This window comes from Ranitomeya imitator, chromosome 10 (assembly GCF_032444005.1).
Source record: "Ranitomeya imitator isolate aRanImi1 chromosome 10, aRanImi1.pri, whole genome shotgun sequence".
Classification (NCBI taxonomy): Eukaryota; Metazoa; Chordata; class Amphibia; order Anura; family Dendrobatidae; genus Ranitomeya; species Ranitomeya imitator.
In genome coordinates, this window is record NC_091291.1 from 40370018 (window position 1) to 40430965 (window position 60948).

Here is a 60948-nt window from a genome sequence, read left to right on the forward strand (position 1 = left end):
GTCACATAGTATATTGTCCAGCCACGTAGTATATTGCCCAGTCACGTAGTATATTGGCCAGCCACGTAGTATATTGCCCAGCCATGTAGTATATTGCCCAGTCACGTAGTATATTGGCCAGCCACGTAGTATATTGCCCAGCCATGTAGTATATTGCCCAGTCACATAGTATATTGGCCAGCCACGTAGTATATTGCCCAGCCATGTAGTATATTGCCCAGTCACGTAGTATATTGTCCAGCCACGTAGTACATTGCCCAGTCACGTAGTATATTGCCCAGTCACATAGTATATTGGCCAGCCACGTAGTATATTGCCCAGCCACGTAGTATATTGCCCAGTCACGTAGTATATTGGCCAGCCACGTAGTATATTGCCCAGCCATGTAGTATATTGCCCAGTCACGTAGTATATTGGCCAGCCACGTAGTATATTGCCCAGTCACGTAGTATATTGCCCAGTCACGTAGTATACAGCACAGAGCCACGTAGCATATTGCCCAGCCACGTAGTATATTGCCCAGCGACGTAGCATATTGCCCAGTCACGTAGTATATTGCCCAGCCACGTAGTACATTGCCCAGCCACGTAGTATATTGCCCAGCCACGTAGTATATTGCCCAGCCACGTAGTACATTGCCCAGCCTCGTAGTATATTGCCCAGCCACATAGTATATTGGCCAGCCACGTAGTATATTGCCCAGTCACGTAGTATACAGCACAGAGCCACGTAGCATATTGCCCAGCCATGTAGTATATTGCCCAGCGACGTAGTATATTGCCCAGTCACGTAGTATACAGCACAGAGCCACGTAGCATATTGCCCAGTCACGTAGTACATTGCCCAGTCACGTAGTATATTGCCCACCGACGTAGTATATTGCCCAGCCACGTAGTATATTGCCCAGTCACGTAGTACATTGCCCAGTCACGTAGTATATTGCCCACCGACGTAGTATATCGCCCAGCCACGTAGTACATTGCCCAGTCACGTAGTATATTGCCCAGCCACGTAGTATATTGTCCAGCCTCGTAGTATATTGGCCAGCCACGTAGTATATTGCCCAGCCACGTAGTATATTGCCCAGGCACGTAGTATATTGCCCAGCCACGTAGTATATTGCCCAGGCACGTAGTATATTGCCCAGCCACGTAGTATATTGCCCAGCCACGTAGTATATTGCCCAGGCACGTAGTATATTGCCCAGCCACGTAGTATATTGCCCAGGCACGTAGTATATTGCCCAGCCACGTAGTATATTGCCCAGGCACGTAGTATATTGCCCAGCCATGTAGTATATTGCCCAGCCACGTAGAAAAATTGCCCAGCCACGTATGTAACAGGTTAAAAAAGACTTAAAATAAAAAATAAACATATACTCACCTTCCGAGGGCCCCTTGTAGTCCTGGCGCCTGTGTGCGGTGCAAGCGGCAGCTTCCGGTCCCAGGGTTGGATGAGCGCAGGACCTGTGATGACGTCGCGGTCACATGACCGTGACGTCATGGCAGGTCCTTCTCGCATAGCATCCTTAGCAACGGAATCTGCCGCTTCCACTGCCGAGGACAGGACGCCACGTCGGAGGGTGAGAATAACGTTTTTTATTATTATTATTATTATTATTTGTAACATTAGATCTTTTTACTATTGATGCTGCATACACAGCATCAATAGTAAAAAGTTGGTCACGCAGGGTTAATAGCTGTGTTAATGGAGTGCGTTACACCGCGGTCCATTAACGCTGGCATTAACCCTGTGTGAGGGATGACTGGAGGGGAGTATGGAGCGGACACTGACTGTGGGGAGGAAAGAGCGGCCCGACCAATCAGCGACTTGGATTTCCATGACAGACAGAGGCCGCGACCAATGAATATCCGTGACAGACAGAAAGACGGAAGTGACCCTTAGACAATTATATAGTAGATTTTATACCCGACTGCTTTGTTTTTTACAAACTGTCTCTTTTACCGTGAGTGTAACGTGTACAATGTGAACAGCTACATATAATACGTTTACTGAAACTTAGAAAATATTGATTTTAAGACCAAAAGGGTTTATTTATTTATGTATTTATTTGTAGGGTAATATAACATGATAATATTAAATAATTTTGCCCATCTGTGCATGTGAAGAGCCGCCGGCCGATCCATGCAATGTATGACGCTTTATACGGCCAACTGTCTGCGACATACAAGCAATTCACACTGTACAAACCGCGGCCAGCATAAATCAGATCCTGACTGCAGCTTGGGATATATGTCTCTGTAACACATAGCAAAGATCTGGCAACTATAGCCAGAGACCGGACTAGTCCAGCGCAGCTACAGGTGATTGACATGTACATAGGAACAGACCTGTCCGTCATCTCCAGCAGCACAGTATGAGACCTGTCAGTCATCTCCAGCAGCACAAGCACAGACCTGTCAGCCATCTCTAGCAGCACAGGAACAGACCTGTCAGTCATCTCTAGCAGCACAGGAACAGACCTGTCAATCATCTCTAGAAGCACAGGAAGAGACCTGTCAATCATCTCTAGCAGCACTGGAAGAGACCTGTGAATCATTTCTAGCAGCACAGGAAGAGACTTGTCAATCATCTCTAGCAGCACAGGAAGAGACCTGTCAATCATCTCTAGAAGCAAAGGAAGAGACCTGTCAATCATCTCTAGCAGCACAGGAAGAGGCCTGTCAATCATCTCTAGAAGCAAAGGAAGAGAACTGTCAATCATCTCCAGCAGCACAGGAAGAGGCCTGTCAATCATCTCTAGAAGCAAAGGAAGAGACCTGTCAATCATCTCTAGCAGCACAGGAAGAGGCCTGTCAATCATCTCTAGAAGCAAAGGAAGAGAACTGTCAATCATCTCTAGCAGCACAGGAAGAGACCTGTGAATCATTTCTAGCAGCACTGGAAGAGACCTGTCAATCATCTCTAGCAGCACAGGAAGAGACCTGTCAATCATCTCTAGCAGCACAGGAAGAGGCCTGTCAATCATCTCTAGAAGCAAAGGAAGAGAACTGTCAATCATCTCTAGCAGCACAGGAAGAGACCTGTGAATCATTTCTAGCAGCACTGGAAGAGACCTGTCAATCATCTCTAGCAGCACAGGAAGAGGCCTGTCAATCATCTCTAGAAGCAAAGGAAGAGACCTGTCAATCATCTCTAGCAGCACAGGAAGAGGCCTGTCAATCATCTCTAGAAGCAAAGGAAGAGAACTGTGAATCATTTCTAGCAGCACAGGAAGAGACTTGTCAATCATCTCTAGCAGCACAGGAAGAGGCCTGTCAATCATCTCTAGCAGCACAGGAAGAGAACTGTGAATCATTTCTAGCAGCACAGGAAGAGACTTGTCAATCATCTCTAGCAGCACAGGAAGAGGCCTGTCAATCATCTCCAGCAGCACAAGAAGAGACCTGTGAATCATTTCTAGCAGCACAGGAAGAGACTTGGCAATCATCTCTAGCAGCACTGGAAGAGACCTGTCAATCATCTCCAGCAGCACAGGAAGAGACCTGTCAATCATCTCTAGCAGCACTGGAAGAGACCTGTGAATCATTTCTAGCAGCACAGGAAGAGACTTGTCAATCATCTCTAGCAGCACAGGAAGAGACCTGTCAATCATCTCTAGAAGCAAAGGAAGAGACCTGTCAATCATCTCTAGCAGCACAGGAAGAGGCCTGTCAATCATCTCTAGAAGCAAAGGAAGAGAACTGTCAATCATCTCCAGCAGCACAGGAAGAGACCTGTGAATCATCTCTAGCAGCACAGGAAGAGGCCTGTCAATCATCTCTAGAAGCAAAGGAAGAGACCTGTCAATCATCTCTAGCAGCACAGGAAGAGGCCTGTCAATCATCTCTAGAAGCAAAGGAAGAGAACTGTCAATCATCTCTAGCAGCACAGGAAGAGACCTGTGAATCATTTCTAGCAGCACTGGAAGAGACCTGTCAATCATCTCTAGCAGCACAGGAAGAGACCTGTCAATCATCTCTAGCAGCACAGGAAGAGGCCTGTCAATCATCTCTAGAAGCAAAGGAAGAGAACTGTCAATCATCTCTAGCAGCACAGGAAGAGACCTGTGAATCATTTCTAGCAGCACTGGAAGAGACCTGTCAATCATCTCTAGCAGCACAGGAAGAGGCCTGTCAATCATCTCTAGAAGCAAAGGAAGAGACCTGTCAATCATCTCTAGCAGCACAGGAAGAGGCCTGTCAATCATCTCTAGAAGCAAAGGAAGAGAACTGTGAATCATTTCTAGCAGCACAGGAAGAGACTTGTCAATCATCTCTAGCAGCACAGGAAGAGGCCTGTCAATCATCTCCAGCAGCACAAGAAGAGACCTGTGAATCATTTCTAGCAGCACAGGAAGAGACTTGGCAATCATCTCTAGCAGCACTGGAAGAGACCTGTCAATCATCTCCAGCAGCACAAGAAGAGGCCTGTCAATCATCTCTAGCAGCACAGGAAGAGACCTGTCAATCATCTCCAGCAGCACAGGAAGAGACCTGTGAATCATTTCTAGCAGCACAGGAAGAGACTTGTCAATCATCTCTAGCAGCACAGGAAGAGACTTGTCAATCATCTCCAGCAGCACAAGAAGAGACCTGTCAGTCATCTGTCAGTCATCGGGTACTATAAGGGATACATCCTGTATGGAGGTGTTTGTCTATGGCTTAATAGACATCCTTAGCGCTACTGGGGGACTTCTGTGAACCAGATGAGTAAAAGCGCTCTAAATGATTGATTTATCTTGATAGGATGTTGCCATTGTAGCTACCAAATGACGCATTGTGTGTTTATATCCTTGGGATATGTTTGTGTACAACACTCTGCGGCTACCACTCTATGTATGTTTTTCTTGTTGCAAGTGGAAACTGCAGTTCTGACAACACGGTTTCCTGCATCTATGTATCTATAAGGCTGTATCTAGTGGCCAAAAGAACTATTGTGTTTTTTTTTTTCTTTGCTGATTTTTGTTTTGCTTGTTTTTTTGTATTTGTTTCACATTTTTCTGATTTTGGTTATATTGTTTTTCTTTAATTGAATAAGAATTACCTCTTGTTGGCATATTACTGATCAGAGATCATGAGGAAATTTTGGACCGTAGATCTACAGGGCCAATCCTACTGGTAATGTGGGCTGTGTGTCCATACGGTCAATCCCATCAGCTAATCCGTACTATTAGACGTTTTTTGAGTGGTCCTGTAATTTTTTGGACAACTAGGGTAAAAAATCTTTTTTTTATAGGATGGCTGGGTCTTCATGATTACCCTATTTAGGGTTGTTTGCCTTTAAAATACTTTTGATTTTTTCTGCTGAGTATTGTTTTTTTGAGTTTTTTCATTATGTTTTTCACCATTTTTTGCTAATTTTTTATATTGCTTTCTTTTTTGGGTATTTAAGTATTTGTGATACTATCTATTAGGGACTACAGGGAGTCTATAGGGCGATTAGGGCCAGTCTTCGTGGAGCGGGGACGCCAACCGCAGAAACTTAGGGTGCCAACCTCCGCAGACAGGTAGTGGACAGTAATAGGGCATCTGATAGGGTTATTTAGCTCCTACCATATTTTTCCTGTGGTTATACACTTAAAATTTTCTTTTTTTGATGTCCTTAACTTTGGAACTATAGTGGTTTTAGCTTTTTTTATTAAAAGTTATATTTTAGGGATCCTTGTGTTTTTGGTTTTTTCTTTGTCTAGGATTCCGTCCTGTATATGCTTTATGGTTTGTTGTCAGCACAAAAAGAGACCTGTCAGTCATCTCTACCAGCACAGGAAGAGACCTGTCAGTCATCTCTAGCAGCACAGGAAGAGACCTGTCAATCATCTCTACCAGCACAGGAAGAGACCTGTCAATCATCTCTAGCAGCACAGGAAGAGACCTGTCAATCATCTCTAGCAGCACAGGAAGAGACCTGTCAATCATCTCTAGCAGCACAGGAAGAGACCTGTCAATCATCTCTAGCAGCACAGGAAGAGACCTGTCAATCATCTCTAGCAGCACAGGAAGAGACCTGTCAATCATCTCTAGCAGCACAGGAAGAGACCTGTCAATCATCTCTAGCAGCACAGGAAGAGACCTGTCAATCATCTCTAGCAGCACAGGAAGAGACCTGTCAAGCATCGCTAGCAGCACAGGAAGAGACCTGTCAGTCATCTCTATCGGCACCGGAAGAAATCTGTCAATCATCTCTAGCAGCACAGGAAGAGACCTGTCAATCATCTCTAGCAGCACAGGAAGAGACCTGTCAATCATCTCTAGCAGCACAGGAAGAGACCTGTCAATCATCTCTAGCAGCACAGGAAGAGACCTGTCAATCATCTCTAGCAGCGCAGGAAGAGACCTGTCAATCATCTCTAGCAGCACAGGAAGAGACCTGTCAATCATCTCTAGCAGTATCTGAAGAGACCTGTCAATGATCTCTAGCAGCACAGGAAGAGACCCGTCAATCATCTCTAGTAGCACAGGAATAGACCTGTCAATCATCTCTAGCAGCACAGGAAGAGACCTGTCAATCATCTCTAGCAGCACAGGAATAGACCTGTCAATCATCTCTAGCAGCACAGGAAGAGACCCGTCAATCATCTCTAGTAGCACAGGAAGAGACATGTCAATCATCTCTAGCAGCACAGGAAGAGACCTGTCAATCATCTCTAGTAGCACAGGAATAGACCTGTCAATCATCTCTAGCAGCACAGGAAGAGACCTGTCAAGCATCTCTAGCAGCATAGGAAGAGACCTGTCAGTCATCTCTATCGGCACCGGAAGAAATCTGTCAATCATCTCTAGCAGCACAGGAATAGACCTGTCAATCATCTCCAGCAGCGCAGGAAGAGACCTGTCACTCATCTCTAGCAGCACAGGAATAGACCTGTCAGTCATCTCTAGCAGCACAGGAATAGACCTGTCAATCATCTCCAGCAGCGCAGGAAGAGACCTGTCAATCATCTCCAGCAGCGCAGGAAGAGACCTGTCAATCATCTCTAGCAGCACAGGAATAGACCTGTCAGTCATCTCTATCAGCACAGGAAGAGACCTGTCAATCATCTCCAGCAGCGCAGGAATAGACCTGTCAATCATCTCCAGCAGCGCAGGAAGAGACCTGTCAATCATCTCTAGCAGCACAGCAATAGACCTGTCAATCATCTCTAGCAGCACCGGAAGAAACTTGTCAATCATCTCTAGCAGCACAGGAAGAGACCTGTCAGTCATCTCTAGCAGCACATGAAGAGACCTGTCAGTCATCTCTAGCAGCACAGGAAGAGACCTGTCAATCATCTCTAGTAGCACAGAAATAGCCCTGTCAATCATCTCTAGCAGCACTGGGAATAGCCGGTCCAGTCTCACGTACGGCTATGGTGCTCGGCCAGAACCTAAAAGTAAATTCGGCATTTCATAAAAAAATTTACCTATACTACATGAATAGTATTGATCTTCTCTATACTCCAGGATCTGGGGGCTACTGCACCCCTGTACCCATTAATGTTATTCCCTTGAGTCACGTTATGCCAGGATGTGCTATCATGTCATCCATGGTTCTATCCCTCCGCGATCCCAGTGTGAATCCCGTTTGTAGGGTCCGGGAATACTAAGTTGCGGTATATGTCGGTTTATACGTGTTTGAGGTCTTATAGCAACTAATGAATCCATCCTGTGTAGTGTCCCAGAAAGCCCGCAGTGTGCAAATAGCCCCTGCCTTGGGCACACAGCGTCTGCTCAGTGCAAGAACCGCAGGTGACAATGGGAAGGATTATGGCAATTAGTCATTGCAACCGGTTCGGCTCTCGCATGATGGATTATTGCAGACATAGAACCTGCAACAACTGGGAAAAATCTGCACCAAAGCCACACAGAAATTTGCAATGTTGCAGATGAAATCCACAGCAATATCTGAGACAAATCCACACGTAACCTTTAGTCCTTCAAGAAAACGATTAATTTTGGGTTTTCAGGACCAATATAGTTTCTCATGTTTGCCTCAACATATCCCGAGAGCAGTGACATATTGATATTGGTGTGTGAGATCTTGTTTTTTTGTATTTCTTTTCTCATCTAGTATACAGCGTGTGAAATTTGTATTAAATCACCAATTTTCTAAGTAGCTATATTTCTAAAGGTGCTATTACCATGAAATTCTCACCAGATGTCAGTAACAACCCATCCAATCCACGAAGGCAAAGGTATCATGTCCATAAATTAAGGTAAGTGTAATAATTTGAAATTACACAGGGTATTGAACACATGAAGAAAGAAAAGTGCAAAAAACCCTGGGAGTCAAGAGACACCAGATGAAATATATCAGTAATTAGACAGCAGTCCTGCCACTTAGTGAAAATAATATCAGCTGGTTCAACTGATGGCCTATAAAAAGGTGTCTTATTACTAAGGTGTCACATAAGAAACATCTCATGATTGGTAAACCAAGTGAGCTGTCTCAAGAGATTTGCAACCTTATTGTTGCAAAATATACTGATGGCATTGGTTACAGAAGAATTTATAAACTACTGAAGGTTCCAGTAAGTACTTGGAGCGCCCCCTAGGGCCTAGGGGATACTCGGTACCAGGTCCGGTGGTCATTAAAGGGGTAGTCACAGGGACAGTGACCCGGTCCATGGCCATGGGCATCCAAGTTAAAGGGAAAGTCATAAAAGGGGTTGTTTGGAATAAAGAATGTTCGTGACGCCACCTGTGGTATTCGGTCAGGGATGACCAATGCTGCTTAAAGGGGTCCACTAGGGATGATGTTTGTTGTGAATTCCGCTCTTGGGCTCCCTCCGGTGGTTGTAAGTGGCACTTTTGTGAGTTCTGCTCTTGGGCTCCCTCTTGTGGTTTCAAGTGGTATGGCTGCTCCTTGGATTTAGCTGTCAGCAGCTGCTTCTACTGATTGTCTTTTCTGCTTGGCTATTTATGCCTGGCTCTTTCCTTCAGCCAGTGCCACTTGTAAATGGTTCCTGGTTGGATTCACATCTCTTTGGATTTCCCTGTTATCCTGACCAGTTCAGCAAAGCTAAGTTCTTGCTTGCTCTTTTCTGTCCACAGATTGTGGACTTATCCGTTCTGTGCTTTCTATGTATGGCCAGCTTATCAGTATGAATTATCTCTGTGTTGCTGGAAGCTCTGGGAAGCAGATTTACCCTCCACACCTTTAGTCAGGTGTGGAGATTTTTGTAATCTCTGCGTGGATTTTTGTAGTGTTTTATACTGACCGCACAGTATTCCATCCTGTCCTATCTATCTAGCTAGACTGGCCTCCCGTGCTCATCCTGGTTTCATTCTGTGTATGTCTTTTCCCTCTCCACTCACAGTCATTATTTGTGGGGGGCTAATCTATCCTTTGGGGATTTTCTCTGAGGCAAGATAGTTTTCCTGCTTCTATCTTTAGGGGTAGTTAGCTCTTAGGCTGTGACGAGATGCCTAGGGAGAGTTAGGAGCATCCCACGGCTACTTCTAGTGTTGTGTTGAGCTTAGGGACTGCGGTCAGTACAGATACCACTTCCTTCAGAGCTCGTTCCATGTTGCTCCTAAACCACCAGATCATAACAGTACAAGTGGCCATAAATGAATTAAATGCATCTCAAAAAGAAGGAAAAAATTCTGAGCCATTTTTTTTTCTGTGCTCTCTTTTTGTCTTTTTTTTTTCCTCTTGACCTTTGGGTGGTGCAGAATTTGTGCTCTGGCATGGATGTTCAGGGTTTGTTTTCTCGTGTGGATCAACTTGCTGCAAGAGTACAGAGTATCCAAGATCATGTTGTCCAGACTCCGGCTTTGGAGCCTAAAATTCCTACTCCTGATTTGTTTTTGGAGACAGATCCAAGTTTTTGAACTTTAAAAATAACTGTTTTTTGCTTTGAAACCCTGTTCTTCTGGTGATCCCATTCAGCAAGTAAAAATCATCATATCTTTGCTGCGTGGTGACCCTCAGGACTGGGCATTCTCCCTTGAATCAGGGGATCCAGCATTGCTGAATGTAGACGCATTTTTTCAAGCACTCGGATTATTGTATGATGAACCTAACTCTGTGGATCATGCAGAAAAAACCATGTTGGCCTTGTGTCAAGGTAAGGAAGCGGCAGAATTATACTGCCAGAAATTTAGGAAATGGTCTGTGCTTACTAAATGGAATGAGGATGCTCTGGCTGCTATTTTCAGAAAGGGTCTTTCTGAAGCCCTTAAAGATGTTATGGTGGGCTTCCCTATGCCTACTGGTTTGAGCGAGTCTATGTCTCTAGCCATTCAGATTGATCGGCGTTTGCGCGAGCGCAAAGCTGTGCACCATATGGCAGTGTCCTCTGAGCAGAGTCCTGAATCTATGCAATGTGATAGGATTTTGACTAAAACAGGGCGGCAGGAATTCAGACGTCAGAATAGGCTGTGTTTTTACTGTGGTGATTCTGCTCATGTTATTTCTGATTGCCCTAAACATACTAGGAGGGTCGCTAGGTCTGTTACCATTAGTGCTGTACAGCCTAAATTTCTTTTATCTGTGACCCTGATTTGCTTATTGTCGTCCTTTTCTGTCATGGCATTTGAGGATTCAGGCGCTGCCCTGAACCTAATGGACTTAGAATTCGCCAGGCGCTGTGGTTTTTCCTTGCAGCCTTTGCAGAGCCCTATTCCTTTGAGGGGCATTGATGCTACTCCATTGGCCAAGGATAAACCTCAGTACTGGACGCAGATGACTAGGTACATGGCCCCTGCACATCAGGAAAATTGCCGTTTTCTGGTGTTGCATAACCTGCATGATGTTGTTGTACTGGGTTTTCCTTGGTTGCAGGAACATAATCCGGTGCTGGATTGGAAAACTATGTCTGTGGCTGGTTGGGGTTGTCAAGGGGTACATAGTGACGTTCCTTTGATGTCAATTTCCTCTTCCCCCTCTTCTGAGGTCCCTGAGTTTTTGTCGGATTTCCAGGATGTATTTGATGAGCCCAAGTCCAGTTCCCTTCCTCCACATAGGGACTGTGATTGTGCTATTAACTTGATTCCAGGTTGTAAGTTCCCTAACGTCCGACTTTTCAATCTGTCTGTGCCAGAGCATGTCGCCATGCGGAGCTATGTTAAGGAATCTTTGGAGAAAGGGCATATTCGGCCGTCTTCGTCACCATTGGGAGCGGGTTTCTTTTTTGTTGCTAAGAAGGATGGCTCCTTGAGACCCTGTATAGATTATCGTCTTCTTAATAAGATCACGGTCAAATTTCAATACCCCTTGCCTTTGCTTACTGATTTGTTTGCTCAGATTAAGGGGGCTAGTTGGTTTACTAAGATTGACCTCCGAGAGGCATATAATCTTGTTCGCATTAAACAGGGTGACGAATGGAAAACTGCATTTAATACGCCCGAAGGCCATTTTGAATACCTTGTGATGCCATTTGGGCTCTCTAATGCTCCATCTGTGTTCCAGTCCTTCATGCATGATATTTTCCGCAATTATCTTGATAAATTCATGGTTGTATATTTGGATGATATTTTGATTTTTTCCGATGATTGGGAGTCTCATGTGAAGCAGGTCAGGATGGTGTTCCAGATCCTTCGTGATAATGCTTTGTTTGTGAAGGGGTCTAAGTTCCTATTCGGAGTTCAGAAAGTCTCTTTTTTGGGTTTTATTTTTTCTCCCTCGTCTATAGAAATGGATCCTGCTATTCATGACTGGATTTAACCCACATCTGTGAAGGGCCTTCAAACATTTTTGGGCTTTGCTAATTTCTATCGCCGTTTCATTGCCAACTTTTCCAGTGTGGTTAAGCCCCTTACTGATTTGACGAAGAAAGGCGCTGATGTGACCAATTGGTCCTCTGCGGCTGTTTAGGCCTTTCAGGAGCTTAAACGCCGATTTACTTCTGCCCCTGTGTTGCGTCAGCCGGATGTTTCTCTTCCTTTTCAGGTGGAGGTCGACGCTTCTGAGATTGGGGCAGGGGCCGTTTTGTCTCAGAGGGAATCTGATGGTTCTTTGATGAAACCGTGTACTTTTTTTTCCAGAAAGTTTTCGCCTGCGGAACGCAATTATGATGTCGGCAATCGGGAGTTGTTGGCTATGAAGTGGGCGCTTGAGGAGTGGCGACATTGGCTTGAGGGAGCTAAGCACCGCGTTGTGGTCCTGACTGATCATAAGAATCTGATTTACCTCGAGTCGGCCAAGCGGCTGAATCCTAGACAGGCTCGATGGTCCCTGTTTTTCTCCCGTTTTGATTGTGTGGTCTCGTATCTTCCGGGATCTAAGAATGTTAAGGCTGATGCCCTCTCTAGGAGTTTTTCGCCTGATTCTCCTGGAGTCCTTGAGCCGGTTGGCATTCTTAAGGAAGGGGTGATTCTTTCTGCCATCTCCCCTGATTTGCGGCGGGTGCTTCAGGAATTTCAGGCTGATAGGCCTGACCGCTGTCCTGTGGGGAAGCTGTTTGTTCCTGATGGATGGACAAGTAAGGTGATTTCTGAGGTTCATTGTTCAGTGTTGGCTGGTCATCCTGGGATTTTTGGTACCAGAGATTTGGTTGCTAGGTCCTTTTGGTGGCCTTCCTTGTCGCGCGATGTCCGTGCTTTTGTGCAGTCCTGTGGGACTTGCGCCCGAGCCAAGCCTTGCTGTTCCCGCGCTAGTGGGTTGCTTTTGCCTTTGCCGGGCCCTGAGAGGCCCTGGACGCATATTTCCATGGATTTTATTTCGGATCTTCCTGTTTCCCAGAAGATGTCTGTTATCTGGGTTGTTTGTGACCGGTTCTCTAAAATGGTCCATCTGGTACCTTTGCCTAAGTTGCCTTCCTCCTCAGATCTGGTTCCATTGTTTTTTCAGCATGTGGTTCGTTTGCATGGCATTCCGGAGAATATTGTGTCTGACAGAGGTTCTCAGTTTGTCTCTAGGTTTTGGCGGGCCTTTTGTGCTAGGATGGGCATTGATTTGTCTTTTTCTTTGGCGTTTCATCCTCAGACTAATGGCCAAACTAAGCGAACTAATCAGACCTTGGAGACCTATTTGAGATGCTTTGTGTCTGCTGATCAGGATGATTGGGTGTCTTTCTTGCCGTTGGCCGAGTTTGCCCTTAATAATCGGGTTAGTTCGGCTACTTTGGTTTCACCTTTTTTTTGTAATTTTGGTTTTCATCCTCGTTTTTCTTCTGGGCAGGTTGAGCCTTCTGATTGTCCTGGTGTTAATTCTGTGGTGGACAGGCTGCAGCAGATTTGGACTCATGTGGTGGACAATTTGACGTTGTCTCAGGAAAGGGCTCAACGTTTTGCTAACCGCCGTCGGTGTGTTGGCCCCCGGCTTCGTGTGGGGGATTTGGTTTGGTTGTCTTCTCGTCATGTTCCTATGAAGGTTTCTTCCCCTAAGTTTAAGCCTCGGTTTATTGGTCCTTATAAAATTTCTGAAATTATTAATCCAGTGTCTTTTCGTTTGGCTCTTCTGCGTGGATTTTTGTAGTGTTTTATACTGACTGCACAGTATTCCATCCTGTCCTATCTATCTAGCTAGACTGGCCTCCCGTGCTCATCCTGGTTTCATTCTGTGTATGTCTTTTCCCTCTCCACTCACAGTCATTATTTGTGGGGGGCTAATCTATCCTTTGGGGATTTTCTCTGAGGCAAGATCGTTTTCCTGCTTCTATCTTTAGGGGTAGTTAGCTCTTAGGCTGTGACGAGATGCCTAGGGAGAGTTAGGAGCATCCCACGGCTACTTCTAGTGTTGTGTTGAGCTTAGGGACTGCGGTCAGTACAGATACCACTTCCTTCAGAGCTCGTTCCATGTTGCTCCTAAACCACCAGATCATAACAGATGTTATTGCAGCAGGGATGGTATGGCTTCCCACAGGTGAAGCTTAGTACCCAGGGCTCCCGGTGTAGTGGCAAAGATGCTAGATGATGTAGTTCCAGAAAGAATTAGAGGACACAAGGCTGTAGTCTCTTTACCTTTTCCTGGTAGATTACAGGCACAGTCCAGGGTGTTGTGAATTCTGTTGTCGAGCTCCCTCCTGTGGTCGTGAATGGTACTTCGGCGAGTTCTGTCTATGGGCTCCCTCTGGTGGCTATGAGTGAAGCTGCGGCTTCTGAGGTTCCTTACACAGGTGACGTGGTTTGTTCTTTGGTTGGCTGCTCTATTTAACTCCTCTCAGATCGTTACTCCATGCCAGCTGTCAATGTTTTAGCATTGGTTCAGTTCGCTCCTGGATCTGTCTGGTGTCCTGTCTTCTCCTGCAGAAGCTAAGTTCCTGATTATTATTTTTGCTCATTGTTTCTTGTCCAGCTGGTTATCATGATTTTGTCTTGCTAGCTGCAAGCTCTGGGATGCAGAGTGGCCCCGCCGCACCGTGAGTCGGTGCTGAGGTCTTTTTTGCACACTCTGCGTGGTCTTTGGTAGGTTTTTGTGCTGATCGCAAAGTTACCTTTCCTATCCTCTGTCTATTTAGTAAGTCTGGCCTCCCTTTGCTGAACCTGTCTCATTTCTGAGTTTGTGTCTTTCATCTTTACTCACAGTCAATATATGTGGGGGGGCTTCCTTTACCTTTGGGGAATTTCTCTAAGGCAAGGTAGGCTTTATTTTCCATCTCTAGGGCTAGATAGTTCTTAGGCTGTGACGAGGCGCCTAGGGTCTGGTCAGGAGCGCTCCATGGCTATTTCTAGTGTGTGTGATAGGATTAGGGCTTGCGGTCAGCAGAGTTCCCACATCCCAGAGCTCGTCCTGTATGAGGTTTAACTATCAGGTCATTCCGGGTGCTCCTAACCACCAGGTCATAACAGTACAGCTGGCCCAAAGTATTAATGCATCTCAATAGAGGGATAAGAGAAGTTCTGAGACCATTTTTTTTTCTTTGCACTGTGTTTTGTCTTTCTTTTCCCCTAAACCTTTGGGTGGTTCAGGACACAGGTGTAGAGATGGACATTCAAGGTCTGTCCTCTTGTGTGGATCATCTCACTGCAAGGGTACAAAACATTCAAGATTTTGTGGTTCACAATCCGATGTTAGAGCGTAGAATTCCTACTCCTGATTTATTTTCTGGAAATAGATCTAAGTTTCTGAATTTCAAAAATAATTGTAAACTGTTTCTAGCTTTGAAACCCCGCTCCTCTGGTGACCCCGCTCAACAAGTAAAAATCATTATTTCTTTATTGCGTGGTGACCCTCAAGACTGGGCATTTTCCCTTGCGCCAGGAGATCCTGCATTGCGTGATGTTGATGCGTTTTTTCTGGCGCTAGGATTGCTTTATGATGAACCAAATTCCGTGGATCAGGCAGAGAAAATCTTGCTGGCTTTGTGTCAGGGTCAGGATGAGGCGGAGGTGTACTGTCAGAAGTTTAGAAAGTGGTCTGTGCTTACTCAGTGGAATGAATGTGCCCTGGCGGCAATTTTCAGAAAGGGTCTTTCTGAAGCCCTTAAGGATGTCATGGTGGGATTTCCCACGCCTGCTGGTCTGAATGAGTCTATGTCATTGGCCATTCAGATCGATTGGCGCTTGCGTGAGCGCAAAGCTGTGCACCATTTGGCGGTGTTCTCTGAGAATAGGCCTGAGCCTATGCAGTGTGATAGAACTTTGACCAGAGCTGAACGGCAAGAACACAGACGTCGGAATGGACTGTGTTTTTACTGTGGTGATTCCACTCATGCTATCTCCGATTGTCCTAAGCGCACTAAGCGGTTCGCTAGGTCTGCCACCATTGGTACGGTACAGTCTAAATTTCTTTTGTCCGTTACTCTGATTTGCTCTCTGTCGTCGTATTCTGTTATGGCATTTGTGGATTCAGGCGCTGCCCTGAATTTGATGGACTTGGAGTTTGCCAGGCGCTGTGGTTTTTCCTTGGAGCCCTTGCAGCATCCTATTCCATTGAGAGGAATTGATGCTACGCCTTTGGCCAAGAATAAACCTCAATACTGGACGCAATTGACCATGTGCATGGCTCCTGCACATCAGGAGGATATTCGCTTTTTGGTGTTGCATAATCTGCATGATGTGGTCGTTTTGGGGTTGCCATGGCTACAGGTTCATAGTCCGGTGTTGGATTGGAAATCTATGTCTGTGTCCGGCTGGGGTTGTCAAGGGGTACATGGTGATGTTCCATTGTTGTCAATTTCGCCTTCCACTCCTTCTGAAGTCCCTGAGTTTTTATCAGATTACCGGGATGTATTTGAGGAGCCCAAATCCGGTGCCCTACCTCCTCATAGGGATTGCGACTGTGCTATTAATTTGATTCCCGGTAGTAAGTTTCCTAAGGGCCGTCTGTTTAATTTATCTGTGCCAGAGCACGCTGCTATGCGGAGTTATATAAAGAAATCCTTGGAGAAGGGTCACATTCGCCCGTCGTCGTCACCATTGGGAGCAGGGTTCTTTTTTGTGGCCAAGAAGGATGGCTCTTTAAGACCTTGTATTGATTACCGCCTTCTTAATAAGATCACAGTCAAATTTCAGTATCCTTTGCCGCTGATGTCTGATCTGTTTGCTCGGATTAAGGGGGCTAGTTGGTTCACCAAGATAGATCTTCGAGGGGCTTATAATCTGGTGCGAATTAAACAGGGCGATGAATGGAAAACGGCATTTAATACGCCCGAGGGCCATTTTGAGTACCTAGTTATGCCATTCGGGCTTTCTAATGCTCCATCTGTGTTTCAGTCCTTTATGCATGACATCTTCCGAGAGTACCTGGATAGATTCATGATTGTATATTTGGATGACATTTTGGTCTTTTCGGATGATTGGGAGTCTCATGTGAAGCAGGTCAGAATGGTGTTCCAGGTCCTTCGTGCGAATTCCTTGTTTGTGAAGGGGTCAAAGTGTCTCTTTGGAGTTCAGAAGGTTTCATTTTTGGGTTTCATTTTTTTCCCCTTCTACTATCGAGATGGACCCTGTTAAAGTTCAGGCCATTTACGATTGGACTCAGCCGACATCTGTGAAGAGCTTGCAGAAGTTCCTGGGCTTTGCTAATTTTTACCGTCGCTTCATCGCTAATTTTTCCAGTATTGCTAAACCGTTCACTGATTTGACCAAGAAAGGTGCCGATGTGGTCAATTGGTCCTCTGCGGCTGTAGAGGCTTTTCAGGAGTTGAAGCGACGTTTTGCTTCTGCCCCTGTGTTGTGCCAGCCAGATGTTTCACTCCCTTTTCAGGTTGAGGTTGATGCTTCTGAAATTGGAGCAGGGGCTGTTTTGTCGCAAAGAAGTTCTGATGGCTCAGTGATGAAACCCTGTGCCTTCTTTTCTTGAAAATTCTCGCCTGCTGAGCGCAATTATGATGTGGGCAATCGGGAGTTGTTGGCCATGAAGTGGGCATTCGAGGAGTGGCGACATTGGCTTGAAGAAGCTAAACATCGCGTGGTGGTCTTGACGGATCACAAGAATTTAACTTATCTCGAGTCTGCCAAACGGTTGAATCCTAGACAGGCTCGGTGGTCGCTCTTTTTCTCCCGTTTTGATTTTGTGGTTTCATACCTTCCGGGATCTAAGAATGTGAAGGCTGACGCCCTGTCAAGGAGTTTTGTGCCTGACTCTCCGGGTGTTCCGGAGCCGGCGGGTATTCTTAAAGAAGGGGTAATTTTGTCTGCCATTTTCCCTGATTTGCGGCGTGTGCTGCAAAAGTTTCAGGCTGATAGACCTGACCGTTGTCCTACAGAGAAACTGTTTGTCCCTGATAGATGGACTAGTAGAGTTATCTTTGAGATTCATTGTTCAGTGTTGGCTGGTCATCCTGGAATCTTTGGTACCAGAGATTTGGTGGCTAGATCCTTTTGGTGGCCTTCTTTGTCACGGGATGTGCGTTCTTTTGTGCAGTCCTGTGGGACTTGTGCTCGGGCTAATCCCTGCTGTTCTCGTGCCAGTGGGTTGCTTTTGCCCTTGCCAATCCTGAAGAGGCCCTGGACACATATTTCTATGGATTTTATTTCAGATCTCCCTGTTTCTCAAAGGATGTCGGTCATTTGGGTGGTTTGTGATCGCTTCTCTAAGATGGTCCATTTGGTACCCTTATCTAAATTGCCTTCCTCCTCTGATTTGGTGCCATTGTTTTTCCAGCATGTGGTTCGTTTGCATGGCATTCCAGAGAACATCGTTTCGGACAGAGGTTCCCAGTTTGTTTCGAGGTTTTGGCGGTCCTTTTGCGCTAAGATGGGCATTGATTTGTCTTTTTCTTCGGCTTTCCATCTTCAGACTAATGGCCAAACCGAACGAACTAATCAGACTTTGGAGACATATCTGAGATGCTTGTTTCTGCTGATCAGGATGATTGGGTGTCCTTCTTGCCTTTGGCTGAGTTCGCCCTCAATAATCGGGCCAGCTCGGCTTCTTTAGTTTCTCCTTTTTTCTGTAATTCTGGTTTCCATCCTTGTTTCTCTTCAGGGCAGGTTGAGCCTTCGGACTGTCCTGGTGTGGATGCGGTGGTGGACAGGTTGCAGCAGATTTGGACTCATGTGGTGGACAATTTGACATTGTCCCAGGAGAAGGCTCAACGTTTCGCTAACCGCCGGCGTTGTGTTGGTCCCCGACTTCGTGTTGGGGATTTGGTTTGGTTATCATCTCGTCACGTTCCTATGAAGGTTTCCTCTCCTAAGTTTAAGCCTCGTTTCATTGGGCCTTATAAGATTTCTGAAGTTCTTAATCCTGTGTCATTTCGTTTGGACCTTCCAGCTTCTTTTGCCATCCATAATGTGTTCCACAGGTCGTTGTTGCGGAGATACGTGGCGCCTATGGTTCCCTCCGTTGATCCCCCTGCCCCGGTGTTGGTTGAGGGGGAGTTGGAGTATGTGGTGGAGAAGATTTTGGATTCTCGTGTTTCGAGACGGAAACTTCAGTACCTGGTCAAGTGGAAGGGTTATGGTCAGGAAGATAATTCCTGGGTTTTTGCCTCTGATGTTCATGCTGCCGATCTTGTTCGTGCCTTTCATCTGGCTCATCCTGATCGGCCTGGGGGCTCTGGTGAGGGTTCGGTGACCCCTCCTCAAGGGAGGGGTACTGTTGTGAATTCTGTTGTCGAGATCCCTCCTGTGGTCGTGAATGGTACTTCGGCGAGTTCTGTCTATGGGCTCCCTCTGGTGGCTATGAGTGAAGCTGTGGCTTCTGAGGTTCCTTACACAGGTGACGTGGTTTGTTCTTTGGTTGGCTGCTCTATTTAACTCCTCTCAGATCGGTACTCCATGCCAGCTGTCAATGTTTTAGCATTGGTTCAGTTCGCTCCTGGATCTGTCTGGTGTCCTGTCGTCTCCTGCAGAAGCTAAGTTCCTGATTATTATTTTTGTTCATTGTTTCTTGTCCAGCTGGTTATCATGATTTTGTCTTGCTAGCTGGAAGCTCTGGGATGCAGAGTGGCCCCGCCGCACCGTGAGTCGGTGCGGAGGTCTTTTTTGCACACTCTGCGTGGTCTTTGGTAGGTTTTTGTGCTGATCGCAAAGTTACCTTTCCTATCCTCTGTCTATTTAGTAAGTCTGGCCTCCCTTTGCTGAACCTGTCTCATTTCTGAGTTTGTGTCTTTCATCTTTACTCACAGTCAATATATGTGGGGGGCTTCCTTTACCTTTGGGGAATTTCTCTAAGGCAAGGTAGGCTTTATTTTCCATCTCTAGGGCTAGATAGTTCTTAGGCTGTGACGAGGTGCCTACGGTCTAGTCAGGAGCGCTCCATGGCTATTTCTAGTGTGTGTGATAGGATTAGGGCTTGCGGTCAGCAGAGTTCCCACATCCCAGAGCTCGTCCTGTATGAGGTTTAACTATCAGGTCATTCCGGGTGCTCCTAACCACCAGGTCATAACACCAGGGTACGGATCACAGGTGATGGTGAGTTCTGGCCAGCCTGGAAGTGACTTGGTGTCACCTTAGCCAGGTGGGGTTGGAAGCCTTTCTTACTGCACTGTAGTGTGCGTCCCTTCCTGCCTGAGGCTTCACACAAGGTCCTCTCTATGTCCTATACGAATGTAGGACAGTACCCGCATGGCAGGCAACTCGAGCCTTTTTACAGGTGCGGCGACTCCAGGCTCTATATGCTGCTGTGCTTTCGGGTGTGGTTGTGGACAGGCAACTTGAAATCCCATGCCCTCTGGTTTCTGCTGTGGGGCATACAGTCCCACACAGCCTCGGACTCCCGGTGTCCGGTTCCTGCGCTTCTGCGTGGATGGAACCCAGTCACAGCTCCCCTCCCCTCTCCTCACTTCTCTTGTGCTTCTTCTCCCCTCACACTCTCTGCAGACTGTCCTGTCAGGAGCTGCAGAACCTCGTGTCTGCACGGCTCCAGTTCTCTCTCTCACTCTCCTCCACTACTGGCTCCTACTGACTGACTACCTCCACTCGTTAACTCCTCCTCCAAGCCAGAATATATATAGGGAAGCTCCCCTTAAACTGGGTTCAGAACTCCCCCTTCTGGTCTGGAGTCAGAACATGTTGCATGTATGTTCTACCCGTTAAAGGTATCCACCTCGCTTCCAGGCATGTATCACCGTATCACTCGCTGAGGATCTGTTTATACCAAGGAAAGTGACGGGCACAAGAGGGCATTCTTTGCGTCTGGAGGAGAGGTTTTTCCACCAACATAGAAGAGGATTCTTTACTGTTAGGGCGGTAAGAATCTGGAATTGCTTGCCTGAGGAGGTGGTGATGGCGAACTCAGTCGAGGGGTTCAAGAGAGGCCTGGATGTCTTCCTGGAGCAGAACAATATTGTATCATACAATTATTAGGTTCTGTAGAAGGACGTAGATCTGGGAATTTATTATGATGGAATATAGGCTGAACTGGATGGACAAATGTCTTTTTTCGGCCTTACTATGTTACTATGTTACTATGTTACCGTCCCTGAAAGGAAGGCAACACCACTGTAATAACTGGCTCCCTGGGGTGTTGCACACTGTTAGTGCCATAATCTGGAAGTGGAAAGAACATAATTTCACCAAAAAACGCACATGACCAGGTGCTCCAGCAAGATTTCAGACAGAGAAGTGAAAAGAATTATAAGAGATGTTAAAGAGCCATGGACAACCTGTGGAGGGCAACAGAAAGTCCTGGAATCAGCAAGTCTGATTGTTTCAAAGAAAACACTAATGCAGTCAGCCCCGGTCTGTATGCACGCTCACCACACAACCTCTATGGCCTGTATGCACTCTCACCACGCAACCTCTATGGCCTGTATGCATGCTCACCACGCAATCCCTATGGCCTGTATGCACACTCACCGCGCAACCTCTATGGCCTGTATGCAACTCACCGCGCAGCTTTCATGGCCTGTTTGCACTTGCACCATGCAACCTCTATAGCCTGTTTGCACGCTCACCACGCAACCTCTATGGCCTGTATGCACACTCACCACGCAACCTCTATGGCCTGTATGCACGCTCACCAAGCAACCTCTATGGCCTGTATGCACACTCACCACGCAACCTCTATGGCCTGTATGCACGCTCACCACGCAACCTCTATGGCATGTATGCACACTCACCGCATAACCTCTATGGCCTGTATGCACGATCACCACACAATCTTTATGGCAAGTATGCACGCTCACCATGCAACCTCTATGGCCTCTATGCACGCTCACCATGCAACTTCTATGGCCTGTATGAGCGCTCACCACACAACCTCTAAGGCAAGTATACATGCTCACCATGCAACCTCTATGGCCTGTATGCACGCTCACCATGCAACCTCTATGGCCTGTATGCACGCTCACCATGCAACCTCTATGGCCTGTATAGAAGCTCACCACGCAACATCTATGGCCTGTATGCATGCTCACCACACAACCTCCATGGCCTGTTTGCACGCTCACCATGCAACCTCTATGAAACAGTATGCACGCTCACCACGCACGACTCCATTTGCTAAAGCATATTCAAGCGCGCTTACAGTTTGCTCAACAACGTTTGAACAAGCCTCTGAGATACTGGTAGAATATAGTCTAGTCAGATGAGACCAAAATTGAACTCTTTGGATGCCATAATATACGCCATGTTTGGAGGCCATAAGGCACTGCATATCCCCCCAAAACTCCATAACAATAGTGAAGTTTGGAGGTGGGAACATCATGGTGCGGGCCTGTTTTTCAGCACTGGAAAACTTCATGTAATTGAGGGAAGAATGAATGGACAAATGTACTGAGACATTCTTGGAAAAAATCTGCCATCTACCAGGATGAAATGAGGGTGGACATTTCAGGAAGACAACGATCCCAAACACACAGAGAAGGAAACTCTCAATTGATTTCATCGAAGAAAATAAGGCTTCTAGAATGGCCGAGCCGATCACCGGACCTGAATCTAATAGAGAATGTATGGAAGGAACTAAAGCTCTGAGTTTATAGAAGGAGCCTATAGGTCCTTCAGGATTTGAAGAATGTGTGGAAGAATGGGCCAAAATCACATCTGAGCAATGCCTGCAACTAGTTTCTCCATACAGGAGGCCTCTTGAAGCTTCATCACCAACAAAGTTTTATGTGCAAAATATTAACTACCGTAAGTTTCAGTAAGTGTGCTCAATACTTTTTCACTGTGTCATTTCTCAATATTACATATAATTTTTGGTCATCTATGATCTGATTTCTTTGCCTGTGTGGATTGGATGGGCTGTTACCGACATCTGGTTAGAATTTCATGTCAATTGCACCTTTAGAAATATATTTACTTAAAAAATTGGTGATGAGTTCACTACTTATTCCGCAGCGGTATTATTTTGGCACAATACATCTCAGATTGAGACTTGAAATTCAATCTCACATTAAAGGGAACCTGTTACCCCCTGGGATGCTTTTAAATATAATGAATTAATTCATTTTTGTGCTTTTCTTGTGCTTTTTTTTGTTCCTTCACTCTTTATTTTATTGCTCATCCACGTAGTTTTATACCATGAGATTTTTTTTTTCCGTCCAATTAGCTTCATTCACCGTGGATTTAGGATTGATGAGAAATATTTCCCACCAGGTCTTGAGGGAGAACACTGTTTGCATTTGAAACGCGTCGCCGCGTTGTTTCCTGCTCCCTGCAATGTGCTATGAAACTTTTGCAATTTTAAATTATTTCTCATATAGAATCTTTATATTTTTAAGGATTGTTGACAGAAGCTGGAATTCTCTCTTTTTGCTCTTAAAATAATCTTACCTGTCTGCCTCATAGCCGCAGTCTAGAAGTTGAGAAATTAAGTTTAAATCTTTCATGTTAATGATTTCTTCCAGGCTTCGAGCCGTGCGGTCCCTGAAAGAAATCATGTGTGGCACCCCTAGGGGTATTTGCCACAAAAATAGTTACTGACAGTAAATGCAAATACTAAAATAGCAAGACTGCACTACCACCTCCGGCCAGAAGGGGGAGCTCCAGAGACTCCCCTTGATCCATTCTGGTCTGAGAGAAGAAATGGCAGTTGGGCCAAGGAGCTGAAAGTGAGAGGTCATACAGTTGAATCTCTAACAGCCCTGTGACTGTTACCAGGCCTAAATCACCGGCCTGAGGAGAAGAGGGATAGAGAAAAAGGACATTGTGAGAACCGGGTAGCATTAATCACTACCCAGAACAGGCGCAAAGACGGATACCGGATCCGTGGCTGTATTCATTATATATAATACAGCAACCGGAAAAACGTGAGGTGATATCAGCTTCACTAGGGCCGGACGCAGCAACAGACACAGAGTTCAGCGGTACTCCCAGAGGGGGTAAACCGATAAAAGGACTCGGGTTGCCCGTCGAACCAGGACCCGGAGGGGACAGATTGGGCCGGCAGCCAGTTCACATACAGCAGCAGGGCCACACAGAAATTGCGCACAATAAGAGGCGAAGACCCCGGCAGGGTCAAAGTAACTCAGAGTTCCCATACAGACTCCGGTGACAGGACTGGTTGTAAATCCTTTTATGTTAAAGTAAACTGGTTAAACGTTTCAGTGCCTCAGTCTTTCATTTGGACAATAGCCATCTATCCAGGATCGGGATTATCGCCGCTGGGAGAACCTGCTGCTGATCAAGTAAGTGCCTGTCCCCTCACGATACCCCTTACACTGTGCATTGCCTGAGGCCACAGCACCGGGTCAAGCCACCCGTGACATCCCCCTCAAGAGACAGACTCCATTGGTCCGGTGCTGGGTATCCCGGTCTCCTGGGCGTCACAATTTGGCGTCACGAACAGGATCTAGCCAGCCCGTATACCGGGTATTGTGTGCCGTGATTGGAGCCCAAAACTGTGAAAACTGGGATGAAAAATCTTGAAAATTGACTTTATTAAAGAAAAATCCATTCCCCATTGAAAACTATTGAAAGTGACTTTTCCCCATTGGTTATAATGGAGTAAAGATGGCCGCCATCCCCTGAGGTAATCACTTCATAACCGTTAGGCACGAGACTGTTAATTGAGCTACGCCATCACCTGAGCCCCAGTCTAACTGAAAAACTTCAGAATCCGCCATTACAGAGCGCGGTGGGTGGGAGCAGCAGGGGGCGTGTCATTGTGGGCGGCACCAAGCTGAGCGCTCTGACATCAGAGCAAGGGGAAAATCGATCCTGCTGCACAGCGGAACGAATCTACACTATCCCGACGGAAGCGGAGGACCGGAAGGGTCCGGATTAACTAAGGGGGCACAGTATGTCGCAGCACGGAGACGCCGCAGCACCCGGCAACGCTAATGCAGCTGAAAGACAGAGTGTCAATAGAGAGTCCGGCAGCGCAGCGGTGCAAGGAGTGGCGCCCATCATGCCGGTGCTGATGCCATATACCCCGGGTGGCCCATGGCTTCCAATGTATGAAGGTGAGCCTAATACCCTTGACGATTTCAGAGAAAAGATGCTGGCCCATTTTGACATGTTCCCTGTGGGTGAAGTTCAGCGTGTTAGTCTCCTGATGATGCAGTTAAGTGGCCATGCTAAGCGAGAAGTCACAGCATGGGCAGCTGATCTAAAAGGCACTGTTGAACGCATATTTGCTGGATTAAAAGCTACATTTGAAACCACGGCCAGCAGCAAAGCTAAAATACGATTCTTTAATTGCAAACAAAAAGCTAATGAGGGCGTGAGAGACTTTGCCTTAAACCTGCAGGAAGCCCTTAAATCACTTACACTGGCTGAACCCATTTTTAACACCGGAGCGGATAAACTGCTAAGAGATCAATTTATTGAGGGGCTCTACACCCCTTCTCACCGGGGGCATGTGAGCATGCTTGTTTTTAAGAACCCTGAATTGACATTTGCCCAATTAAAGGAGAGCGCTATACGTCTCCAGCTGGCAGAGGCACCTCGGGATCAGGATCCTGCGCAACCCATGGCAGAGGCACCTCAACAACAGGGAGTGCCAGTGACATCAGCTATGTCTGGGGCCATTGCTAAGCCCCTGGGGCCCAGTACTAATGAGGCTCTTGAACAAAAGCTTGACTCTTTAACTGATGTTGTTGCTTCAATGGCTAAAACCATGCAGGAGATGAGAGGACACAAGATGGAGTTGGCAAACTGTAGAGAGGATGTTCCATGGATGAGACCCCGAAGATACCCGACATGGAGAGGACGACCCCGCGACCGCTACCAACCGGATGGACAGCCCATTTGCCGCTGTTGCCAGCAGCCAGGCCACTTTGCACGAGATTGTGATTTAAACGGGAATCCCCTGGGAATGCGGGCCGCTTCGCAGGAATGAACTTTCAAGGCCCAACACCCTGGCACGACAGGTACATCGGAGGACGACCCATTATCCCGATCGTGCTGGACGGAATTCCCCTCAACGCTTTGCTGGACACAGGTTCCCAGATTTCATCTATACCGTATATCCTTTATAAGAGGTACTGGGCTGATGCAGATATTGATAAAGGGCCCTCTGATGTTGAACTAGATATATGGGCCAGTAATGGTAAGTTGGTACCGAAACTAGGATTCAGGGAGATGACCATAAAGATTGGTAAAGTAGAACTGAAGAAACAGGGTATAATTGTTGTTGATGTTGACCGGCGGAACTGTGAACCAACTGTATTGATAGGAATGAATGTGTTAGAGAACTGCTTTTCCGAAGTCATTTCTGTCTTACAGCAAATTGCTGAAACTGCCCAATCCTGCCAGCAGAGAGTTCTCCGGAGGGAAATAAAAGTATTGATGTTAAGGCAACAGGTAGAAGTTGCAGGTGGAGAAATCGGCAGTGTGAGGGTAAGTGATCCAACGTCTATTGTAATCCCACCAAAAACAGAAATGCTGGTATGGTGTAGAGCAGCCATTGGTACTAAGGGACGAGATTATCAAGCCTTAATAGAACCAGTGTACACCGACAGCAGGCCCACTATACTCACAGCACGAGGGATAGTCGAGGTACATCGGGGACGAGTGCCGGTACGACTTTTGAACTGTGGAGAGGAAGAGGTCACTTTGCCAAGGTATGCTACAATGGCAAAGCTATATACTGTTGACAACAATGCCATCACAACCATTGAGCCCTTAGAACCAACCTGTCAGGTGGAAGGCAATGGCTCAGATGGAGAAATGGAGGATTGGTGCCAACAGCTACACGTGGGCATAAATTCAACACCTACCCATCAAAAACAAGGGGTGTATAGGCTAGTGACGGAATATGAACAAGTCTTCAGTAAACACCCATTGGACTTCGGACGGATAGAAGGGGTAGAACACACAATCCCCACAGGTGACCATCCCCCAATAAAAGAAAGATATAGACCCATACCGCCCGCTCACTATCAATGTGCAAAAGATATGCTGAGGGAAATGAAACAGGCCGGGGTAATAAGAGACAGCTGTAGCCCCTGGGCGGCCCCTCTAGTGATTGTCAAAAAAAAGGACGGAACCATGAGAATGTGCGTAGACTACCGGAAGATTAATAACATCACCCATAAAGACGCCTACCCCTTGCCTAGGATAGAAGAGTCCTTAACTGCTTTGAAATCTGCTAATTATTTTTCCACCTTAGACTTAACAAGCGGGTATTGGCAAGTCCCTGTGGCTGAGAGAGATAAGGAAAAGACGGCATTCACCACACCAATGGGTCTATGTGAATTTAATCGCATGCCGTTCGGACTCTGCAACGCATCCGGTACCTTCCAGCGGCTGATGGAATGCTGCCTCGGACACAAGAACTTCGAGACCGTCCTCCTGTACCTAGATGATGTGATCGTCTACTCAAAGACTTACGAACAACACTTAATAGACCTGGCAGAAGTGTTCGAAGCCTTATCCAGGTATGGCATGAAAGTCAAGCCATCCAAATGTCACCTTCTCAAGCCAAAGGTACAGTACCTGGGACACATCGTGAGTTCGGAGGGAGTAGCACCAGATCCCGAGAAAATAAGCGCCATAAGGGATTGGCCAAGACCTACCAGCGCAAAAGAAGTGAGACAATTCCTGGGATTGGTGGGTTACTATCGCAGATTTATAAAAGGATTTACCAAGTTGGCAGCACCCTTGCAAGACACCTTGGTAGGGCAGACGAAGAAACCTTCATACCGAAACCCTCCTTTTCAGTGGAACGACGAAAGGGAAGACTCCTTTGAACAACTAAAGAAGGCACTAACCGGAGAAGAGGTTCTGGCATACCCAGATTACCATAAACCTTTCATCCTCTACACCGATGCCAGTAATGTGGGACTAGGAGCGGTGCTGTCACAAAAGCAAGAAGGTCGGGAGAAAGTCATCGCCTTTGCAAGTAGAAAGCTCCGGCCTACTGAAAGAAATTCAGAAAATTACAGCTCCTTCAAATTGGAACTACTGGCAGTAGTTTGGGCTGTGACGGAGCGTTTCAAACACTATCTGGCCGCTGCAGAATTTATTGTCTATACTGACAACAATCCGTTGACCCACCTGGACACAGCTAAATTAGGTGCGTTAGAACAGCGATGGATAGCCTGGTTATCTAATTACAACTTCATAATCAAGTATCGAGCAGGTCGCAAGAATGGAAATGCCGATGCCCTATCCCGGATGCCACACTTGAGAGATGTAGAAGAGGAAACGGGGGAGCTTGAAGAAATTGAACTACCAGCCTTCCATCGTCCCAAGGCAAAACATCATCAGTCAAGTACCTATCAGAAACAACAAGAGGTGAATTTTAATCCGTTAGCACACCATAGATGGGCTGACACCCAAGACAGCAATCCGGCTGTGAAGTTGGTGAAAGGACTGTTGACTGAGCAAAGTGCATATCCCGATGAGGATGCCCCAGAAGAGACGCATCAACTCTGGAAAGAGAGAGGCAAAATGTTCCTGTATCAAGGGAAGCTCTGTAGAAGATACACCAATCCGAAAACACATGAATTGGTTTGGCAGATTATTGTGCCTAAACAAGATGTGAAGATGGTCCTCGAAGCTTACCATAATGGTGCTGGTCACTTCGGTTGGAAAAAGTTAGAAGTACTTCTAAGAGAAAGATTTTATTGGGTCGGGATGAGAAAATCAATCGAACAGTGGTGCAGAAATTGTGGCCCGTGCAACCTCAGAAGAAACGATCAAAAGAACCAAAGAGCACCACTGCAGCCCATAATCACCAAACAACCACTTGAACTTGTAGCCATGGACCACGTGAAGTTGACACCAAGCCGGTCCGGCTATGTCTATGCCTTGACCATCGTGGACCATTATTCACGCTTCTTGGTAGTAGTACCCGTAAAAGATCTGACAGCAAAAACAGCAGCCAAAGCGTTCCAAACGTACTTTTGTAGACCCCATGGATATCCGGAACAGGTTCTCACCGACCAAGGTACAGCCTTTGAATCAGAGATCTTCAGAGAATTCTGTAATATGTATGGTTGCAAAAAGATCCGGACGACGGCCTATCATCCACAAACAAACGGCTTATGCGAGAAGATGAACCATATAGTAATAGACCTACTAAAGACTTTACCTGAGACAGAAAGGAATCAATGGCCAGAGAAATTGCCTGACTTGGTGGATCTGTATAATCATGTCCCGGTGAGCTCCACCAACTGCACCCCAGCTTACCTTATGCGTGCAAGACCCGGCCAATTACCAATCGATCTAGAAATGGGAATTCTGAAACCAGACGCAGAAGTTCAAGACTCCAATTGGGATATCATACGGCAAAAGCAGTATCGCCAAGTGCAAGAGAGTGTGGAAAGAAGCCTTCAGCAAACTAGATAAAGACAAGAGCGAACTTTCAACCAGAATGCTCTAGCAACCCCATTAAGACCGGGTGACCAAGTGCTCAAGAGAAATCGTCGAACCAATAAACTGGACAATCAGTGGGAAGCCGTACCCTACACAGTTTTACCAACAAGAGTGGATAATCCTAAAATGTGTCTCATTAGCAAAAACGGAGGCTTAACATCTGTACTAGTGTCAAGAGACAATCTTAAATTATGTCCGGAAGCATTGAAAGAGCCAGACGTTGTCCAGCCAGAACCAGAAGTTATTCAACCCATACAGGTTCAACCAGTAAAGGAAAAAGAAGAGGAAGTGTATCACACCTGTATAGGAGACTTTCCCAAAACTCTACTAACATACCATGGTGCAGTAGTGGTTCCCATGGTGGCCTTTTACCCAACACCGAACCCAATACCAGAAGTCCCAAGACAGGAAGAGGCTGACCCCGTACTACAGGAGGTTCCAGGCCAGGAAGAACAGATTCCTGGTCAGAGTAATCCCATTCACGGTGGACTTGCCAACTCCATAGTCGTGGAATTATCTTTAGCAGAGCGGGCAGATACTACATCCGCAGTAGACAGTAGTACACCACATGAAGAGACACCGCTATTACGTAGATCACAGCGTAGTACCCAGGGTCAATTACCGGCCAGGTATGCAGATTACCAACTATAAAGCTCATAATGTGAATTGTATATATGTTATGCCGTATATAGTTAAACAGAAAATGTAGTATAGTCATTGTTATCAGTCTGCAACGTTTAAGCCCAGTGCCTACAGAGACTTGTCTGTATGAACTTATTGCATATTCTTGAACTTTTTATCAGCCCGGAGGCACTAAATCAAAGCTCCGGAAAGACTGCTTTTTGAACTTTGCTTTTTGCTCTTTTTGAACTTTCTTTAGACTTTATATTGATAACTCCGTTGGAAAAATGGAACTAAATTCCTGGACACTAAGTACAGTGCCTTTCCTAATACCTTCAAGGATAGAACTGTATTAATGGACGCTATTTGAAGTGACTTTTTACAGAACTCTATTTTTGTTTCCTTGAGTGGTTTTTGTAACTTTTCATTTTTAAGACTCTGTACATATTAATTGTAATTTCAAAATGTTATTGTCCCACAGTCCCGGAGTACTGTTCTTAACTAAGGGGGAATGTGGCACCCCTAGGGGTATTTGCCACAAAAATAGTTACTGACAGTAAATGCAAATACTAAAATAGCAAGACTGCACTACCACCTCCGGCCAGAAGGGGGAGCTCCAGAGACTCCCCTTGATCCATTCTGGTCTGAGAGAAGAAATGGCAGTTGGGCTAAGGAGCTGAAAGTGAGAGGTCATACAATTGAATCTCTAACAGCCCTGTGACTGTTACCAGGCCTAAATCACCGGCCTGAGGAGAAGAGGGATAGAGAAAAAGGACATTGTGAGAACCGGGTAGCATTAATCACTACCCAGAACAGGCGCAAAGACGGATACCGGATCCGTGGCTGTATTCATTATATATAATACAGCAACCGGAAAAACGTGAGGTGATATCAGCTTCACTAGGGCCGGAAGCAGCAACAGACACAGAGTTCAGCGGTACTCCCAGAGGGGGTAAACCGATAAAAGGACTCGGGTTGCCCGTCGAACCAGGACCCGGAGGGGACAGATTGGGCCGGCAGCCAGTTCACATACAGCAGCAGGGCCACACAGAAATTGCGCACAATAAGAGGCGAAGACCCCGGCAGGGTCAAAGTAACTCAGAGTTCCCATACAGACTCCGGTGACAGGACTGGTTGTAAATCCTTTTATGTTAAAGTAAACTGGTTAAAAGTTTCAGTGCCTCAGTCTTTCATTTGGACAATAGCCATCTATCCAGGATCGGGATCGTCACCGCTGGGAGAACCTGCTGCTGATCAAGTAAGTGCCTGTCCCCTCATGATACCCCTTACACTGTGCATTGCCTGAGGCCACAGCACCGGGTCAAGCCACCCGTGACATCCCCCTCAAGAGACAGACTCCATTGGTCCGGTGCTGGGTATCCCGGTCTCCTGGGCGTCACAAATGTAAGGAGGGTTTTCTCTTAGTTGGAGGACTAGTCATATAAGAAGGAGTTTTCTCTTAGTTGGAGGACTAGTCATGAAAGGTGAGGTTTTCTCTTAGTTGGAGGACTAGTCATATAAGGAGGGGTTTTCTCTTAGTTGGAGGACTAGTCAGATAAGAAGGGGTTTTCTCTTAGTTGGAGGACTAGTCATATAAGGAGGGGTTTTCTCTTAGTTGGAGGACTAGTCATGTAAGGGGAGGTTTTCTCTTAGTTGGAGGACTAGTCATGTAAGGTGAGGTTTTCTCTTAGTTAGAGGACTAATCATATAAGGAGGGGTTTTCTCTTAGTTGGAGGACTAGTCATATAAGGAGGGGTTTTCTCTTAGTTGGAGGACTAGTCATATAAGGAGGGGTTTTCTCTTAGTTGGAGGACTAGTCATAGAAGGAGGGGTTTTCTCTTAGTTGAAGGACTAGTCATGTAAGGAGGGGTTTTCTCTTAGTTGGAGGACTAGTCATATAAGGAGGGGTTTTCTCTTAGTTGGAGGACTAGTCATGTAAGGAGGGGTTTTCTCTTAGTTAGAGGGCTAGTCATGTAAGGAGGGGTTTTCTCTTAGTTGGTGGGCTAGTCATATAAGGAGGGGTTTTCTCTTGGAGGATTAGTGATATAAGGAGGGGTTTTCTCTTAGTTGGAGGACTAGTCATATAAGGAGGGGTTTTCTCTTAGTTGGAGGACTAGTCATGTAAGGAGGGGTTTTCTCTTAGTTAGAGGGCTAGTCATGTAAGGAGGGGTTTTCTCTTAGTTGGAGGGCTAGTCATATAAGGAGGGGTTTTCTCTTGGAGGATTAGTGATATAAGGAGGGGTTTTCTCTTAGTTGGAGGGCTAGTCATATAAGGAGGGGTTTTCTCTTAGTTGGAGGATTAGTCATGTAATGAGGAGTTTTCTCTTAGTTGGAGGACTAGTCATATAAGGAGGGGTTTTCTCTTAGTTGGAGGGCTAGTCATATAAGGAGGGGTTTTCTCTTAGTTGGAGGACTAGTCATACAAGGAGGGGTTTTCTCTTAGTTGGAGGACTAGTCATACAAGGAGGGGTTTTCTCTTAGTTGGAGGACTAGTCATATAAGGAGGGGTTTTCTCTTAGTTGGAGGGCTAGTCATATAAGGAGGGGTTTTCTCTTAGTTGGAGGACTAGTCATACAAGGAGGAATTTTCTCTTAGTTGGAGGACTAATCATATAAGGAGGAGTTTTCTCTTAGTAGGAGGACAAGTGATATAAGGAGGAGTTTCCTTTTAGTTGGAGGACTAGTCCTATAAGGAGTGTTTTTTTCTTAGTTGGAGGACTAGTCCTACAAGGAGGAGTTTTCTCTTTTTGGACTAGTCATGTAAGGAGGAGTTTTCTCTTTTAGGACTAGTCATATAAGGAGGGGTTTTCTCTTAGTTGGAGGACTAGTCACATAAGGAGGAGTTTTCTCTTTTAGGACTAGTCATGTAAGGAGGAGTTTTCTCTTTTAGGACTAGTCATATAAGGAGGGGTTTTCTCTTAGTTGGATTTTTGATTATTGTTATGCTGTAATGTTTATTGTCTGTACAAATCCCCTCTATAATTGTAAAGCGCTGTGGAATATGTTGGCGCTATATAAATAAAATTATTATTATTATGATTAGTTGGAGGACTACTCCTATAAGGAGGAGTTTTCTCTTAGTTGAAGGACTAGTCATATAAGGAGGAGTTTTCTCTTTTAGGACTAGTCATGTGAAGAGGAGTTTTCGCTTAGTTGGAGAACTAGTCATTTAAAGGGAACCTGTCACCCTCAAAATGGAAGATGTGGTAAGCCCACCGGCATCAGGGGCTTATCTACAGCATTCTAAATGCTGTAGATAAGCCCCCGATGTAATCTGAAAGGTAAGAAAAACAGGTTATATTATACTCACCCAGGGGCGGTCCCGCTGCAGTCCGGTCTGATGGGCGTCGCGGTCCGGTCCGGGGCCTCCCATCTTCATAGGATAACGTCCTCTTCTTGTCTTCACGCTGCAGCTCCTGCACAGGCGTACTTTGCCCTGTTGAGGGCAGAGGAAAGTACTGCAGTGCACAGGCACCGGGAAAGGTCAGAGAGGCCCAGCGCCTGCACACTGCAGTACTTTGCTCTGCCCTTAACAGGGCAGACAAAGTATGCCTGCGCCGGAGCCACAGCGTGAAGACAAGAAGAGGATGTCATCGTAAGAAGATGGGAGGCCCTGGGCCGGACCGCGACGCCCATCGGACTCGAACCGCAGTGAGACCGCCCCTGGGTGAGTATAATATAACCTGTTTTTCTCATCTTTCAGGATACATCGGGGGCTTATCTACAGCATTACAGAATACTGTAGGTAAGCCTCTGATGCTAGTGGTCTTAGCTCATCTTCGATTTTGGGGTGACAGGTTCCCTTTAAGGAGGAGATTTCCCTTAGTTGGAGGACTAGTCATTTTAGGCTTCTTTCAGACTTCCGTCGGTACGCGGCCGTCGCTGGAGTTTTTTTTGGGCAGCGGACACAGTGTTTCAACGCGTCCGCTGCCCATAGTAAAGTCCCAGGGAGGAGAGGGAGGAGTTACGGCCGCGCATGCGCAGTAAAAAATGCAGGACATGATGTACGAAAAAACGATCCCTTGAACGTTTTTTTCGCTACGACGGCCCGCCAAATACCGACGCATCCAGTGCACGACGTATGGAATGAGTGTCCATGCGCCGCGATGCGTCGGTAATACAAGTCTATGTGAAAAAAACGCATCCTGCAGGCAACTTTGCCGGATGCGTTTTTTTTCACAGAATGACGCATTGCGACGTGTTCACAAAAACGTAAGTGTGAAAGTAGCCTAAGGAGGGGTTTTCTTTTGGAGGACTAGTCACATAAGGAGGAGTTTCCAAGGTATTAACGATCTAAAAAATGACCCAGATCACAAAGAACACATATTCTTTCTGGCTGCACTGTTCTGCTTTTGCAAACAATACAAGGATATGTAAAGCTGCTACGCTGGTTATAACACAGTTACCTGAGTCTACTGATTGTGGTGGAGCTAGCTGAGTGCACCATTTATCCTCTCAATGTGCACCTTGTTATGAGTTCTTATCCAAAGTTACAGTGCTTTGCGAAAGTATTCGGCTTACTGGAACTTTTCAACCTTTTCCCACATATCATGCTTCAAACATAAAGATACCAAATGTAAAGTGGTGAAGAATCAACAACAAGTGGAACACATTTGTGAAGTTGAACGAAATTTATTGGTTATTTTAAATTTTTGTGGAAAATCAAAAACTGAAAAGTGGGGTGTGCAATATTATTCGGCCCCTTTCATTTCAGTGCAGCAAACTCACTCCAGAAGATCATTGTGGATCTCTGAATGATCCAATGTTGTCCTAAATGCCTAATGATGATAAATATAATCCACCTGTGTCTAATCAAGTCTCCGTATAAATGCACCTGCTCTGTGATAGTCTCAGGGTTCTGCTTGAAGCCCAGAGAGCATCATGAAGACCAAGGAACACAACAGGCAGGTCCGTGATACTGTTGTGGAGAAGTTTAAAGCCGGATTTGGATACAAAATGATTTCCAAAACTTTAAACATCCCAAGGAGCACTGTGCAAGCAATCATATTGAAATGGAAGGAGTATCATACCACTGCAGATCTACCAAGACCCGGCCGTCCCTCTAAACTTCCATCTCAAACAAGGAGAAGACTGATCAGAGATGCAGCCAAGAGGCCCATGACCACTCTGGATGAACTGCAGAGATCTACAGCTGAGGTGGGACAGTCTGTCCATAGGACAACAATCAGTCATACACTGCACAAATCTGGCCTTTATGGAAGAGTGGCAAGAAGAAAGCCATTTCTCAAATATATTCATAAAAAGTGTCATTTAAAGTTTGCAACAAGCCACCTGGGAGACACCAAACATGTGGAAGAAGGTGCTCTGGTCAGATGAAACCAAAGTCGAACTTTTTGGCAACAATGCCAAACGATATGTTTGGCGTAAAGGCAACACAGCTCATCACCCTGAATACACCATCCCCACTGTCACACATGGTGGTGGCAGCATCATGGTTTGGGCCTGCTTTTCTTCAGCAGGGACAGGGAAGATGGTTAAAATTGATGGGAAGATGGATGGAGCCAAATACAGGACCATTCTTGAAGAAAACCTGTTGGAGTCTGCAAAAGACCTGAGACTGGGACGGAGATTTGTCTTCCAACAAGACAATGATCCCAAACATAAAGCAAAATCTACAGTGGAATGGTTCACAAATAAATGTATCCAGGTGTTAGAATGGCCAAGTCACAGTCCAGACCTCAATCCAATCGAGAATCTGTGGAAAGAGCTGAAAACTGCTGTTCACAAATGATCTCCATCAAACCTCACTGAGCTCGAGCTGTTTGCCAAGGAAGAATGGGCAAGAATTTCAGTGTCTCCATGTACAAAACTGATAGAGACAAACCCCAACGACTTGCAGTTGTAACCGCAGCAAAAGGTGGCGCAACAAAGTATTAAGTTAAAGGGGCCGAATAATATTGCACGCCCCACTTTTCAGTTTTTAATTTTCCACAAACATTTAAAATAACCAATAAATTTCATTCAACTTCACAATTGTGTCCCACTTGTTGTTGATTCTTCACCAAAATTTACATTTGGTATCTTTTTCTTTGAAGCATGATATGTGGGAAAAGGTTGAAAAGTTCCAGGGGGCCGAATACTTTCGCAAGGCACTGTACATAGACAGTTCCTACACACGATTACTACTACGGTGATTCGCGGATGTGAGTAGAGCGTAGAGGAGGCATGAAGTGGCTTCCAAGAAAGGAAAAGAAAATGTAAGAAGCTGAACTTCAGGTCGCCGTTGACTGATCTGAACAGACAATGAACTTCTGCTTGTGGTTCAGAACACCGAAGATGTTGATTGCTCACTAGAAAGCCAGGGATTGTCAGCAGGAAAGGAATCTACCTGTGTCATGACTACTCAGTAAAGACATGCATATCCCACTGATCTTTCTTAAATTTCTCATATTAAATCTTTGCGAATATTTTCCTTACCCTACCATGCTACTTATGTTCTCACATCACTCACTTTGCTCCTGGGCTCCTGTCCTCCAGAGTTACATACCCATACCATGCTACTTATGTTCTCACATCACTCACTTTGCTCCTGGGCTCCTGTCCTCCAGAGTTACATACCCATACCATGCTACTTATGTTCTCACATCACTCACTTTGCTCCTGGGCTCCTGTCCTCCAGAGTTACATACCCATACCATGCTACTTATGTTCTCACATCACTCACTTTGCTCCTGGGCTCTTGTCCTCCACAGTTACATACCCATACCATGCTACTTATGTTCTCACATCACTCACTTTGCTCCTGGGCTCCTGTCCTCCAGAGTTACATACCCATACCATGCTACTTATGTTCTCACATTACTCACTTTGCTCCTGGGCTCCTGTCCTCCAGAGTTACATACCCATACCATGCTACTTATGTTCTCACATCACTCACTTTGCTCCTGGGCTCCTGTCCTCCAGAGTTACATACCCATACCATGCTACTTATGTTCTCACATCACTCACTTTGCTCCTTGGCTCCTGTCCTCCAGAGTTACATACCCATACCATGCTACTTATGTTCTCACATTACTCACTTTGCTCCTGGGCTCCTGTCCTCCAGAGTTACATACCCATACCATGCTACTTATGTTCTCACATTACTCACTTTGCTCCTGGGCTTCTGTCCTCCAGAGTTACTTACCCATACCATGCTACTTATGTTCTCACATCACTCACTTTGCTCCTGGGCTCCTGTCCTCCAGAGTTACATGCCCATACCATGCTACTTATGTTCTCACATTACTCACTTTGCTCCTGGGCTCCTGTCCTCCAGAGTTACATACCCATACCATGCTACTTATGTTCTCACATTACTCACTTTGCTCCTGGGCTCCTGTCCTCCAGTGCTACTTACCCATACCATGCTACTTATGTTCTCAAATCACTCACTTTGCTCCTGGGCTCCTGTCCTCCTGAGTTACATACCCATACCATGCTACTTATGTTCTCACATTACTCACTTTGCTCCTGGGCTCCTGTCCTCCAGAGTTACATACCCATACCATGCTACTTATGTTCTCACATCGCTCACTTTGCTCCTGTGCTCCTGTCCTCCAGAGTTACTTACCCATACCATGCTACTTATGTTCTCACATCACTCACTTTGCTCCTGGGCTCCTGTCCTCCAGAGTTACTTACCCATCCCATGCTACTTATGTTCTCACATTACTCACTTTGCTCCTGGGCTCCTGTCCTCCAGAGTTACTTACCCATACCATGCTACTTATGTTCTCACATTACTCACTTTGCTCCTTGGCTCCTGTCCTCCAGAGTTTGGAAATTGGGGTCCAGTGCAATTTCCCACGTTGTTCAACCTTACACCTTATGTCGGCTCCTTCAATGATTCATCAGCTTCATCTGACCCATCAGTGAGTAGGACGACCACAACGACCATAAATCACACTTCGGTTTCTCAGATTGTTATGGGAAACCATAAATAAGAGATACATTTTTTAGACATGCAAAACTTAAGAAATCAGACAGATGTTTTTGCACGGTTATTTTATTCAGCAAGGGACATTTCTGTGGTTGTTGGCCTGAAAGAATATAGAAGTCTGCAGACAGTTGCTGACAATGCATTTGGCTCCCATCATAGAAGCAACGGGGTGACATTGTGCTCGGATTATCATCTTCTCCAGACAGAACATGAGATGTAGAGCACAGGATGTATTCCTGAATACAATAACTCCCAGCGTTGTGCACAATTGCCATATTGGACCTTTACTTCCAGCGACCACCTACACGGCCTTTTCCGGCTCCTTTTTTGCTAAGGGATAAAGAACAACAAAAAAAAAATTATTGGCTGCAGTGCTGTTGATGTGACGGCACCGCTGCAGTCAAACTATGGAGATCAAGGCAAGCTCAGTGCTAGACCCGGGGAGGGTAGGCAAATTTAATTTCTCCCCTCTCCCTATTGAAAACATATCAATGATCGGGTGAGCATGCATGTGTGTGGGGAAAATAGAGAGAGATGTTGGCTGAGCAAGCTAAATGATTTCTTTTAAATGGTAATAAAAAAATGTAATTTGCTGAAATAAAATGTATTGTAGTTAAATTCCCTGAGCTCCACTGATTCTGCAGCTCTTTTCCATTTTGCTCTGCGTCGCTCCATTGCAGAGATATTCACATTTGTTGCTTCTGGAATCTCTGCTTGTACGGCAACCGGGCGTTTCTTCAGAGTCTTCTCTGGGTGGTATGCTTTCACCCCTCCCTCTCAAATGTTGCCAATCACATCTCTGAGATGCTGCCAAACTGTGATTGTCAGTGTCTGGTGAGGAAAGAGATTAAAGCCTACGCAATCAAATAAGACTCTGAAGAAACGTCCTGTTGCACTACAAGCAGAGATTTCACATACTGCGCTCCAACAGCAACAAATGTGAATATCTCTGCAATGGAACAAGGCAGAACAAAAAGGAAAAAAAGTGGCAGAATCAAGAGAGCTTGGGGATTTTTACAAAGTATGAACAGTTATCTTAAATTATATAGAAAAATAAAAACCTTGAATTGTTTGAAAACGAGAGAACGTTAATAGGGGCATAAATGCAAGGTGAAAAGTAGATGACATTCATCCGTAAAAACCCAATAAAAACATTTTCCTGTCTTTTGTAGCTGCTAACTACAGCGCCAATAAATGAGTAAGTTCACAAATAATAATATCTATAGTCGTCACATATAATATCAGATGGTCACAGTATCCACCTTTGTGTGTAATAGAGAACAACATTCACATATGTCCGTAATTATGGGGCAGATCTACTAACAAGGAACGTTGTGATAAGCATTTGGTCGTGTTCTTTGGCTTCAGGATCCTGTATTAGCCAACAACTAATTGGTTTGGTTTCTTATTGATAAGATGCAGGAATCCCCAAATCCTGTGTAAATTGCCGCAGTTTGGAGGCTTTAAACTTTACCCAATGTCCCCTTCTTTAGAACATAACATCTGTGCACTTCTAAAGTCCCACATTATTAAAGGGACTCTGTCACCTGAATTTGGCGGGACTGGTTTTGGGTCATATGGGCGGAGTTTTCGGGTGTTTGATTCACCCTTTCCTTACCCGCTGGCTGCATGCTGGCTGCAATATTGGATTGACGTTCATTCTCTGTCCTCCATAGTACACGTCTGCGCAAAGCAATCTTGCCTTGTGCAGGCGTGTACTATAGAGGACAGAGAATGAACTTCAATCCAATATTGCAGCCAGCATGCAGCCAGCGGGTAAGGAAAGGGTGAATCAAACACCCGAAAACTCCGCCCATATGACCCAAAACCAGTCCCGCCAAATTCAGGTGACAGGTTCCCTTTAAGTATCACTGTTTATTTGTGTTTAGGTAGATTCTTGTATCACCCTTAACATGAACACTCTGTATGATTTAATGTAAAGGAGGAGAGTGGTTACTGCCCCAAAGACTGCAAGTGAGCGGCTGCAGGGAGAATAGAACGTCGTCATTTTCTCCCTGTAGCTGCTGCTCCAGTAAAGCAGCATCTTATTGGCAAATTTAGATTCTCATCATTTAAACACTATTTACCTGCTAGTTACCAGTAAATTTGCAGGTATTTTTTTATTTTATTTGGTAGGTTCCTTTTAAAGCCCAACAGTATGACAGCAGGGGGTGGGGTGGGGGTGGGAGGGGGTAGAAGAAGCAGAGACAAAGCCCCGTCCCCCCTCCTGCCGTCCGTTTGGTGTCTTTCTGCTAGAATGGATTACACTTGACAACAGGCAGCAAACAGAGGGTTGCATAGTAAGGAGTCACCTAGTGGACGGCATTTTCGAATACATTTTCGGGATTAAACAACAACATTTTTTAAATATAGGGATTTGCAATTTGACTATTTATCAAATGAGATCAAGTTGTGTAAAATTCGAGGGAAGAAGATACTTACAATTTCTGTGCATGGCTTATACGGTTGTAAAGGACGTTAATCTAAAAGAAAAGTAGTGAGAATTGTAGAATTATATATAGACATACCGTATATGTATTCTGCATGTGTCGCTTCTATACAATACCTCATATTTTTGCGTTTTCATTTTCTCCATGAGATCAAACTTTTCGGACTCCAGCTGATGCATCCAGTCTGTGAGCTCTTTAGCTTTCTCCCTGTGTACAATAAATTACACATTGACCCATTATTATTAGGGATTTCTATAGCGGAAGGTTTCCATATAGGTTTGAAGAAAGAATACTTTGAAGATTCAGCCTTGAACCATTGCCGGAGACAAGAGTAGTCCAACTCTGCCCCAAGGCCGGCTATTCCCAGCGCTGCTGCAGGTGATTGACGGGGATAGATCTGTCGATTGTCTCTAGCAGCGCTGGGAAGAGCCAGCCTAGTCTTTAAAGTAAATTTTCCAGTGATAGTCAGATCTTCAAAGTATAATGTCTCTAAAACACCGGAGCGTTTCAGGGAATACTATATCTGGCTACTCTCATGCCACTTGGACAGCATGGACATCATGAATCACCCAACAGGTTCCCTATAAAGGCTATGAAAACATTTGACATAGAAAAAATGATTTTCACTTATTTTAATGATTTTCTTTAGTTATTAAAATTGCAATATGTTTCATTGTGTTTTCTTTTATTCATTTTAGACTCTCCGATATGCAATTTTGCAGCCTGATCCGTCTGTTACATTTTTCTCTTGTAAGAGTGTCCCTCCCTGTAATACATGCTGGGGGCGAGCTTTGAATTTCCCTCCCAGTAATGTAGGCTGGATGTGAATTCTGTGTCTATCCAGTATTCTGCTGCCTGCTTCCTTTCATGAATCAGGTTTGTGTACAACACCTTCTCTCTGGTTATCTGTAACACTGAGAAAAGAAAGGGGGGAGCCGAGAAAACCATCAGGACCAGGAGCTCTGACAAATTTGTATGTTTTATGCAAAGCGCTTAGCTATAGGAAGGAGTTACAGAGACTGTGCAGCAGAAAAATGGTAGGAAATCTCTAATGGAGAGTATTTAGAAAGGAGGTTTTCTAGTTGACAGCAAGGGCTGCTCAGAGTCACTGAGCTCAGTTATTGCCTTCAGCACTGTCAAGGTGACATCGGCACTGCAAACTTTAATAAACAGTGGGAACAGCAGTGAAGATTCAACATTGGACCCATAGATGATACATAGATTTTTGCAACCAACTTATTTCTCCAACTCCATAATTGCAAACCTTTTATAATATCCTACAGGGCCAATTGTGACTCTGGAGCCCGTATATCCCTTTATCCATCCCTGACTGTGGCACAAATTGAGATGATAAATATTTATTCTTTATTTTGCCGTGATCCTATCTGCAACTGTACCTTAGCTGGTTTTCCTTCATGTTCTTGATTCCTATCTGCGACTGTACCTTAGCTGGTTTTCATTCATGTTCTCGATTCCTATCTATGGTTGTACCTTAGCTGGTTTTCATTTACGTTCACGATTCCTATCTGCAGCTGTACCTTAGCTGGTTTTCATTCATGTTCTCGATTCCTATCTGCGACTGTACCTTAGCTGGTTTTCATTCATGTTCTCGATTCCTATCTATGACTGTACCTTAGATGGTTTTCATTCACGTTCACGATTCCTATCTGTGACTTTACCTTAGCTGGTTTTCATTCATGTTCACTATTCCTATCTGCGACTGTACCTTAGCTGGTTTTCATTCACGTTCACGATTCCTATCTGTGACTTTACCTTAGCTGGTTTTCATTCACGTTCACAATTCCTATCTGTGACTTTACCTTAGCTGGTTTTCATTCACGTTCACTATTCCTATCTGCAGCTCTACCTTAGCTGGTTTTCATTCATGTTCTCGATTCCTATCTGCGACTGTACCTTAGCTGGTTTTCATTCATGTTCTCGATTCCTATCTATGACTGTACCTTAGCTGGTTTTCATTCATGTTTTCGATTCCTATCTGCGACTGTACCTTAGCTGGTTTTCATTCACGTTCACGATTCCTATCTGCAGCTGTACCTTAGCTGGTTTTCATTCATGTTCTCGATTCCTATCTATGACTGTACCTTAGCTGGTTTTCATTCACATTCACGATTCCTATCTGCAGCTGTACCTTAGCTGGTTTTCATTCATGTTCTCGATTCCTATCTGTGACTTTACCTTAGCTGGTTTTCATTCATGTTCTCAATTCCTATCTGCGACTGTACCTTAGATGGTTTTCATTCATGTTCACGATTTCTATCTGCAGCTGTACCTTAGCTGGTTTTCATTCATGGTCTCGATTCCTATCTGCAGTTGTACCTTAGCTGGTTTTCATTCATGTTCTCAATTCCTATCTATGGCTGTACCTTAGCTGGTTTTCATTCACGTTCACGATTCATATCTGTGACTTTACCTTAGCTGCTTTTCATTCATGTTCTCAATTCCTATCTATGACTGTACCTTAGCTGGTTTTCATTCATGTTCACGATTCCTATCTGCGGCTGTACCTTAGCTGGTTTTCATTCATGTTCTCAATTCCTATCTGTGACTGTACCTTAGCTGGTTTTCATTCATGCTCTCAATGCATAAAGGTTTGTGCCGCTCCGCTAGAATCTTTCTCTTCATTTCACGACCGGTCTGTCTCTTCCCTCTCTTCTGCTCCGCCTAAAAAATAAAAATTAGGTCGATTACCTACAAAAATCTACACATAATCCATATGTGAGTGCATGTCCAGGGAGGCAAACTATATCTTTAAAATGAAAATATACTTGGCCACGATGATGACTTACCTTCATGAGATAACCCCCAAACTGGGCTCCCATGTTGGAGAGAACTTTTTTCTTCTTGGCATCATCATCAGCACGTTTTTTAGCCTCCTCCTCTTCTTTTCTCATTTTTTCTTCCTATGAAGAACCACATTTCCATTGTGTGTATTAGCAGAAACTTTATTATTCTACAATTTAAAAAAAAAAGATCTCAGTAACCCGAGTCTTTGTGCAACTGAAATAAAATAGGGACCTGATCAAAGTGAAAAGTATGACGCCTATCCTACCATAATGCAACCCAGGAGTGGTACCAAAAACGTAACACTCTTTAAGATTTGTCCACAAGATTGAACGTCTACCATACTGAGTGGCACTATAGGAAATGGAGAAATGTGGCTCATGTCCAAATGTTTCCTTTTCGCGGTCACTTGTCAGATCTCACGACCTCTGAGCTTTATATGTAATAGTGGAGTAAATCACCTACGATGAAAATCTACAGTCAGATTGCCACAGGCTTCGGAAAGATCGTGCTTTTAAGTTCACTTCTGTTAACTACTTAGCTGTAGCTAAAAACGGGAGCAGAACCCATGAGAAAAAAGAACAGGTCACAGACATCGATTCCGAGAAGTAAAACTGCTCTATCCTGAACACGGCTGGTGAGCCCTACTCATCATAAAGGGATGATGGGATGCAAGCTGCACACTTGATACATAATATTTCTGTTTGTTTTAATGGAGTGAAATAATAAAATATTGTTTGGCCAAAGTCACAACATTCTGTGTTGACCAATCACTTCCTTAATCTATTTGGTTGCTGTCAGCATTGCCTCAACTTTTATAATAAGACCAATTATAGATAAAGAGGAACCGCTATTTTTATTTCAGAAATCAGTAGCACAGATGAAAATAAAAAACATTGTAATTTATCTTATCGTAGAAATCTGCTTCTTTCTTCTCCTGGACTGATCATTCCATCTCAAAATTCTCAATTCACGAATAAAATCTGTTTTTGGTAAAGACAGATTTTTACAATACTTAGATAATAGATGACAGTTGGTGCTCGTAAAGTTCTACATTGAACTGTAACTGCGCCTAGCTTCTCCCCATTCACTTCTTCATAGACCTTTATAAGCACCAACTGCCTTCTCCTTTCTCAATAATGGGAACCTCTGTCTACAGAATAGAGGTTTTACCACTGAATTGAGAAATATCAGTCTAGGAGGAGAAAGAAGCAGATTTTTCTGATAAGATATATTACAAAGTTGTTTATTTTCATGTGCATTATTGATGTATGAGATACAGTTATATGAAAAAGTTTGGGCACCCCTATTAATCTTAAGCTTAATGTTTTATAAAAATTGTTTTTTTTGGCAACAGCTATTTCAGTTTCATATATCTAATAACTGTTGGACATAGTAATGTTTCTGCCTTGAAATGAGGTTTATTGTACTAACAGAAAATGTGCAATCTGCATTCAAACAAAAGGTGCATAAGTATGGGCACCCCACCAGAAAAGTGACATTAATATTTAGTAGATCCTCCTTTTGCAAAAATAATAACCTCTAGTCGCTTCCTGTAGCTTTTAATGAGTTCCTGGATCCTGGATGAAGGTATTTTTGACCATTCCTCTTTACAAAACAATTCCAGTTTAGTTAAGTTTGATGGTCGCCGAACATGGACAGCTCTCTTCAAATGATCCCACAGATGTTCAATGATATTCAGGTCTGGGGACTGCGATGGCCATTCCAGAACATAGTGGATGCTTTCCTGAAACGGAAAGTACTTGCAAGCAGCATAATACAAAGAATAGCAGGTTTACCCAGAATCCTTTGCAGTAGGCGGAGCTATGCAAATCATCTCTTTCCACCCCAGTCTAATCCACAGCGCTTGGAACCGCCAAGCGTGCAATGCTGCGGATTAGTTTCTAAATTTACACAGCCAACCAATTCCTACCTGTGGACACGTGTTTCGGGCTTTAGGCCCTCATCAGCACAGGGCTGGAATTGGTTGGCTGTATGGAGTGGGGCTCGGTGAGCAAGCGATATATATATGCTAGCCACCTTAGGGAGAGACCCAAGTTGGGTAAATTTAGAAACTAATCCGCAGCATTGCACGCTTGGCGGTTCCAAGCGCTGTGGATTAGACTGGGGTGGAAAGAGATGATTTGCATAGCTCCGCCTACTGCAAAGGATTCTGGGTAAACCTGCTATTCTTTGTATTATGCTGCTTGCAAGGACTTTTCGTTTCAGGAAAGCATCCACTATGTATTTCCTTTAAGTAGAGGGCTTTTCGGTCTCTTTCGTCCCGCTACATTTAGCCCAACTTGGGTCTCTCCCTAAGGTGGCTAGCATATACATTCCAGAACAGTAATTGTTCCTCTGCATGAATGCCTGAGTAGATTAGGAGCGGTGTTTTGGATCATTGTCTTGCTGAAAGATCCATCCCCTGCGTAACTTCAACTTTGTCACTGATTCATGAACATTATTGTCAAGAATCTGCTGATACTGAGAGGAATCCATGCGTCCCTCAACTTTAACAAGATTCCCGGTGCCGGCATTGGCCACACAGCCCCAAAGCATGATGGAACCTCCACCAAATTTTACTGTGGGTAGCAAGTGTTTTTCTTGGAATGCTGTGTTTTTTGGCTGCCATGCATAACGCCTTTTTGTATGACCAAACAACTCAATCTTGGTTTCATCAGTCCACAGGACCTTCTTCCAAAAAGAAATTGGCTTCTCCAAATGTGCTTTTGCATACCTCAGCCGACTCTGTTTGTGGCGTGCTTGCAGAAGCGGCTTCTTTCGCATCACTCTCCCATACAGCTTCTCCTTGTGCAAAGTGCGTTGTATAGTTGACCGATGCACAGTGACACCATCTGCAGCAAGTTGATGCTGCAGCTCTCTGGAGGTGGTCTGAGGATTGTCCTTGACTGATCTCACCATTCTTCTTCTCTGCCTTTCTGATGTTTTTCTTGGCCTGCCACTTCTGGCCTTAACAAGAACTGTACCTGTGTTCTTCCATTTCCTTACTATGTTCCTCTTAGTGGAAATTGACAGGTTAAATCTCTGAGACAGCTTTTTGTATCCTTCCCCTGAACAACTATGTTGAATAATCTTTGTTTTTAGATCATTAGACAGTTGTTTTGAGGAGCCCATGATGCCACTCTTCAGAGGAGATTCAAACAGGAGAACAACTTGCAAGTGGCCACTTTAAGTAGCTTTTCTCATGATTGCATACACCTGGCTATGAAGTTCAAAGCTCAGTGAGGTTAGAAAACCAAAAAAAGTGCTTTAGTAAGTCAGTAAAAAGTAGGTAGGAGTATTTAAAACAAGAAAATGATAAGGGTGCTCATACTTATGCACCTGTCAAATTCTGTTTGAATGCAGATTGCACATTTTCTGTTAGTACAATAAACCTCATTTCAAGGCAGAAACATTACTGTGTCCAACAGTTATTAGATATATGAAACTGAAATAGCTGTTGCAAAAAAAACAATTTTTTATAAAACATTAAGCTGAAGATTAATAGAAGTGCCCAAACTTTTTCATATAACTGTAATACTTAGAAGGACAGTCACTAGATAAACTGTAGTTTACTTACCGCCATTCTGGCTTGTCTCTCCCGCTCCTTTTCAGTCCTGAAACGCTGTTGCTCTGCCCGTTCAGATCTGCGGTGTTCCTGAAGAAACACAATAATACAATAATACAATTAGTGCAGCTGGCTATCTCAGCATATAAACAGGCTAGGTGTTCATCTAAGTTAGTCAGCTGGTGAGGCTGACCAGACTGGATGTGTCTTGAAGTTGAAGGGAGAAAAAAGAGTCTGTTTAGGCTGTGTGCACCAAATCGCAAGAATCTGTGGTTTCTATTGACAATAGAGGCTTTGTCTGACCGAACTGTGACTAGCTCAGCGGTGTCTGAAGTGGTCAGGGTCGATATTGTTTAGTCTATGCCTGGACAAGGCTAGGGATTTATGTTTAAGATTTTTCTGGTTTTGGTGCTGTGCAACCAGTGGAAAGCAATAAAAACTGCACATGTTTGGACCCAAACTGCATTGCCTGTGGACCTAATGCATACCAGAACGAGTGAATTCCTACATCAAATACTGAACGTGTGAACGTGGCCTAATGCTGAGTTTCTATCTCGCCCCAAATAAAAGAAGTAAAGGTCATACACCCTCAATATCAGTGGGCCTAAAGCTCAGTGGGTGACAACTATTCCTCCTGCCCCTTCTTCTCCAAACAAATCCACGCTCAGCTGAGCATGCATGCATATTCTATAGGCAGATGGGAAGAATTCATAAGCAAATCTCTCGCAATGTTTATTTCCTCTGAGAATAAAGATCAGATGGAGAATTCTGCACAGATTTTGTAAGGCTGTGTAAGGGCTTGTTTTTAGGGTAACTATAATGTATTAACTTCTTTGTATTGCTTTTTATTTTAGGTAGGGGAGGTGACCAAAAAAGCAATTCTGAACTTTTCATTTTCTTTTCCTCTTTCTGGTGTTTACCATGTGGATTGATTAATTTACTAGTTTGATAGATTGGAGTTATACAGACAAAGAAATAGGAATTATTTTTTATTTTTTCCTTCTGTATTTTAAACAGGGAAAAGGAGGAGTGATTTGAATTTTTCTATTTAGAATTTTATCATTTTTAAACCTTTTTTTTACATAATTTTTTTAGCCTCATTATATTGCACTACCACAGCATTGCAGTATATTGGAAATATCATGGTCTTCTATGGAGCTTAGCCTGTGGTTGGGCTTCACAGAAGAACCAAGATGGCAGCTACCTCCAACCCATCGGTTCTCTCTTACGTGGGACCAATGAGAGCCGATGCATGCATGCCCTGGCAAACACTCTGTTTAAAAGCCGCTGCATGTAAATGGTTAACAGCTCAGCTCTGACCACTAGTGGTGAACGAACGTGCTTGGATAAGGCGTTATCCGAGCATGCTCATGTGCTGACCAAGTGACTTCGGCGTGCTTGAATCCAAGCATGTTCGCCTGGTAACCGAGTGACTTTAGCGTGTTTGAATCCGAGCATGCTCGTGTGCTAACTGAATTACTTTGGTATGCTCGAATCCAAGCAAGCTTGTGTGCTAACCGAGCAACTTTGGTGTGTTCGAATCCGAGCATGCTCGTGTGCTAACCGAGCATCTTTGGCATGTTGAATCGGAGCATGCTCGTGTGCTAACCGAGCAACTTTGGCATGTTCGAATCCAAGCATACTCGTGTGCTAACCGAGCGACTTTGGCATGTTCGGATCCGAGCATGTTTGTGTGCTAACCGAGCATCTTTGGCATGTTGAATCGGAGCATGCTCGTGTGCTAACCGAGTGACTTTGGCGTGTTCCAATTCGAGCATGCTCGTGTGCTAACCGATCGACTTTGGCGTGTTCAAATCGGAGCATGTTCGTGTGCTAACTGAGCGACTTTGGCGTGTTCGAATCCGAGCATGCTCGAGTGCTAACCAAGTGACTTTGGTGTGTTCGAATCCAAGCATTCTTGTGTGCTAACTAAGCGACTTTGGCGTGTTCGAATCCGAGTATGCTCGTGTGCTAACCGAGCAACTTTGACATGTTGAGTTGGAAAATGCTTGTGTGCTAACCGAGCGACTTTGGCATGTTCAAATTGGAGCATGCTCGTGTGCTAACCGAGCGACTTTGGCGTGTTCAAATCTGAGCATGTTCGTGTGCTAACCAAGCGACTTTGGCATGTTGAATCGGAGCATGCTCGTGTGCTAACCGAGCGACTTTGGCATGTTTAAATCCGAGTATGCTTGTGTGCTAACCGAGCGACTTTGACATGTTTGAATCCGAGCATGCTCGAGTGCTAATCGAGCGACTTTGGCGTATTCGAATCCTTGCATGCATGTATGCTAACCGAGCGACTTCGGCGTGTTTGAATCCGAGCATGCTTGCATGCTAACCGAGCGACTTTGGCATGTTGAATCGGAGCATGCTCGAGTGCTAACCGAGCGACTTTGGCGTATTCGAATCCGAGCATGCTTGTATGCTAACCGAGCGACTTTGGCGTATTCGAATCCGAGCATGCTTGTATGCTAACCGAGTGACTTTGGCATGTTGAACCGGAGCATGCTCGAGTGCTAACCGAGCGACTTCGGCGTGTTCGAATGTGAGCATGCTTGTATGCTAACCGAGTGACTTTTATGTGCTCGAAAAATGTTCTAGTCCCCGCAGCTGCAGGTCTCGCGGCTGTTGGACAACCGCAACACATGCAGGTATTTCCTATTTATTAGGCAATCCCTGCATGTGTTGCAGCTGTCGAAATTCTGCGGGGACTAACACATATTTTCTGAGCACACCAAATACACTCGGTTAGCACACGAGCATGCTCGGATAACAGCTTATCGAGCATGTTTATTCATCACTACTGAGCATGCCCTGCTCCCGCGCCCCCTCCACACTTGCGGACCTCTGCACAGGACATTTATTTATGTCCTAATGTGGTAAGCGGTTAAATAGTACTATGTAGGAAAAAAATCTAGTCGTTCAGGGATAGACTTTCTGTAATATTAGAGGTGGCCCTTTATGAAACTTGGCTAGATATAAAACCTGTGAATTAATTGCTATACCATTAAATGCCAGCAGTGGCTTGTTTGAAGCCAGTTTATTGTAAATCCATTACAAGTGTAACCTCTCCCAGGGTAATTTGCTGGTGTATTGTGTGTCATTGTGTGCCGCACATACACCCACATCTGAGCCGTCCATCACTGTGCTAATAATCCCGCAGGGTGGGGGCAGCGCACATGGTATTATCTGGCTTTTACTTGTCAATACATGCACTTATGTCTAATTTATTGGCTCGGCAAACACTAGAGAGCTTTTTTCTTTGGTACTTTGTGTATTTCTTTCGATAGTGAAGAGTAGCCCACACCTCTGTGCAAACTAACCATTGGTACATTTATGACGTTGAATAAACAGTGACCAGATCTCTATGTAATACCTAAAAATAAAAATAAAAACATACAAACCCCAAACCCTTTGCCGTGGCCTATAGATCGTTGTTACAGGAATGTCATTTTTCTACTACATTGTATCAGAGATTTATATAAACAAAAATCTTTAAAGGAAATTTGTCGTAGGATTAACGCCCTAAAAACTCATCTACGGGCATAAAAACCTTTAAATCCATCAGCACCTTTATTTCTTTTATCTGTTGCTGCATTGCAAATTAGTAAGTAAGTGCTAAGGGTGAGACTCAGCACTTAAGGTGACCAGTAGTGATAAGAGAATGTGCTTGGATAAATCGTTATCCGAACATGCTCGAGTGCTGATCTAGCAATTCGGAGTGCTCGAAAAATATGCTCGAGTCGCCATGGCTGCATGTCACACAGCTGTTTGACAGCCACTACACATCCAGGGTTTCCTGTTCGTTAGACAATCCCTGCATGACTCGTGGCTGTCGTACAGCTGTGAGAAATGCAGCCACGGGGACTCAAGCATAGTATTGGCACATGCCGAAAAAACTTGATTAAGCACGAGCATGCTCAGATAACACCTTATCCAAGCATGCTTGATCATCACTAGTGACCAGGTTCCCCACTCAGAACTAGCCCCTTTATTTTGATTGATAGCTCACCATCTGATTTCCTTCTCTGGCATCTGATGTCACATGTGTTAGGGGTCGAGTTCCCACCTCTGCACAGGGGGAATCTCAGGCCATCTCTGCTGCGGTCTCCCATTCTTCTCCTGCCGCAGTGGAGCCTGCTTAGCGGAGACGTCAGTCCCAGCGTCTCGCTCAGTCTGACTCTGTACAAAGAGTTTCTGCTGCTTTTCCTGCTTTTGCCATTGAAGTCAGTGCTGGGCAGCGGCGAGCAGACGCTTCTGGGACTAAGTCCTGCTTTTCTCGTTCTGAGCATGCCCAGAGTAAGATCTCTCAGTGGAGATCGAGGGTCACATGTTCAGATACTGCAGCTAAAGCCATTGGTCCTTCAGGAAGGTCCTGTAGGTGCTCAGGCTCTGTGGCAGCCTCTCATTGGTCCTTCTAGGAAGGTCCTGTATGTGCTGCAACTATTTAAGGCACGCATGGCTGCACGGTCATGCGCTAGTATCTTTCTATGTTATGTACTTTGCGCCATTGTGGTCATTTAAGTTTGTGTTCAGGGACCCGGCTGAAATAATCCCCTAGAATGCTGGCACCTCCGGCAAGGAGATTGTGTGTGTATGTTTTCAGGGACCTGGCTGAAATAAGCCCCTAGAATGCTGGCACCTCCGGCGAGGAGTTTTGTGTGCATGCGTGACCACTGACTGCTCTCTGTTGGGCAGTTAGCCTGTGCCTCTGTGAAGTCTAACAGGGCGCAGTGCTTTGCTTTCACGACTACTCTGTGAAATACCAGAGTTAGTTCATACCGCCATATAGTTCCGCCGTTTGCTAGCAGCAGGTTCTCCTGCACGGTAGACCCCGGGCTGCGAACGCATCAATTTCAATAAAACATCTACATTTACTCGGTGCATTCCGCTAGCCCTAACAACATGTCAATCAAGTTAAAGAGGCTATTGCTAGGTGGGGAAACAATCTCAGGAGGCTTTGGCTCCTTAAGTGCTTTGTCACACCTAGAGCACTTAACACCTCATTTGCATATGTATAAAACCACTAATTTCTTAGGATTACATCAACACATAGACAATATAAAGAGGTCAATGGATTTACATTTGAAAGTCCTGCATATATACAGTTTATTTGGTTGGATCTTAATGGTAGATTTCCTTGAAGTAAACCTAATGGTGTTTTCTGTAGATGTCCAGGCCCCAGACCGTGAGCAATTTTCTTTGTTCAGTCAAAAGAATATTATGTACTTTTGATGTATATTTCATATTAGGTATATAATAATATACATACGATTCTACCCTTTAGGCCAATTAATTCTTCTTCCTCCTTTTTACGTTGTTCAAAGTGAACATCTATCAGTGTCTGAAGTTCCAGGAGATCTTTTTCCATTCTCTTCCGATGGATATCCTGAAATAGCAAAGGATGACAGCATGTGGCTTTATTCATATATTCTATAATATCTCTAGAGAAACATTTGTGTGTTATCCTGTTTCCTCATGTTTAAGCCAATCCATATATCTGGGTGTATTTCAGCTCTTATTTACACAATCATTACTTTGTCTTCTTCTGCCTATAATATCAAATGTCTTCCTGAGATAAAAACAACTTTCCCTTTTATTTAATGAGAGTCCAACATAATAATTAGATATTTACTTTTGAAAACTAGAATTACATCACTTACATCAAAGTCAACTCTTTCACCCTCTGGAATTTTTGGAGGGACAAGCTGGGCCATCGTGGGCCTAAGAACGACATAAAACGGGTGATGTTAACATTTGTCCTCGAAAGATAAATCTAGAAAGTTTTTTCATTATAGTTGTAGAAACGACATCTTTATAGATTTAATTGAGACAATGGCAGCGAATGGCCAGGAAACTTGTAGGACTAAAGTGTATAAATAAAGGCTGCAAGCGGGAAGTGAGTGAGTGTGGGGCTGAAGCCACATGGCAATCATCAGTCAACTGTGCCAAGGAGGTAGAGAGGACAGAGGTATCGGGGGTCTCCATAGGAGACATATCCTCAGGGGAGGTGGCTGCTGTTGATGAAGGTAGTATAACATATTGGTGACATATTACCGGAGGATACCACCGTTGTCCAATTACTTGACCCCACTGCTATCACTAAAACAAAGAATAATGGAACCTAAAAAGGTGTGAGCCACTTCATCTCCTAATAGTTGCACTTGTTTTTCATGGGCTTCTGTACTGACTGTAATCGGACTATCACCGATAAGATATTGTGTGTCCTTCAAACCACACATCCAAGCCCTTACCGCCTCCAACTCAAAAATATTTCCAAAATTTGTGCTTTCCTTAAAGCTGAATTTACTAAACTATCAGTACATGACCTCATCATCTCCCACCTCAACTACTGCAATATCCTACTTTTTGGCCTCTGAATTAACACTCTCCACTTCTCCAGTCCGTCCTTAACTGTGCTACCCAATTAATCCTCCTTTTGCCTTGCTACTCTTCCCTCTGATATTCCTTGGCTTCTAATTCCTCTAGGAGTCCAGTGTAGATTTCTAACAATGACTTACGAGACCATTCCTAACCTGTCCAAGCCATACATCTCCAAACTAATCTCCTGATACCTGCCCACATGTATTCTCCAGTCCTTACAAGACCTCCTTCTCTTCTCCACACTCATGTGCCTCACTTAATCGCCTCCAAGATCTTCCCCGAACATTCCCCATTACCTGGAACTCAGTGCCTCAACACGTCCGATTGTCTCCCACATTTGGAACCTTCATACAACCTGAAAACTCATCTCTTTCGGAAAATCAACAGCCTGCAATAACCCCACTGCCACCTCACCAACACTGGAGATGCCTCAACCTCCCAACCTATCTGGCATCAAATGCTAGTATGACGTCGGGAAGACGTGAAATAAGAGTGGACCCTCTGGGTCACGGCACTGAGGCTCCAACGGATGAGCAAACCTGGAAACAACCCTTATACAGGGACCGTGAGGAGCAGGCTCGAGGGAGCCAGATGCCGCAACAGCTGGAACCAAGAGGGAAAAAGCACAGGACAGGGTAACAGCAATGCTAGTGTCAGAGAGGAACAGGAATACAAGCTTTGCCAAATAAACAGGACGGAACAGGGAACGGGCCAGAAGCACGTATGGAATGCACACGATAATCAGGCATCGCCATAATGGCGGAAGTGCTTGATATATCCTGTGCTGAAGGCTGATTGGGAGGCAAGGGCTGCTGGGAAGAAACTGAAGGGGTTAACTGCAGGGAAGAGCGCACGCCCGCGAGCTAAGGGGTTTGCAAGGAGCAGACACAGGTCGGGAGAAAGAATGGGGACGTGCACCATGCTGAGGCACCCTAGTGGCTGCAAAGGAGGACGGAGGAAGAGCAGAACCCCCGGGGACAGTGGTGGCAGAGACTGCAGCAGCGGAGATGGCGGCGAGGCGTCCAGAGTGGCGAGGAGGAAGCGGGAGAGCAGACCCCGGAGCGACCGCGACAGGAGCGACGACAGCGCGACGCTTGGAGAGGTAAGTAGCGGCAAAAGCGGAGGGAGCAGCGGCCACGACAGCTAGCAATATGCTGCCAATGTATTTGGTGAGACAACGCTTTAACTTTCTGGTGCACTTTGGTGACTGACTAAGCTTTCCTGCAACCGGGGCAAAGATCCAGGTGTCCTAATCTGGCAAATCCGTCTTGGCTTGCTGCTTTTTTACCCTACCTTCCAGGCAACCAGCAATTGTGGCAAATGTCCTGCAAACACTCTGGCTACATCCCTACTATAACATTTTTACAACATATTATTTTTCTACCAAATTTGCCATGTCTTGCCTTGTTTCATTTGATTTTTAAAGACAAGCCATGATTATATGGCCAATCTTGGTCATTAAAGGGACATTCCCACTTCCAACATCCTATCCCAATATTTACTAGGTGTGATAATATCAGCAAATACCTCAAATTAGAAATAGTATAGTTCTTTTGATTAGCTATGTCACTCACCAAATGGTAACCATGGATACCTAAGCTACTGCAAGGCCCTGCACGTGGGCTAATCAGAAGAAATATACTACATTTCTTCTTGGATTTGCTAATATTATTATACCAACTACAAATTGCTAACCCTAACCCTAACCTGTAAGTGGAGCGATCAGTGAACATTACACATCCTGTCGACACCAGAACTGAACATTCTAAATATTTTCAAAAATTCTAATTCAAGCTAACTGTTTATTTTTTTGTGGAACTTTCCATAATAACGGATGTTCTACAAACGTCCCTCAGTTTATGGCCGACCAGTGACAGGGCTGAAATGAACAAGATCTAATATGCAGCATGAAACTCGAGTAGCTGACAGTTTAATGTGCCGCTATGGATAGAGAATGCTTACCTTGGCCTGGGGCGCTCCTCCTCTGTTAACAAGAAAACATATATAATATTATTACAGTATTCGGCACAGTAATGAGATTTGACATTACACTGAAAGCTGAGTCATGATGTAATCTTCTCCCGGTCACAAGCCCGTAGGGAAGGTGTTATTCTTCTCTGATGTCTGGCTTTACAATTTAACATCACTTAATTTCCCATCGAACATGGTGTCAATTAGCACGCACCACAAGAGACATGGTGGCCCCCGTCTTCAAACTCTTCTGTTGTGAACTGATCCCCAGTGATTGAAGCTGCTTCATAATCTCACTGTTTATGTTTTTGCTGTGACAGCCGTATGTTACCCAAGCAGAAAAATACGCAAGTGATGGAACATGTATGACCCAGACTGGCTTTTTCGGAAGTCTGTACGTACAGGGGTCCTTCAAATATACTTTATGGAAGCTTGAATATAAGCTAAGTATGATGTGAGACCCCCAATTGTCAGCCATAATCTGTTCAGAAACGTGAACAATGAAAGGGAACCTGCCATGGTGGACATGCTGTTCAATCTGTTGACAACACCGCGTAGAGAAGAAGTTGAGCAGGATCATATATAGGTTTGTTGGAAAAGATTCAGTATAACTTGTCCTTTATTCATTGGAATCCCTGTTAATTGTCCGCAAACGAGTCCAGTGGGCGGGCTTACTAGTGATTGACATGCAGAGTACAGTGAAGACTGTCAATTACTGAGCAGGACCGCCCACTGGACTCGTATGCCTACAAATACCAGGGATTTCAATGAATAAAATGCAAGTATTACTGCAATTTTTCCAACAAGAATATCTATTAATCAGATCAACTCCTGCTCTATAAAAAAAATCTGCTCTCTTGTTTTATCAGTTTTGCACAAGTAAGTGTTTAAGAACAGAAAATAACTAGTAAGACATGGATCTGTAAATGGTGGTCAACACCTTGGGGGTAAACAGTAAAAAGTGCCCATAACTTTTTTTCTAGGTTCTGCTTGATGAATCTTTTTGCCCAGGTGATCCGATAACCATGGATACTGTAACAAAGCAGGCCGAGAGTCTTCTCACACCATAGCTTCCAACCTAGGAAGTAACTGTGGACTGCAAACTTTCTAGCTGTGTGCAGTGGTTGCTAATCATGTCAGTATGATTTTCCAATAACTGCTTTATTCTATTGAATAACCTTTATATTTGACACCTACAGTCGGCTGTCAGGGACAGTAATTGTTATAATAAATCGGTTAGGACACTGAGCTATTAGTGTAAGAGGCACAAGGGTCTTCAGGCCTTCTCATCGATCCTAGGACATGTATTCATTACCCTGAACACACCACAAACCATCCGCAAGAGGGAAAGAGGCTGGGGATTGTAAAGCTATTTGATGGGAACGAATGCACTGACACAGTCAACACATTGGCTTGGAAGATGTGTAATTGCCTTCAGCTCAATTCAGCACAGAGGGAAAAGGCAAAAGTTACTAAGCAGTGCTGCGAAAATCTGAACGGATTGCCCTCCATATTAGTTTTGTGTGTTTGCAGTGGGTTGACAATGCCTTGGGAAGAGCAAGAACTTTCTGCCCTCTACCATGGGCTGTTAGTCATAAAATGTTAAAAATAAAGTTATATATTGTTATGTTTTTTACTTTTTATTTCATTTTTATGTTTTTTTTTAATGTTAATTTTTTATTATCTTAGCCCTAAACTTAAGCCTATTTCTAATGGTAGAACTATCCCTAACCCTAACCCTAACCCTAACTTTAACCTTAGTGTTATCTCTAACCCTAACCCTAACTTTAACCTTAGCCTTATCCCTAACCCTAACTTTCTCTAACCCTAGTCTTATCCCTAACCCTAGCCCTAACTTTAACCTTAGTGTTATCTCTAACCCTAGCCCTAACTTTAACCTTAGCCGTATCCCTAACCCTAACTTTCTCTAACCCTAGTCTTATCCCTAACCCTAGCCCTAACTTTAATCTTAGTGTTATCTCTAACCCTAACCCTAGCCCTAACTTTAACCTTAGCCGTATCCCTAACCCTAACTTTCTCTAACCCTAGTCTTATCCCTAACCCTAGCCCTAACTTTAACCTTAGTGTTATCTCTAACCCTAACCCTAGCCCTAACTTTAACCTTAGCCTTATCCCTAACCCTAACTTTCTCTAACCCTAGTCTTATCCCTAACCCTAGCCCTAACTTTAATCTTAACCCTTGCCCTAACTTTAACCCTAGTCTTATCTCTAACCCTAGTACTAAACTTCACCCAAGCCCTACCTCTAACCCTAGTCCTAACCCTAACTTTAACCTTAGACTTATAGCTAACCTTAGTACTAAACTTAACCCTAGTCCTATCTCTCACCCTAGTCCTATCCCTAATCCTAGTCCTATCCCTAATAGTGATGGGCAATACGGCTCTTTTTGGTGATCTGGTTGACTTGACTCCACTGGCCAAAAAAAGTCGTCTTTTGTGGATCCTAAAATTATGAAATATGTGTTCACCATAAGTAAACCCCACCTACTAGTAAGTGTATCCTTGCCAATACAAGTGTATTGAGAGAGGATGTGCCCACTAGTCAGGTTCAGCCCAGGAGCATGCATATCACATACCTGACCTCTGTTCCCGGGGCAGAGAATGGCGAATTCTAACATCGCACAGTGTGTGTGCCTGGAGGATTCACAAGTCTGCAGTCACACAGAGTGACTACAGACTTTTCATGTTAGGTTGGACAACCCCTTTAAATCATTCTCTAAATGAGCACTTACAAAAAAAAATCATTATCAATGAAAATAAAGATCAAAATTCTGTAAACACCTTTGCATTTATCTATTACCTTCTACTTGTTCTCCATACTCCTCTGTACCAGCAGAATGACAGGGAAGACAGCAGGATGGCAGGAGAGGCAGGCAGTAGCATGGCAGCAGTGAACAGCAGCAGCAAAGCAGGGAGGCAGGATGCAAAAAATATGGGACATATAAAATAGAAAACAAATCACACACTGCAATGGATACTGTCACAATAGCAACACTGGTATAAGATGAGCAATGTATTGTTTTAAGAGTACAGATGTAATAATTGGTGGAGAAAGGTTGAATTTGATGGACCTTAGTCTTTTTTTCAACCTATGTAACTATATATAATGGCCACCTTCTCCCAATGCTATTTCACTGAAGCAGAAAGACTGCAGCTTCATCCCCCTCCTCCCCATTCTCTACATCTGGAGTTTTCTGTTGTACCTTGAACATCACAGAAAAAAAATGGCTATATCCTTCCCAATACCTGGCCGCCATAGTACCTTACTGCAGGATTCAGCAACCACCTATGATAAAAAGCTGCTTTTTTTTCTGTGAAAATGTTGTTTGCTTTTGCGGCTGCCGCTTGACACTGAGTGCTGCTGCTCAGCTTACTTGTCACCAAAATACCCAAGTCCTTCTCCTGTTCTGTAGTCCCGAGTGTACTCCCATTTAATGTATAGGCAGCAATAGAATTACTCCGTCCTAGGTGCATTACTCTACATTTATCTACATTAAACCTTTGCCAAGCGTTTGCCCATTTAGTCATCTTATCCAGATCGTTCTGGAATATTGTAATATCAAGATCAGATTTTAATATCCTACATAGTTTGTGTCACCAGAAAAGGCTGACACTTTAACCCTTGTCAGGCTGCATAATTTTACAACCTTAACAGGCTGCATAGGTACAATTGTACCTTCACATATACCTCCACTGTGGGAAGACTTTACTTAGTTTCAGAAACTAAAGTTCATTCAGCTACAAATGTTATGCTGATATCTATTGTTCAGTGTTGTTACTGGTCACTTATGTTGCTGTCAATTAAGTTAATTCAAACTGGGAGTGGCTTCTACTTGTCTTCCTGCCTCCCTCCTCTCATTAGCCATTTTGCTGTTCATCTCATTGCTGTGAGCACACATTTCTAGGCTTGTGAAGTCTTCAATTTCTTGGAAACGAAGGTAGGAAAGTCTCACAGCATCTAACAGCCAGTTATACCTTTATTCTCATTATGTGGGGACAGAACAGTCAAATTGTCTTTCAGCCTGGACTTGGCTTACATATATTTTGTATGAAACTTATCACTATAGGTATAATTTTTATACGAAAAATGGATAATAATTAGTATCTACATATTGTTTTACGATGTTTTATTTATATTCAGCACAAAATACGAAGCCAAAATTCATCTAGCAAGTCATCATGAGTGATAGTAATGCTGGATCTAGTTTCCGCCATAATCCAAGAAAACGTGTTTGCAGGTTAGTATAATTTTGTGAAAAGCCAATAATGTAGTATTTCGGAAAATTATTTATTTTACATTTTTTCATATTTACAGATTTACGTCTGACGAAATAATGCGAAGGCTAGAAGAATCTGATTCTGAGCATGAGGATGAACCATATGTTCCATCTGATGATGAAAACTATGTACCACAAGTGGATGTTACTGAAGAAGATTCAGACATTGAACAAGAAATGGTCATAGAGCATGAAAATGAATACGAATCAGACGAAAGTGTTGAGGATGATTCTGTGCCTCAAAGTGCAGGCGACATTTGGACTGCTAAGGATGAAACTCAATGGTGCAGTAATCCACTGCCAAATGCACAAACAAAATCTCGTAATGTCCTACGACAAAGAGGTGGCCCTGCAGCAATCAGCAACCTATATACAGCAAAAGAGCTATTCAAGTCCATCATGACTCCCGAGATGTGTGACATCATATTACGGGAAACGAATCGAAAGGCCAAGAGAGTTTGTGATGCTTACAACAACGAACTGGTACAACGTTTTCCTGATTCTTCCAAACGGCCACCACAAAAAACATTCAAGCAATTTACTGAAACTGAACTTCATGCATTTTTGGGCATACTGATTGCTGCTGGTGTGCACAGAGCCAACAAAGAGAATCTGGAGGAAATGTGGAATGTTGCTGCTCTGCCTCTTATACGTGCAGCCATGTCTCGTGACCGCTTCAAGATGATACTCAGATTTATCAGGTTTGACAACGAAAATACACGTGCAGAACGTGTGCAAACAGATAAAGCTGCACCAATACGGGACATCTGGACAATGCTGAACAGTAATCTGGAGAGAGCCTACAAGCCATATCATTGTATCACCGTCGACGAGCAATTATTTCCATTTAGAGGTCATACTAAATTTACCCAGTATATACCTTCAAAACCAGCTAAATATGGCATAAAGATTTTCTGGGCTTGTGACTCATCAAATGCCTACCCTTTACAAGGTCAGCTCTACACTGGGAAACCAACTGATGGTCCTCGACAAGTAAACATTGGAGAACGAACAGTATTGGACCTAGTGAGCTCGTATAAAGGCTCTGGAAGAAATGTCACCACCGATAACTTCTTTACAACCATGGAACTAGCTAAGGTATTGAACTCCTGGAACATGACACTAGTTGGTACAGTGAGAAAAAACAAAAGGTTCCTACCTAACAACATGCAGCCTGCCAAAGAAAGGCCTGTATACTCGACAAATTTTGCCTACAATCATGATGCAACAGTCTGTTCATATGTACCAAAGAAGAACAAATCAGTCGTGCTTCTATCATCTATGCACATGACGGGAGAAGTTGAAGAGACACTAGCAGCCAAGCCAGAGATAATAAAATACTACAACATAACAAAAGGTGGCGTTGATGTTATGGATAAAATGTTGGGAGAGTACACTGTGAAACGACGAACATCACGTTGGACTTTGGCATTTTTCTACAATATGATTGATGTCAGTGGGTTAGCATCCTACATCATCTACAGAGAACACAATCCAAGCTTCAGGGCAAAGGATCAACGAAGAAAGTTCCTGAAAGATCTCGCAAATCAGCTGTGTATGATTGCAATTGAAGATCGTAGTACAAACAAAATGATAATGAGAAACCATTTTCTTCGAGGTGCAGTAGAAATGGTGCTTGGACGATGCATTGTGGTAGCATCGCAGCCAGCAGCTGGCCCCAAAATACCTCATGGTAGTCGTGGACCCTCCCCTGTTGTTGGTAGTTGCTATGTCTGCAGAGACCTGAGGCGAAAACAACGCAAGACTAGAAAGTCTTGTGTGGTTTGTGTGAAACCCATTTGCGATGAACACTCTGTAGCAAAGCCAACATGCATTACTTGCAAAGAAAATCAATAAAAAAAAGTTTCTTACATTTTCTTTTATAATGTA

General features: G+C 44.5%; 1 protein-coding gene across 1 annotated transcript; it reads right to left on the reverse strand.

Annotated features, from left to right (window-relative positions):
- Positions 1 to 37633: 37633 nt before the first annotated feature.
- On the reverse strand, positions 37634 to 57601 carry TNNT1 (troponin T1, slow skeletal type). Its single transcript, XM_069741221.1, has 10 exons — positions 57582 to 57601; positions 54753 to 54774; positions 52070 to 52130; positions 51679 to 51795; positions 46416 to 46493; positions 42841 to 42954; positions 42606 to 42715; positions 40150 to 40240; positions 40026 to 40066; positions 37634 to 37913 (listed from the first exon to the last, which is right to left on the reverse strand). The coding sequence occupies exons 3-10, from the start codon at positions 52121 to 52123 to the stop codon at positions 37868 to 37870; spliced, it is 651 nt and encodes a 216-aa protein (XP_069597322.1). The 5' UTR covers positions 52124 to 52130; positions 54753 to 54774; positions 57582 to 57601; the 3' UTR covers positions 37634 to 37867.
- Between the last annotated feature and the right edge of the window lie 3347 nt (positions 57602 to 60948).

Coding starts and splice junctions, on each gene's coding strand:
- TNNT1 (XM_069741221.1), bottom strand. CDS start 52,123: ATGGCCCAGCTTGTCCCTCCAAAAATTCCAGAGGGTGAAAGAGTTGAC. Junction 51,796..52,069: donor GTGAAAGAGTTGACTTTGAT/GTAAGTGATGTA, acceptor TTGCTATTTCAG/GATATCCATCGGAAGAGAAT. Junction 40,067..40,149: donor TGAAAACGCAAAAATATGAG/GTATTGTATAGA, acceptor CTTTTCTTTTAG/ATTAACGTCCTTTACAACCG.